General features: G+C 34.1%; 4 protein-coding genes, 1 long non-coding RNA gene and 2 pseudogenes across 9 annotated transcripts; 3 read left to right on the top strand and 4 right to left on the bottom strand.

Moving 5' to 3' along the window:
* Nucleotides 1–10,082: 10,082 nt before the first annotated feature.
* Nucleotides 10,083–10,505, top strand: LOC120214546. The gene is made up of 2 exons (XR_005524881.1): nt 10,083–10,247; nt 10,413–10,505. It is a non-coding gene; the product is annotated as an uncharacterized LOC120214546 (long non-coding RNA).
* A 5,109-nt stretch (nt 10,506–15,614) lies between these two features.
* LOC120214550 lies at nt 15,615–16,502 on the bottom strand. Its single transcript, XM_039212428.1, has 3 exons — nt 16,453–16,502; nt 16,340–16,382; nt 15,615–16,243 (listed from the first exon to the last, which is right to left on the bottom strand). Exons 1-3 carry the CDS (start codon nt 16,500–16,502, stop codon nt 15,800–15,802), a joined length of 537 nt encoding a protein of 178 aa, XP_039068359.1. The 3' UTR covers nt 15,615–15,799.
* A 1,489-nt stretch (nt 16,503–17,991) lies between these two features.
* LOC120214454 lies at nt 17,992–20,327 on the top strand (annotated as a pseudogene).
* A 3,021-nt stretch (nt 20,328–23,348) lies between these two features.
* Nucleotides 23,349–29,382, top strand: LOC120214489 (dystrophia myotonica WD repeat-containing protein-like). Of its 4 annotated transcripts, none has more exons than XM_039212376.1 (11): nt 23,349–23,844; nt 24,104–24,418; nt 24,507–24,615; nt 24,700–24,793; nt 25,496–25,586; nt 25,709–25,798; nt 27,528–27,624; nt 27,720–27,807; nt 27,887–27,992; nt 28,084–28,176; nt 28,654–29,382. In XM_039212376.1, the coding sequence occupies exons 1-11, from the start codon at nt 23,674–23,676 to the stop codon at nt 29,050–29,052; spliced, it is 1,653 nt and encodes a 550-aa protein (XP_039068307.1). In that variant the 5' UTR covers nt 23,349–23,673; the 3' UTR covers nt 29,053–29,382. The 4 variants fall into 4 exon arrangements, with proteins under 4 accessions (XP_039068307.1, XP_039068308.1, XP_039068309.1 ...); XM_039212377.1 differs by having other exon boundaries at nt 23,350–23,844; nt 25,499–25,586; XM_039212378.1 differs by having other exon boundaries at nt 23,351–23,844; nt 25,709–25,792.
* Nucleotides 29,383–29,447: 65 nt separating this feature from the next.
* Nucleotides 29,448–31,783, bottom strand: LOC120214491 (annotated as a pseudogene).
* A 3,365-nt stretch (nt 31,784–35,148) lies between these two features.
* Nucleotides 35,149–37,262, bottom strand: LOC120214490 (V-type proton ATPase subunit G1-like). 2 transcript variants are annotated; one of them, XM_039212380.1, is made up of 4 exons: nt 37,165–37,262; nt 36,255–36,348; nt 35,691–35,791; nt 35,149–35,501 (listed from the first exon to the last, which is right to left on the bottom strand). In XM_039212380.1, exons 2-4 carry the CDS (start codon nt 36,340–36,342, stop codon nt 35,358–35,360), a joined length of 333 nt encoding a protein of 110 aa, XP_039068311.1. In that variant the 5' UTR covers nt 36,343–36,348; nt 37,165–37,262; the 3' UTR covers nt 35,149–35,357. The 2 variants fall into 2 exon arrangements, with proteins under 2 accessions (XP_039068311.1, XP_039068312.1); XM_039212381.1 differs by lacking the exon at nt 37,165–37,262 and adding an exon at nt 36,432–36,463.
* A 9,750-nt stretch (nt 37,263–47,012) lies between these two features.
* LOC120214455 (aquaporin PIP2-2-like) lies at nt 47,013–48,119 on the bottom strand. Its single transcript, XM_039212341.1, has 2 exons — nt 47,955–48,119; nt 47,013–47,314 (listed from the first exon to the last, which is right to left on the bottom strand). Exons 1-2 carry the CDS (start codon nt 48,057–48,059, stop codon nt 47,195–47,197), a joined length of 225 nt encoding a protein of 74 aa, XP_039068272.1. The 5' UTR covers nt 48,060–48,119; the 3' UTR covers nt 47,013–47,194.
* Nucleotides 48,120–72,089: the final 23,970 nt, after the last annotated feature.

A 72,089-nucleotide genomic window follows, 5' to 3' on the forward strand; every position in this document is an offset into this window, starting at 1 on the left:
GAATATGAGCCGTTGAGCTTTGATTTCCTAGATGAGGATTTAATGTCTATTTCAGTGGAAGAAGCAGTTACATCCACTAGTAAATATTGGAAGTTGAACTTCGATGGTGCTTCAAATGCCATGGGACATGGAATCGGCAATTTTGGTCTCACCAGAGGGAGAACATTATCCTTTCACCAGTCGGCTTAATTTTGATTGTACAAACAATATGGTCGAGTAAAAATGCTCAAGGTGTATGGGGATTCAGCTTTGGTAATATACCAGCTCAGAGGAGAATGAGAGACAAAAGATCCTAAGCTTATAGAATACCGTAAGTTGGTTATGGAACTTGTTGAAGAATTTGAAGAAGTAACTTTCAATTATCTCCCCAGAGAAGAGAATCAAATGGCAGATGCTTGGCCACACTGGTAACAACATTTAAGATGAGCGAGCATTCAAATATGTCACCCATTGAAATGAAGGCTTATGAGTATCCGGCCCATTATTTTAATATTAAGAGGAAGAAGATGGAAACCCTTGGTATTATGATATATTGCAATATATAAGGTATCAGAGTTATCCAGAACAAGCCACTGAGAATGATAAGAGAACCATTAGAAGAATGGCATCAGAGTATGTGCTTGATGGTGAGACTATACAAAAAAGCCTAGATCAGGTCCTGTTAAGGTGTGTTGACATGAAAGAAGCCAAGTTTATTCTTGAAGAAGTGCATGAGGGAATATGTGGTACCCATGCTAATGGGCATGCTATGGCTAGGCAGATTATGAGATTTGGGTATTATTGGTCAACTATGGAAACAAACTGTATCAAGTATGCCCGAAAATGTCACAAATGTCAGATTTATGGAGATAAGATACATACTCCTCCTCATCCGTTGCATGTAATGACAGCGCCGTGGCCATTTTCAATGTGGAGTATGGATGTTATTGGACAAATTTCGCCCAAAGCTTCAAATGGTCATCGCTTCATTCTGGTAGCCATAGATTACTTCACCAAGTGGGTAGAAGCAACTTCTTATGCAAATGTTACCCAGTCTACAATATGAAAATTCTTAAAAAATGAGATCATTTGTAGATATGGTTTACTAGAGAGGATTATCTCCGATAATGCGTTGAATTTAAACAATAAGATGATGGACTCGGACTGTAAACAGTTCAAAATAAGGCATCATAATTCCACCACTTATCGCCCAAAGATGAATGGGGCAGTAGAGGCGGCTAATAAGAACATCAAAAGGCTCATAGAGAAGATGACTGAGACCTATAAGGATTGGCATGAGAAGTTGCCATTTGCTTTGTTTGCTTATCGAACTTCAGTACGGACGTCAACTGGGGCAACTCCATTTTCTCTGGTATATGGGATGGAAGCTGTCTTACCTATTGAGGTAGAAATTCCCTCACTTCATATTTTTTCAGAGGTGAAGCTCAATGAGGCAGAATGGTTACAGGCTAGGTATGTCCAGTTGAATTTGATTGAAGAAAAGAGATTGAAAGCTATTTGTCATGGTCAGATGTACCAAAAACGTATGATACGAGCACATGGTAAGAAAGTTCATCTTCAAGAATTCTATGAAGGAGATTTGGTTCTTAAAAGGATTTTGTCTGTTCAGAAGGATTTCCGAGGAAAATGGATGCCCAACTGGGAAGGACCTTATGTTGTCAAGAAAGCCTTTTCCGGGGGAGCTCTAGTCTTAACTGAAATGGATGGATCGAAATTACCCTATCCAGTGAATTCCGACGCTATTAAGAGATATTTCGCTTAAAGAATAAATGGAAAAATGAAAAAATGAAAAAAATGAAAAAAAAGAAAAATGAGAAAAATGAAAAATGAAGGAAAAAATGAAAAGAAAATGAAATAGAAATGGGAAAATGGAAGAAAAAAGAAATGAAAAAATGATGAAAAATGAAAAATGAAAAAATAGAGAAAAATAAAAGGGGGTTCAAGATGAAAACCCGAAAAGGGCGTCTTGAAACCAAATGAGGTCTCAAGTTGAAAACTCGCAAAGGGCGACTTGAGTTTTGTTTAAATTCAGAATTCGTGCATGGGGGAGGTTCTGAATTTATTTTGGAAGTGGAATGAGCTCCTGATGTGGATAGTAACAATGACAGTTGGCGATCAGGGTTGAGACTAAAGATTAATGAGTCTTGATGAAAACAACCAGGAGAGAAATTGAATGCACATGAGATTCAATACTGGTTTAGGGCATCCAATGATGGGAGATTTGGGAGTTTAGAAGTAGCTTCACACTCTTAAGCATCATCACAATGTTAGAGATCCTTTCGACAGAAGCAACTCTCGAGACATTCTAACAGCGTGTCAGTTCAAAAGCATTTTCATTATTGATATTTAAAGACGCCTACTCTTTTGTTCTTTTACTGTTTCCAGTTAAAAGTTTTCCATGAAATTACCTAAAAATTCCATGCATTTATATATAAATAAAGAGATGTCTTTTCTTGTTAATTTACCTTTTGCAAACATCTTATTTTGAAAAGTTAAAACATGTAGCTTAACTTGAAGTACATAAGATCATTTTGTATTATTGTGCAAAAGGTTTTGGAAAATACAGGTATTCTGAAGCTGACAATGGTTTAAACATGTAAGCTTGTGTGGCTACGGGAAACTAAAACCTTGGAGTTCATAGAAAATCTCAGCCATTAAAAGATGACCCAAGGAGATTGTCATTTATCAAGAAGTTGGTCATGGGTACTAGTGGGTTTCAAGAAAGAAAGAAGTCAAGGCCCTGTTAAACCAAAGGATATGGTATTGAGATTGTCAACTGGGGTAAACTAGTCAAATGTCTTGTGCCCAAGACGAAACCGAGTTCCATTGAGATCAAAATGAGATGGTGTTCTTTCAAAGAAGAAAATACATTAAATTGCATAATTTCATACATTTTAGGCATGAATAGGATCATGTCATTCATAATTGCATGATGACTTAAGCATTTACAGGTTTCCCAAAGATAGTTGAAGATTGAAGATATTGAAGCATTGAGATGAAGATAACTAGTTTTGAGATCTTGAAAAGAATGATGTTTAGACGAAAACTAAGCCAAAGTAGATTCACGTATCCAATGGTTTCCAGACAAGTTTTCGCGATGGAGATGGATTTTCAGAAATTTTATCAAATTCTAAATTTTTGAGTATAATATTTTCAAACATACATTAATGATTGGTAATGTTTGATTTTCAGGTTGAACCTTCGAAACAATTCAAACTTAAGCCTTCACGGAAGAGTAGTGAAGCAAATCATCTATAAACCTTCACGGAAGAGTAGTGAAGCAAACTCGTTTGTTGAAGATTAAGTCCTATACTCTCTGAATGAATAGGGAGCGGACAAGTTCATTGAAGATTGTTCGAGTTCTATACTCTCTGAAGGAATAGAGAGCGGACCCATTTTATGAAGATTGTTCGAGTTCTATACTCTCTGAAGGAATAGAGAGCGGACCCGTTTTATGAAGATTATTCGAGTTCTATACTCTCAGAAGAAATAGAGAGCATACTCGTTTGTTGAAGATTGTTCGAGTTCTATACTCTTTGAAGGAATAGAGAGCGGACCCGTTTTATGAAGATTGTTCGAGTTCTATACTCCCTGAACGGATAGGGAGCAGACCCGTTTATTGAAGATTGTTCGAGTCTTATACTCACTAAATGAATAGGGAGCAGACACGTTTACCGAAGATTGTTTGAGTCTTATACTCCTTAAAAGAATAGGGAGAAGACCCGTTATTTGAAGATTTTTCAAGTCTCGTTTATCCAGAAGTAGTAGAGAAATGGATTAATCTTTTAAGTTCTAATGGTTGGACAAACTTGATCATCTATTGATCTTTGCTCTATTCTCGTTGAACAATAATGAGCAAAGAGGGGCAGCTGTAGATGCTCGTTTTGTCCGGGGATAGATCGGAGCAGACCCAAAACAGAGCAATTGAAGGCCCAACTCAAGCCCACGTGAATACTCCCTGGAAAACTAAAAGCAGTTATCGGGAGTTAACAAAAGATGGATTTTAGTTTTCTTAATATATCAGAAAGAAACTGTAAAGGATGTGGGGGTCAGTTTTTAATGAGCAATTAACCACTAGAAACAGAGGATTACACATAGAAGGAGAGAACAGAGAAAAAATGAGAGAGATATCAGCAACCCATCACCATTACGAGAAGAAAAAAGACCTTTTTTATTAGTTTTTTTTTACATAATAGAGCAAGAACGAAAAACAGTGTGTAAGTTTATTTTCCAAAAGGCAATAGAAGCAAGTTTTGTTTTATTATTCTCCCAACCGAAGGAAAGTTCACAAAAGGCAGTATCATCTTCTCAAGCCAAAAACAACACCAAATACAGAATACAATCCAACAACGAAAACAACACAAGCAGGTTATTTTCTTTATATTTTAGAAATACTAAACGCACATGTTTATCGTTTTTCTTTCGAAGCTAGTAGAAATATAAAAGGGATAAATTAGTTTATTTTACCTTTTCCTGTTTCGGGTCTCGATCGAGTTTGTTTCAGTCGTGACTCGTCTAGTCGTACTTTCATGGTGCGGCAGCGTCGGTCGATAGCATAGGTGAGGTATGTGGAGATTAAAAAATAGAAAACTAAAAAAATAATCCAAAATTTCAAACTTTTCTCAAGGTTTTTAACAAACAGTGGATTTTCTTTTGGGGTATGTAATAAAAGGAAGAGTTTAGTGTTTACCTAGGAGTCGGTCGCCAGAGTTGAAGCCGCGGAGTGAAGAGACCGAACAATAGAGAGTAACAGAGGTCGTTTGGTTTCGGTTAATAGTCCAATAGCGGTCGGGGTTTAATGTAGTCACCGTTAGGGGGTCGGTAGGTGGCTATGGTGGTTGAGATTTCGAGCGTGGGATAGTGGATAGGATTCTCAGCTGCGTGGGTTTGGAGAAGAGATAGGGGAGAATGGAGACTTGAACGGCTATGCTTGAATTAAGTCTAGTTTTTTTAAATTAGGTTTTATATTAGGAATTATGGGTTATTCACCATTTGGGTCACATAAGGTTTCGTTTTAAGTCATTTTAGTCCTAGAGTCGAGTCTTTCATATTTTCAATTTGTTCTTTATACTTTACGCACATTTAATTATGGTCCACATTGTGATTGTATTTATTTTTCACAGTTTTAGACATTTAACCTCTGAATTGTTGCATGTTTCTTTTTAGTCATGTTTATGTGTTTAGGGTTTATTTTAATTTTAGTCCTTTATGATGTTGATTTGTTTTAGTTTCATTGTTTATTTTGGTGTAATATCCATATGTCCATTTTAATTATTATTTTGTTTGTATTTAAAATTGTAGAGTTTGGTTTAATATAATTTAGTCCTTATTTTAATAGGTACAAATATTTCCTAAAATTTGTAATTTGAGAGGTTATGTTTTTGTTTGTTATGTTTAAGTCACATTGGTACATTACATATCAATAAATATAGTTTATAATTTATAGTTATAACAAATATGTTAATGGAATTTTTGTATTAAAATGTCACGTTGTATGATATTTTTAATTTAGTTTAATTAATTTTGGCATGACATCCACTTTTTGCATAATTTGCATGATAGCCTCACGTGCATAACTCGACTTATTACATAATCGGACTAAGGATAATACACTTTTAATTTAAAATTGTCTTGAGTGGCCTGTCTTAACTGATTAGAGGGTCGTTATGACCATTTTAAATTAAAAGTGTATCCCGAAAGTGAAACTAAAATATCGATTCGTCACCTAAAATTTGGGAACGAAAGAAAAAGAAATGTTCGTTTATTTAAATTTATCGAGAAAAGGTTGTTATAACTTTTAAGATATGGTCTCGATATTTGTAAATAATCGAATATTCTTTATCTTTCTAAAACGACTTGGTAATTTTAATTTAATTTATTTGAGTGCTTTTGAATGTTTTTAAATTTACATCTTTGTTTTATGGGATCAAAAATCAAATTAAATTCGAATTTGTAAAGTTCTTTGCAAACACGTTAATTAATCGACTAGGTACCGATTTAGGGTGCTGTGGGGGTGCTAATCCTTCCCCACACGTAACCGACTCCAGAACTCGGATTTTGGTAACGCATACCTTAATTTTTTGTTTTAATTAAAATTAATTTTTATTTAAAATAACAAACATTTTTGGGTACCCAATCACACCCTAATCAAAGATTGGCGGCGACTCTTTGAACCGTATTTTTTTCGATCGTAAAGGAAATCCAAAATTTTTCGAAACGAGAGGTTTTTAAATCGCATTTGTTTTTAAATTAAAAATCAATTGAAAGAGGTAAATTAAAAATTAACGTGGTTTTCAAAATCTCACTTTTAAAGAAAAAAATCGTTTCGACATCAATACCCTGAAAACATTCTTTAATCTTATACAGGCACTCCTTGAGGTGTTTGCTCTTCTCCCTGCCTGACCAGGGCAGATGAATGCTATTACCTTCAAGTCTATCACCTTGTGCTTCACTTTGAAAGCTCTCATGAACATACATCTAATATAACATAACACTTTAACTCTATTATCAAGACATCATACTCCTTACACTATCATATCAGAAATTATTTCACTTTGTGTTGGCATGTATATTTCTTAAAACACTTTTGACTTTGTTTTTAGCCTATAATCTGCTAAACCGTAGCTCTGATACCATTAAATGTAACACCCCAACCCGTACCCGACCCGGATACGAGTTCGAGATGTTACATTGACTTTTTAAAACAATTTCCTTACAAAATAACTGAACATTTGAACTTATATTAATAAAATACAATAATATATACCATTAAATTATGCTTCATTATAAAAATTTGAAAAAAATATGTACTTATGAATAGTACTATACGGTACGAACAATACCGTGAACATTGTCATGAACATTATCATGAACAGTGAAAAATTTCGAATATAAATTATGTATCGATGCACTGCTACAGTGCTACTACAGTACTTTCGTAAAAATACGTATAAATTCATAAAAACGTAAGCTTCCATCCGTATAAATTACCATTTACATATACACATTTAAAATATTACATATAGGTTTTTAAACCAATTATTATTACAAAATACATACTACTTAATTCTTTTTTGATATGATCTTTGGAAAGGAGGAACTGACCTTTCTTGCATAACTTTTATCAATCATCTTCTTCTCGAAACTTACGTGTGAAACAATCACACGCTAAGTCATAGACTTAGTGAAGCATATAAAACATATAATAAAAATATAGAACATTTCATATAATAAAATGCATACATATACATATACCATCATCATCATAATCTTATCTCTATTTATCATATGATTTTTATACTTATCATTTCTGTATATCATAAACACACATAACATCATATAATTCATGTAACATATTTCATATCTCCAAAACATATATATCATATATATTGTTTTTGTTATTGTCTCTTTATTAGCCCGTGTACATTTTTGAGAACTTAAGGTATTCGAGTACATTGAGGTTGTGCACAAATGTTGTCACCACAACTCGTATAAATTGCACCGAAGTGCCACGTAGAATTTGCACCGAAGTGCCACGTAGAAATGCACCGTAGTGCCATATAAGATTGCCCATAAGGACCACATATAAATTCCTTAAGAATCATATACATATACCAATGATCAAATAGGTGTCTCAAAAGACCTCATACATGCTCCAAAGAATACATATACGTCCCCGAAGGACCACGTAGAATTTGTCCGAAGGATCGCGCAGACCCTCTACTCTTGGCATTCCAACTATACCTATAGCTCTCGTATCATATAACATGGGCATTTTTCTTATGCTTCATAAATTCATGTACTCATATCATTGCTCTTATGATCACATATTTCTTTTATTCTGTCACATATCACATGTGCATATAATCACGTAGTTTACTTTCATGTAATTCATGTCACTTTTCATATGATTTCATGTTCATATGTCACATTAGCTCATAGAATAACATGTCAGACATAACTCATGTATAATGATGCATATAACATATAATCATGTAGGTCATGTCACATAAGAATAACATATAAACTTATTCATATAAGCTCATATATCTCATGGTTCTTTCACATAGTTCACTATCACATTTGTATATCATATATCTTATAATATATTCTCATATTATCACTTATTTCCTTTATACCTATTTACCATCACATAATCATTTAACATATACACTCATAAGAATCACCTCAATCATATAACCTTTTAAGAGTTACTTCTTACCATAGTAACTCCGTCATTGGCTCATCGCAAGCCAATGTTTGATTAATAACATAAGTACAATTAAATTGTACTCACCTTAGCCTTGCTTTGATTTGATCTTAATTCTTTGATTGTTCCGGAACTTGTTTAGGCTCTATATCTACATAAACATGATTTTCAAGACAATTATCAGAAGCCTAAACCTTATAACTTGGTATTAATAACTTAGGCTAATTTAATGAAACAAAATTCCATTTTTCTTAGGGGGTTTATCGATGCACTATAGGGTGCATCGGTACCCAAAATAGCTTCGAATTTTTCATGCATCGATGCACCCCTTAATGCGTCGATTCACCTTCAAAATTTATCTTAGTGCATCGATACATACTCATAGTGTATCGATACACCTATCCAAAATAGGCTATTTTTACCCGAAATTCATCAATACTTCACCCAAATTTTCATGTATAAAATCCTTATTATGCTACTAAACTCATCTATAACAACTTTAACCAATTCCTATCATTCCAACACTTGATAATTTCCCAATTTTCATCCAAATTCTTAAAGTTAAAAATCATACCAAATTTTCCATGTTATCCAAACTTAATTCTAACACTTCTAACTTCTTATTCTCATGGATGACAAGTCAAATTCATCATCCAAATTCATTTAAACCTTCTTATTCAAAATTTCAATTAAAACCCCATTTTCTGTAATCTTTCATAACTTCTTCATCTTTTGATTTTAAGACAAATTAAGCTTTCCTTAAGCTTAATTATCATCTAAGGATCAAAACCCAACTTAAATTTCAGCTAATAATCAACAACGAAGAAATCGTACCTTTTGCTTGAGCTCTCACGTGGAGAAGGAAGAAGAAAGAAGAGAAGAAGAGAAGAAGAGAAGTGGAGAAAATATCTCATTCATCTTATCCCCTCATACATATATATCATCATTTTTTTAAAGTCAAATGACCATTTTTCCCTCTCATTCTTTTAATAATTACTAATAACCCTTCAGAAATTATTTTTAAATAAGTCATTGAACTATTCAACTTTTCCACTTTAATCATCAAATTCTGAAATTTTACAATTTAGTCACTAACCCGGTATTGAAGATGTTACAAATAGTGGTGTTTTTCATACACACGCCACAATTGACGCGTAAATAGTGGCGTTTGTTATACAAATGCTGCAAAAACGCATACATTAGTGGCGTTTTTTCTCAAAACGCCGCCAAATGATAAATATATCTCCAGTATTCTCATGCTTGATCCCTAAAATCTTTTGAACCTCTTCTTTAAAACTTCTTCTTCGTCCATTCTCTGGTACAACATCTTCTCCAACTCAGTGCGACGATCACCATCATCACGCCAAAAGCCTTATTTATCTTTGCCACGCACTATCCTTCTCGCTTTCATTTCTATTCTCTCGTCATTTTCTGATTTTCTCGTCATTTTCACTAAAGACGTCATTTTCTGTCTCTCCCAGCGACCAAATCGGGCCTCTCACCAGCGAGAGATTGTTACTTTCTTTTCCTCTTCGCCACTATAACACGAATCCAAGGTTTGTTCCCTTCTCTCACTACTGAACATTTTGATTTTTCTAAATCTGGGTATTTCTAGAAATGGGGGAAAACCAAGCCTACAAGGCTATGCAAAGAGAGTTGGCTCTTCCTCAGCTGGCGTTGAAGAGTTCGAGGATGGCATTGTTTGTACCCTTCCTCAGCTGTAAGTTGTAAACGACGTTCACATTGATTGTGAATTATTATTTTGTCTTGTTGGAAAATTGGATTATAATTATTTTGATGGCTACAAGTGTTAACTTCTTACACATATGGTTTATCTTCATGCATTTCTTGTTAAATGTGTAATCAAGCCCCAACGCTTTCTTGGTGTTCTTGTTGGAGATGGGCGGCTGGGTGGTATATCTGGAACTGTTTCAGCTTATGAGAGTTTGAAACTATGAGGTTATGATGTTGTTGTTATTGTTATTGAAGATCATGGCCTTGCAAATGAAATACTATTAATGTCATATTTGCGTACGAGGTAGTTGAAGTTCTTTAACTTTATTTTTTCTCTTCATTTGGACTTCGACTCCAATCCTTTACTTTTTCTGTTATACACCACTAGAAGTAGTCAAAAGTTGAGGCAATATCAGCCTTGGTCATGCTATGTAATGGGTTATTAACTTATATTCTTTATTCTTCCTAGAGTGCCTATGTTTGTGCTGCCACCCATTCCACAAGACCCATCAAATGACCTAATGGAATGGTTTGATGAATCTTGCAATGTATTTAATTATTTGAAAGATATAATGCTGGAAGCTTATTTAGAAAGAATACAGAGACTTAATGAGATTCCGAGAAGAGCTAGAGATGTTTTCTGATGGCCATTCACTCAGCACAAACTTGTACCACCTTCTAATGTCACAGTCATTTCATATAATATAAGACGGCCAGTAGCCCAACTCACTTGTATTTTTCGTGTTATACTATACTTTTCCACTTTAGGATACAAGTTTTTTTGGTTTTTCTTTCTGACGTTAATTGTCAGGTTCTGATATAAAAAATAAATCCTCGCTTTTCAGGTTCGGAAAAACTGTGCTAGACACATACTTGAATCCAATACTCACTTAGAGTAACATAGCTTAATTCTTTCCCAGACATGAGGTGCAATCTACTTTATCTACTTTGCAGCTGTCAGTTGTTGGAAAAAAATGTGAAGACTTTCAAAATCAACTTCAAGTTATGATGCTTATGATGCAGATGATACGACAAAATCAACCGCAGAGTCCACCATCTTAGGTGTTATTTTAGATATATGTTTTTTTCATTCTAGTTAACAATATTGAACTACATTATATTTCACTTTAATGTAAACTTTGATTTATTATTATGGATTCAAGTTTGTTGTTATGCTACAGATTAAACTTTCAAATTTGGGTAATAAAATAGCAGAAAACAACATTTGAAAAATTAGTTTTAATTAGCGACGTTTGCATAATAAAACGCCAATACATGGTCAATACCGACGTTTGTAGAACAAAATGCCATTAAAGTTCAAGATCTTTTGCGGCGCTTTTACCAAAAAGCCACTATATGTAGTCAATAGCGGCGTTTACATTCACAAACGCCACTATATGTTAGAACATTTAGCGACGTTTGAATCATAACCTTTAGCGGCGTTTGTGAACTAACGCCACTATATGACTGAAACAAAATGCTGCTAAAAACCTGTTTTGCTATAATGCACCCTGAAATCCTGATTTTTTTCTATTAGTTGTTCATTTTACTATTGGTGTCGATCCTGAAATTTTATTTGTGTTTATCTTACGAAAAATTCAATAATTAATATATGTGTGCCCACCCTAAAAAATATTTATAAGTTCTCCACTTAATCAGTGAGTATAGAGTTGTTGGAAGTGGTACTTCATTTATGTTTATAATCATGTTGAAAATGAAATGCAAGTATTTTATTCATATTCATTTGGGAGTGCATTGACCTCTCAATATGGAAGGCAATGTCACCCCCTCATTCGCCTAATCTTAGTGGAAAGAATGTTATTATTGTGTGAAATCCCACTATTTAATCTTTTCTTCGGAGGATCAAAACCCACTGATTCTTCTATTAAAAAGGTTAAATTATGTTATTGGTCACCAAACTATTAAATCCTTCATTATCATCGAATATTTTCTACAAATTTAGTCAGTCACATTACATTTTTTTTACTTGATCACTAAGAAAATTTCAGAGATGATGATGAGCAGGTATGGTATAGTAATAACTGTAGCCTCTAAAACTTAAGCATTGTATTCATTTGGTCCTAATTTAAACAAATCAATAAATTTAAACCTTCAATTCTTATCAATTTAGTCCTCATTTTAATTCTAAATAATTTAATAAATTTAATCGTTTAATGACATGAGAGCACATGTCATTATCTTAATAGTGATAACTAAGAAAAACATGAAATAGGTTTAAAAAATTCAGACTTGGGAACTAAATAATAATGTCATGCTTAACCGCTGGATCAAGCTAAACATTTATTATATAGTTGACAAAAGTAATATTTAGCTAAAAATATTTAATCGTTGCACCAAACTCATTATTTATTATATGATTGACACAAATAATATATAAGAAAAATTACAATCGGAGTTAATTACATATTTAAAAGAATTATAAAAAATATATATTTTTATTTAACTATCAATATTCGATTTATTTGATCAACTAATCTATGATAGATGTTGTATAAATTCATTATGGGAGTGTCCCTCCCAACTTATTATCCATTAACAATTTCAGGATTCAAACTACAATTTTATCAATAGCTTATAAAATTTAATAATATAAAATAAACTATGATTTAATTATTAAAAATAATAAATATATATTTGAGCTTGTGTCATATATCTTAGAATCTTAGTTCGTCTCCCAAATTTAAGTTCGCACTCTAATATAAAATCATGGTTACATACTTGCAGAGATTAAACAATGTGACTTTCAACATAGAACTCATATAGAAAATAAATTAAAATAAATGATATGGTTATAACTAGGGGTGTTCAATCGGTCGGTTTGGTTAATCGACTGAACTAAACTTTCAAAATTTTATTAACTAATTTTTTTTCACTTTAACTGTTAATCGAACCAAATTTTTTTTCAAAAATAATTTACCGAAACGAACAAAGTTCGATTAATTGGTCAGTTAACCGAATTAACTGAAAGTTTAAATAATATGTATTATATATTTAATACTTTTGACTAATTCGATTATTTTGGTGGTTAATTCGGTTAAAACCAAAATTTAAACACTCCTAAAGTGATTAATATATAAATAATATATTAAATATTTAAAAAATTTGGTTAACTCAGTTAATTAACCGATTTCGAATCGAATTAACTGATAAGTGAACTTTAAAAAAATATTAAGCGTTAACTGATCGAACCTAAAATTAACCGATCGATTAACAAAAAAAAATTCGATTCGATCAGTTTAATCGGTCAACCGAAATTTTAACACCCTAATTGTAACATTGACAGATTTGGAACTAAGTAAAGTACCAATTCCATAAATGCAAGGAGTCGACCAAGAATAAAAGAAAAAAGAGAACAAAAACATCCCACGGGATGAATTTGTTTGCAGTCAATAGAGCAATCAATTGGTTTGGTGCTGCTAAAGCAAAAAGTGTAAAATGATTGGGAACACACATTTGAATGTTAGATTCAAAACTTCACGACAAAACAATAACGATGAAAGGAATTATGTAACGAAAAACAATATTATACAAATATCAAAATTCATCTATAATATTTTATTGAATAATTATTTTAATCGTTATTTCACTTTAATCTCTAACATCTTGTTTTAGGTTAAAATATTTTTTATCATATAAAAATTATTAATTAACTAAAAATCAATACTTATCACTGAAATAACAAGTCATACTTATAAAAATGCTTATATGACATTATCACGTGTACATAATAATGATATATCACATGCCATATTTTCAAAAGGGTGTTATGGTATATGACACATGTCTAAAATGTCATCACTTTGAATACGTAGCATATCATATTGTCACTTAGACACGTAGTGGGTTTTGCCTACACTTTGGACATGTGACATGCTTTCACTTTAAAAATATGACATGTCAAGTCAGTGTTTTGGACACACGTTATATACCATGTCAGTACTTTGAAAATTATGTATCCTTTAATAGATTAACTAGTCTCATTCGGATGTTATTTCATTGAAAATCAAAATTGAACATACTCTCTCTTCGAGCTTGACCAATTAATAAAAAAAATCAAGTTTAAGTAGATAGATAAAATAGTTTTTTAGACTTTTAATTTTGATTTTTTATGTACAAATTCTAAATGGAGATTGATAAATTCTAAACGTAGGACGACAAAAAAATGTAGAATATAGAAAAGGAAAGAATTTTTTTTACGTTTTTTTTATTTCATCAATTCTATTTATATATCATAATATATATTGATCCTAATCTATCCTATATCTTATAGATTTGAATGGAGACATAAAAAAGAAATGCACCAATAAATTAAATACAATTTTTTTTGGATAGTGTATGGAATATAAATAAAAAAACTGAGGTCATCCTTGATAGGCTTCCCACTCGGGACAGACTTATTTGAATGGGGCTAACCACTTAAGGTTCTTGTATCTTATGCAATAATGGCCTTGAAACTAGAAATCACTTATTTACTGATTGTATTATGGTTGATTCTCTTTGGTTTAGAATTCTTAATCTTTCCCTTTTGACCAAACCGCATATGTCTTGGGAGCACAAGCTTGCTTGGGCTATCTCTTGTTGGAAAGGTAAATCTCTCCTGTCTACTATTTTGAAGATTGCTTGGAGCTCTTTCATCTACTTTGTTTGGGAAGAAAGAAATAGACGCCTATTCCAAGGTAGATTTAGAACCATGGATGATTTGCTCATTTCTATTAAGGAGATTGTTGGTTCTCAACTTAGGAATAGAGATCTTAATAGGCTTGATTTTGTTAATATGCAACTTTGTACCAATTGGGGTATAGGATAATCATTTGTAAATAGTTTGTCTTTGATCCTCGATTAGGTTATCTTGTACTTTTCTCTTTTATGGATAATAAAATTTTACTTATTCAAAAAAAAAACTTATATCATATTAATTTTTATTTTATTTTAGCTGATACTATATCATTATTTATGTACATATAATAGTGTCACGTCTTAGATACATAAGACTTACTAAAAAACAATAATCATTAATCAAATAATAATTTTCATCAAATTAAATACAATTTTAATTTAAAATAAAATATTAAAATGGATAAAAAAAATACTATAACGAACTCCTTGACATACTATCATATGTTAAAACATGAGAATTAACTAATGAACACCGGACCTCATAAGAAAAGTACCATCATATGTGCATGGGCATGGAGGACTAATGATGCCAATAAACACATGACCGTTGCAACCATCTCAAACATCAAACACAGACAACATGGGAATAATTGGGATGGAACAGTGCAAATGGGGTTAGATAGCTAGCTCTTAGCTTTTTGTTAGAAGTCACCTTTGTTTTTCTCAATTCTATCTCAAATGGGGTTAGATAGCTAGCTCTTAGCTTAATGAAAGGGTAAAATTTTATTTTAACCCCTAAATTTCATATAAAATTTTAATTATAGATTTCTTTTTGTAAATCTAAAATAGTTTAAGGATAAATTTGTAATTTAACCTTCATAGAATTTTTATTATTCAATGACAGAAGAATGATAGTTTTAAAAAAATTACGGACATTTTAGTCCAAAACACCGGTAATCTAACAATATCTAAGGAAATGGGTAAAGACATTCCATGCAATATACCCAAAAAATATACTATTGACAATAAAATATTACCGGAAATGAGACTCTCAGCCAATCAAATATGGAAATGTGGATTACATTCCTATAAAAATCTCATATGACTTAAACCAAACAGCCCTAAGATAGTAGTTAAAAATGGTGACAAAAAGAGCATTCGGCTCATATGTATGCTTTTATTACACACATTTTTTTACAGTTGATGATTTTTTGTTCACTATGATTCCTGCCGAACTACAGATGCAACAATTCTAGCCCAAAACATGAGATGCTTCTTCATATCAGCAGCCGCATAGACCCTTGGTCTTAAATTCAGCAATGGAGAATCGGGTCTTTTAATCAGCCAAGCCTCTGATAAATACGGTCTTACAACAACTCTCTTCTTCTCTTGTTCAAATCCAAGCCTGAGCAAGCCAGGGACAACACGGATCATGGTCGGGTTCAAGTGTTCTTTGGTGAATGTAAATCCAAGATCCATGAACCCTTTCACTTCTTCTAGTTCCAAATCTTTCAAGCTCCTAAAACTCGTGGATTTTCGCGGTTTGCATCGATTATTTATGCTCTTATCACGTTTTTGAGTTGGTGGTGATGATGATGATGATGAAAAAGAATGTGAAAGACTATGATTCCCTCTCCTTGATCTTTTCTTCACTTGTTCTTCCTATAGAATTGATCAACATGAAAACAATAGCAAAAAATGAACAAAAAGAAGTAGAAAAATATGTTCAAAGATTGTCGAGGAGAATCGGTTATTTACCGGTGCTGGTTCTTGTTGGTCTGCAGCAGATGATAAAGAGGGGCTTTAGTAGATCTGAGTAGGGTTGCTTTGGTTCAAGTTGGTTTTCTGGGAGAAGAATAATCTGTTGGAACCAAAGGCGATCCATGGCTGCTATGAGACATGAAGACAAATTGTTAGCCATTGAGAGGGGGGATATGGAGAGTGGAGAAAGGGTTGTTTAAAAAGGGAAAAATCAGAGAATCAGCATCATTGTGCATGTTGTTGAAAGAATAAGGAAAAAAGCAGTGGAATATAGAAAATGAAAGATACTATTTGCTGCTTTCATGTCAATTTATATGGCAAATAGTGGACCGAACCAATCAAGAACAAGCAGGTGGTGTAAACAACTAAACACTCATAATTCATGGCTCCCCTTTGTCTAAATCATGCATGAAAGATATATATCTGCTTTTTAGCTGAAGTTATCCAATCCGTGGGAGTAAATGTATTCAGAGAAGTACACGGTATAGATTTACTGTGATTAAGTACCGCACATCTCAATCAAATAATGGACTGTGTAGTATGATGTGTTGACCCTAAAATTCAAAATTTCTCCTAATAGTTATCTATTTTTTTATTATGTTCACTCTAAAATTCTATTTATAAAAACATCACATATAAAAATTGTGTTGTTAATATAGGAAAGTTTTGAACTGAGTTATGGTGGTGAGGAGGTGGATGCCAATGAAAATGGAAATGAAAAGCAGGTAAACGGTGGCAAGTGCATAAATTATTTGTCCCTGCCTTTGCTAAGATTTGTTGAGACTTCGATTACTGAATCAAAATATATTTTACTTTCCGTATATACAATAGCAAAATTTAGTGAGTTTACATTGTTTTACTGTATTAATGATCATGATAGCAACAAGGGCATTTGGTCTAGTGGTATGATTCTCATTTAGAGTGCGAGAGGTCTTGAGTTCAATTCTTAAAATGTTGCGGATCCTTAGAAGTCAAAAGTTTGAACATGACACTTATAGGGGTCTTTGAGTGTGTTGAGAATCTTTTGGATATATATTATATAGTGTAATTAGGGATGTACATAAGACTCAAACCATATAGGTTCCGCCCTGACTCGACACTAGTTTTCTTTAAATTCAGGTTTGGGTTCGGGTTGAATACTTTTTAGAGGATATATTCGATTTGGGTTGAGTTTAGGGTAAAAAATATCTTACCCAACCCGACTCAAAAAATTATATAATTATATTTAAGTAAAATTGTAATTGTACCCATCTATATATTATTTTTTTCATGTAGATCCTTATTTTTATAGAATAAAGGTATTTTTTTATAAATATATTTTTTGGGTCAGGTCGGGTCGGATAAAGTTATCCTAAACTCAGGTTGGGTCGAGTTTCGGAGGGAGGGGTATATTTTTCCAGATTGAGTCAGATTAGCCCGATCCATGTCCATCCCTAATAGTAACCACCCAAACAAATAAAATAAATTCAATTTTAAGTTAACCCTAAGACAAACATGCAACTACACATGCTAAATTATAATCCATTTTTCTTTAAGGATCAAAGTGGGAAAAATGAAAAATTATAAGATTAAATGAATATTTAAACCAAATCAGAAAATAAGTTGACTCCGTGGTCTGTTGTGCTTCTGTTTTTGAAATCAATTATTCTTTGAATCTGGAGTTGTTTCCGTTGTCGACGGGAGGAAACAAACAGAAACGAAGAGAATCAAACTCTTCTTCTCCGCTCAACTTCCTTCCAATCCAGATAGCTACATTGCTTGATCTGTTAACTAGAAGAAAAGATGAGTGTGATCGATATATTGACAAGGGTAGATGTAATCTGCAAGAAGTACGACAGGTACGACATCGAAAAGCAGCGAGACCAAAATGTCTCCGGCGATGATGATTTTGCTCGCGCATACGCCGCCATCGAAGACGACATTGAAGCCGCTCTTGAGGTAGCTCGAATCTAATCTAATGTTTTCTTCTTATCTTTGTTGATGTTGTTAGGTTTAAGCTTGTTCTACGAGTAGGTTAATTGAGATTTAGAGAGTCTGTCTTTGTCTGCTTAATCGATCTTTGTTTCTCGAGAATTAGGGTTTTATGCCTTCGATTTGAGTTATGTTTGTGATGTTTTGATTTAGAAAGCGGAACATTCTTCCAAGGAGAAAAGTAAGGCATCTGCTGTTGCAGTGAACGCTGAGATCCGTCGAACCAAGGCTCGATTGCTTGAGGAGGTCCCTAAGCTGCAGAGATTGGCTGTTAAGAAGGTTAGCTTTTTTTCCTCTTTAAAATTTCCCAAATTGTTTAACAATGTATTGTAAATGTGAGCTCATTTACCTGTTGATAGATTGGTAATGTTGTTCAAGAAAACAGAATTGGCATTTTCTATAATGTATTTTAGATTGGTAATGTTGTTCAGGCAAACATTATTGACTTTTTTCAATGATGTATTTTGTTTTTAGTTTTAACTTGTTTAGGGGGTATATGGAATATACTATTGTGGATGTGAGAGTTGACTAGTTTGGACTTCCATTGTGATAGATTTTGAAATTCATTTACAGGTTAAAGGGATTTCAACTGAAGAGATGGCTGCCCGTAATGATCTGGTACTTGCATTGCCAGACAGGATTCAAGCTATACCTGATGGAACTGCTGCTCCTAAACAAACTGGAGGCTGGATGTCTTCAGCACCTTCAGCTTCTCGTACTGCAATTAAGTTTGATTCAGGTGATCTTTAACTCCATTGAAATTTTTTGTTGAGTTTATTGAGATTGTATATAGGTAGGCTCCATGTTTAGCTGTTTACTAACTGTTCCAACTTGCCAATCTTTAGATTTATATCTTTGTTTGTACCATTTTGACTAAAACTGAACACTTTATATGCTGTTATCTTTTTCTCCTTTTGCCTTTTGTTGTTGGGGAGGGTAGGCAGGGTGAAATGGTTCAGCTTATTTGGTGGTGCCTTAAGTAATGATTGAGGAACACTGTTTTGTCTTTTAATTAGCTGATGCTAACATAAGATGAAAAGTTGGGAAAATTGGATTAAGAACAAGTTTGATTCGAATATAAAAGAGAAGAATTTGGAAGATAAAAATGAAATAAAAATAAGAGTAGGAACTCAATAGATCTGTGGAAAGAGGGAATGAGCATTTGATTCGAATATATTTAAAACTATTGTACGTCAACTTTTATATCTTTGAGAATAATTAGAGGCTGCTGCTTAGCTTATGCTCATATCTGCAAAATTATTACACTTTATTCTTTTTTCCATCTGGTTTACGGTGAGAAATTCTCAATCTCATAGTTCATAATGGTTGGCTTATCATTTACTCTAAATATCTGTGGAACTTTTGTCTAGAACATCTTTTTCCGTTTTGTTGTAATTACATTTTCATATTGGTCATAGATGGAAGATTTGACGATGAATACTTTCAAGAATCTGAGCAATCAAGTCAATTCAGGCAAGAGTATGAAATGCGGAGAATCAAGCAGGCACGACAAACATGTTTGGTCCCTAATTTTATGAGCATCCTTCCTATTAGAAGGAAGCTTGGCTGACTTTTAACTGCACACCACATTCTTTAGCTATAGTTACCTTTTGTTTCTTTTGACATCCATACAGGACCAAGGTTTGGATATGATTTCAGAAGGTTTGGATACTTTAAAAAACATGGCTCATGATATGAATGAGGTAAAGCTGACTTGATCTTTATTTATGAGTATAAATATTTGTTATCTTGTTCTTTTTGTCAAGTTATTGTAATATTCATGCGGATAATTGTATCCTGTGGAATCTGCAGGAATTATATAGGCAAGTTCCTTTGATGGATGAAATTGACACCAAGGTAACATCATGGTCATCATCTTGTTGTACATTGTATGAACTGCTTAATGAATGCAAATTTACAATATAAATTCTGTTCTTTTCATATTATAGGTAGACAAGGCGTCTTCTGACCTTAAGACACCAATGTTAGACTCAAAGATACTGTCACCAGGTGATTGATTATAACTCATTAGTTGTTTATTCCCATCCATTTCAGCTTTTTTTTTCTCCTTTGCTGTATGTAACGTAAGTTATTGGTTGTGCAGTTGAGATCCAGCCGAAATTTCTGTATTGATATCGTATTGTTGTGCATAGTTCTGGGAATTGCTGCCTATTATACAAGTAAGATTCTTTCTCATGCCTTTCATTTTAGAAAGTCCCATCTAAACTAACTGAAAACCGTATCTGTATTACAGATATACATACAATTTCGTTTTAGTGGAACTTGCCATATAGCATGTTCAGTTTCTTTTTTATGATAGATGTTGGATTTTTTTAGTAATGATTCCATTGATGGATTAACAGACATGTTCTCATTTTTTTAGCATGGAATCACCTTTAACTGTTCTTTATTTGCAGTGTTCTGAAGAAGTGAAGTGATAAAGGATTCATCTGTGTTTCCTGTTTGTTATCGGCTTTTTCTGGTGGGTTTGTTTTCATGCTTGATCTTGTATTTCTATTCATTTGTGGGAGTCGTTGTTCACACGGGAAAAACGTGAGTCATCTATTGACACAAAATTCAGAGAACCTAAATGTTGTATATCATGGAGCTTCCAAAGATTTATTTGCATTCGTTTAAGGAGATACTTCTGCCTTCATGTCTCTTCTTTAAATATGTTGCTAAAAAATCCATCATCACCACATATGCAGAGCATTACAGATTGTAATTGATCAAATCTCTTGAAGCCAAAAGTTGTGTTGCCTAGACAGACAGACAAATGCTTTGATTGAACCCTCCATAGTGCATGCATCTGAAACCAATTCCGGAATGGAGATTGAGGTAAGTGAAAAGCGGAAGAAATAGTTGATAGGTATATTTGAAGTGGCAGCACTGTACAGCTGAATGGTAAATAAGCGTAGTTGCTAGATTTGAATCAATGAATAAATAGCTTCTTGTTGCTGGTTGGGACGAAACTAGTGGTCCTGGTACCTTCCACGGACTCTCTTTACGAAGGGTTAGAGAGAATTTGTGGAGATGAAAATGAAATCTGTAAATTCTTGTTATCAGAAATGGCTTCCTGGACTGATGTGGAGGATTTATCACTGCCTTGGAAGCTCATGATTGAGATCGTATCAAAGCAAGGCAAGGCAAGGCAGGTCTTGAGATATAAAATTGTAGGGCAACATTTGGCAGTCGTTGAATATATAGCTTTTGGTATTTTAAGGCCATTGCCCATTGGGATATTTTAATAACTTGAAATATTTTTAATAATAAAATAGCTCTAAATTAGTTCTTAGTTCTTACCCTCATAGACCCTTTTCGATTGAGAGTCCAGAACATGGTTTCAAGAAGTCTATACTTTTCCATGATCCACTCAGTCTTGATCCCTTTAGTTGGACGTTCTTTGTAAAATACCGAAGCTTTCTTCACTTTGATACTCCTAGTTCTGCACGATGTTAGTATCGATACTTTTAGTATGTTTTGAGCAATAAAGGCAGGTTTTGAGCGTTTTAGACTTGAGGTACCCCAACACTTTAGTAATTCTTCAGATAAGACTACAAGCGAGAACGTTAATTTCATTTTCAAACGTAAAAACAAGTTAGGAGAAATAAAACTAGTATTGTTTGAATGCTCGGGAAAACGACCATGACACCCGAGTTTCTTTCGAAAAGCTAGCAGAGTCGACCATATAGATTCAGTTTGGATATCCTTGGGTAGGGCCGAGGCCTTTCTAACTAACTATGTTTGTCGAGGCCTTAACACTCTTTAGAAGAAAGGGTGGGTTAGTCAGGGGTATGAATGTAGAGAATTTTGGGGGCTATATCCAGGGTTGACTAAAAGGGTGTGTGAGTTTCGAGATGCAGAACCCTCAGTCGCACCATGATGTCTACCATAGCTTAGAGAGTGAGTATTCGAGAATACTCACTAAAGCAGTTTTAAAGCAGACTAGCTTGGGCGCAAGGTCCAACACTCAACAAGTAGGCTAGTAGAACAAAACAAATAGTAGAACAGATAGTAGTAGACTTGATAGCTTGAGCTTTTCAATGATGATTTTAGTATGTTTTAGTTATTAGTGTGGCGTGGATGTTTCTGTGGGCAGGTTAGTAGATTCAGTCAGTTCAAGAATATTTAGAGTGACCGAGATCCAGATACAGTTCAGAGCAGAGTACGTCATCCAGTTTTTTAAATGGCATGTATATTCATGAATTCAGTTGTATTGAATTGTAAAGTCAATTAAGAGTCAGTATGTAGGTATCTATATATTTTGAGGGCTCTCAGATGTAAAGAATCGTTTTAAAGTACAAGAAAATAAGTTTAAAGTTGGTTAGCCGCTTCAATGGTTCCGTGTAGTACCTTAAATCGGTCGATTGTGTGTCGTACTGGTCTAGGATGTTACAAGATCAATTAATTGTCGATTTTCATATTCATGTTTCTTTCCCAACGAAGGTATATAAAAAATTAGACATTAAATCTAAATTTATTTCATAAACTTAAATAAGAAAAACTAGATTAATGTAATATCTTTATTAGACAAATTACAAGTGCTGTTCAAACTCAACTGTGTTTGGTAATGAAAGATGTTTTTTCTTTTAGTTTTGTAATAAAAGATGTTGAATCAACAACTTTAGACCCATTCATGTGTTGACGAATGGATGCCAAGTTGGAATACCACTCACTGCCTTTAACTTTTATTGTTTATTAATTTCCAAATCTTTAAGCTAACGTGTAGTAATCTAAATCTACAAGAGATTAAATATTTAAAATTATTAACTCATTAAAATTCAGTAATCCGAAAATCAAAAGATTTTTCATGTAATATTTTAAATTACCAATAATGGTAATATTTGGGATTTAATTTTCGAAGGTTTGTAATTTCTTTTCAATAAAAAGAGAAAAAGGACAAGAAGATATTCTTTCAATGAAGCTTTTGCTTATAATTTCCCTTTCTTAATAAAACTCTAATTAATTAATACTATTTTTTATATATATAATAACTAGAGATTTGCATAAAGCCCAAAACTTCATAATTTGAAGCTGAAAATCTAATCTGAATTGAAAAAGAAGGCTTGGAATTTTTTCCCCAATTTCTTCATCGATCCCTCAGTTTATAACTACAGAGCCACACAAATTGAGTCTCTTGAATCTTCCACCTTCGCTTCCGTTGACTTCCCTTAAACTCTCCGAAAAGTCTTAACATCATCTCCTTTGACCCCCATTAGCCCAAGGGCAGGGTTTTTTTTTAATTATTGGTTTTGTCTTTGGATTCAAGGAAGGAAAAAAGGTCGAAATCGAGACGAAGAAGTGGAACAAAAGCCAGGGTGGGATGATCAGATGTTATCCGGTGTAAGATAAGCAACGCCATGATCAACACCGCCAACGGTGCTATTTCGACGCCATCTTCATCGGCGAACGCTCAATCGCCCGGTTTGAAGACTTATTTTAAGACCCCGGAAGGTCGGTATAAGCTTCACTATGAAAAGACTCACCCTTCCAGCCTTCTCCACTATGCTCATGGCAAAACTGTTACTCAGGTAACTTCAAATTTCTAGGGTTTCTTTTCTTTTTTTAATGTTATTATTATTTGACAGTGAGAACATTTCCAATTTATTTGTAAACATGGTGGTTTTTTTTATTATACCCATCTCTTAGAAGCACTTCAGGAACATATTTTACTAATCTTTTTGTGTCATCCATGTTCAAACATTATTGATTAAAAGATTGAACTTGAAATAGTTTTGCTTATGTTGTATTCGTTTGTTGAGATTGTATTTGATTAAGTTTGGTTGTCAGGTTACCCTAGCGCATTTGAAGGAGAAGCCATCTCCGTCAACTCCGACATCTTCATCGTCCGGCTACAGTGCTAGCAGTGGGGTCAGATCAGCAGCAGCAAGGTGGCTAGGTGCTGGGAATGGGAGCCGCACAATCGGATTTGCTGGAGGGAATGGTGGGAGTAAAAATATTAGCAGTACAACTAGGATTGGCTCATTGGGTTCTTTGAGTTCAAGTAATTCAATGAATAATATGAATTTTGATGGGAAGGGAATTTATTTAATCTTTAATGTTGGTGATGCTATCTTTATTAGTGATTTGAATTCTCAGGATAAGGTAATTTATCATTTTTCTAGTTTAGGTTTTTGATAAATGAGAAGGTGTCAATGGTAGCATTTTATAAGAAACTTGGTGTTTAATGTAGGATCCAATAAAGTCTATCAGTTTCAGTAATTCAAACCCTATCTGCCACGCTTTCGACCATAAAGCCAAAGATGGACATGATTTGATTATTGGGTTGAATTCTGGTGATGGTAATTCTTCTTTGCTTGTGTTAATTTGTTATTATAGCTCATCGGTTTAAACTCTGCCAATTTATCAGTTCTGTGTTACTGTAGTTTACTCTGTGTCACTGAGACAGCAGTTACAGGATGCTGGAAAGAAGCTTGTTGGAGCGCAGCATTACAACAAAGATGGTTGTATCAACAACAGGCAAGATTTACATTACTACATCCATTGTACTTTTTTCCGACGTTTCAGAAGCTTGGGGTTTGAACCTTTCTTATCTGTATGAGTGTTCCTTTTAAAATTGTGAGTTCAAAATGCTTTGTTTTAGTACTTTTGCATGTCCCTTTTTTAGATATTTTGCTCAAGAGTCTAGACTTGTCTATGGTGGTGTAAAGATATGTTGTAATACCTAATGGCTTGGAGCAGGATAATTTCTATGACATCTTAGATATAGATCAGTTTCTCTTTTAAATGGTGTATGAAGCTTGTCATACTTTATTATTATGAAAATATCTTTTTTCCTGGAATCTGTTTTTGTTATTTTAACAGGGCAATATTTCCTTTCAGTAACCCATTTTTTTAATTTCTATCCACCTAGAGTCTTAGCTGTAGAGTGGCTTCATTTGTTTTCTCTTTGAGATGTACTTCTAAGGTATCGATCCTATTGATATAAGGTCAGCATGCATGACAGTGACTGACTTGGTCTTTCACTGAGTTGATTGTAAGCCTTCTAGAAATATTTGACTTTTCTGATGCTGCAATGTCTAGAATTTGCCTTTTTCTTTGGCTTCCCTTCAGTGTAATGAAAGGGCATCGACTTCTGTTTATAATAGGACTTTATCCTAAATTGATGTTTTTAATTGCGTTGACTCTGTTGCCTTTCTTATTAATTATTGTAATTTCCAGCAGTCGCTGCACTTGTATTGAATGGGTTCCTGGAGGTGATGGTGCTTTTGTGGTAGCTCATGCTGATGGAAACATATACGTGTATGAAAGGGCAAGTTTTTAGTAATGAAATAGGATACTTTTCACTTCTGGAAGTGTAACTTACAAATTTCACTATTTTCAATGCATCAAATTGTTCTCTAAGTTTTTTTTCTTTCTTTTTCTGCCCTCTAGAACAAGGAAGGTGCTGCCGATTCTTCGTTCCCTGTTATAAAAGACCAAACTCAATTTTCTGTTGCACATGCACGTTACAGTAAGGTACTGGTCAGCACTTATATTTTTGGGGAGAAAACTATTTTAGAATTTCTTATTTGTGCATGTTTCCTAAAAATTGGTAGTCTTTACCAATGTTTTCAAAACCGGACTGGACATTGAACCGATGAAGGTACTGGTTCACTGGTTCACGGGTTCAACCGCGGTTGAACCGGATTTTATATAAAATAATATATTTTTTTAATTTTACATAATATTCAAAGCAATATTAATATATATGTAACACTTTTTTTAAGTTTACAATATTAAAAGTATAAAAAAATCACAAGTCATAACATGTAAATAAAAAAAACTATAAAATCAAGTAAAACAAAATGATTCAAATCAACTACAACATAATATTTAAGGTAAAACATAAATAATAAATAATTATAACTATAATCAAAAAAATAAAATTAGGATTTAAAAAAAATCATAACAAATGATGTATTTGGTTTAATGTTTAAAAAAACAATCCCACATGGCTAAGAACATAGAAGAATATCTCAAAAGTTTAAAGAGTAAAAATATGAGAACAAAAACAATCCCACATGGTAAGAACATAGAAGAGCATCCCAACTTATTCTATAAATAATAGAGGTAATTTGCATTCAAAATCATGGAGCCTTTTGGTGAGCACAAAGCGAACTATTCTTTCGCTTCAATTGAGCTCAAATTTTAGGTTCAATTGAGCTCAACCTGGTAGAGCACAAAGTTCTTAACCTTGAGGTCGTGGGATCGAGTCCCACGGAGGGCATTTCATAATTCGGAAGTCTTAGAAGCTGCTCTCAACCTGGTGTTGGGGGTAACCTACTATCTTACCTCCCCCTTATCCCATACATATGGGAAAAAGGGACAGTCATTTTTTAATTGAGCTCAAATTTTAGGCTTCAATCGAACTTCTAAATTTTTTTTTGAGTTCGAGCCTTTTCGATTTCAAGTTTTAATATTATATTTCGAGTTGATAATTTTTAGCTTGTGAGTTTTTGAGTCGAGTTGACCTTACTTTTAAAGTTTTCGAGTTCGAGTCGAGCTCAGCAATACTCGAATTTGACTCGGCTCGTTGAACAAACGATGTTGTTTGGTTTAATTTTTTTTTAAAGAAAAAAAGTGAACCGGCGGTTTAAACCGGTTTTCAGCCGGTTCATCCCGGTTTTCCCGGTTTTCAGTCGGTTCTTCCGGTTCTTTACCGGTTCTGTGCTAATCCGGTTTTAGGAGTTAACCGGACCGGATAGGCCACCGGTTCACGGTTCAACCGGTCGAACCGGTCGGTCCGGTCCGGTTTTAATAACATTGGTCTTTACCTTCGATTTATCATCTAAAGCAGGAGGCAAGTAACAATTAATTGTGTATGTTTATTGTAGGTGCTGCATAGCTTTTCACTATATGTGCTTCTAGTTTCTAGCCAAACAGCCTTCTGTTTAAATTAGATGATGCATGTATTGTTGCGTTTTACGTGACCTAGATTGTCAAAATGGGATTTGGCACCCAAATTTCTTAGAGAGGAGAGCTGTAGGTAGTGTAGTTTGTACGTTTATATTTTGAATAGCTGCAAGGATTTCTCAAAACCTTTACTCAACACATTTAACTTTCTATGTATTCTTGTACTGGCCTTCTGGGTTATACGCATATTTTTGTTCGTGTTACAGTTAATGCCATGATAATCTTGATATCTGGTTAGATAGGACATGCTGTTTTCCTCCTATCTTTATGCATACTGTTTTGGTTTATTTCCTTGCAGAGCAACCCAATTGCAAGATGGCATGTTTGTCAAGGTTCAATTAATAGCATTGCTTTCTCCCATGATGGGGCCTTCTTAGCAACTGTTGGAAGAGATGGTATCAGACAACTTGACGTCTTTTTTGTTTTATGGCTGTTTTCTTTTCTTGTTAGTTTGAAGTTAAGTTTTTCTGTTTCTACGTACCGAGCGCAGGTTATCTGCGGGTTTTTGACTATTCAAGAGAACAACTTATATGCGGTGGCAAAAGTTATTATGGTGCTCTATTGTGTTGCGCTTGGAGGTGCTCTATCATTTATTCAGATTTTTTTTGAATTCATGCATGCTGTTTTTCTTTGCTGAAATCAACTTCCGCTGAACAGTATGGATGGTAAATATATTTTGACTGGAGGTGAAGACGACTTGGTTCAAGTTTGGAGTATGGAAGATCGCAAGGTTGTGGCTTGGGGTGAGGGGCACAACTCATGGGTATAATTCTTACCTTATGGTGAAGGCTTTTGTTTATCTATTGTGGATGATTATGGCTCCATGCTCATTTCTTTCTAAATGGTGCTGGCAGGTTAGTGGAGTGGCATTTGATTCTTATTGGTCATCACCTAATTCCGATGGCACGGGGGAGACAGTGATGTACCGGTTTGGCTCTGTTGGTCAGGTATATCGATGATATTAGTCTGGTAAAAGCAATTACCATCTGCGTCCTAATTAGCGTCACTTCTATCTAATGCTGTGTTCTTCCATGTACTTGCTCTTGTATTTTGATTGTGTTTACGTGGATTCAACTGCTATGATCCACGAATTTTATCTTTTCATTGATATGTTAGAGTTGAAATTAGGCTTGGAGAATTACCTTCATGAACTTTTTTCTACAGTAGTTCCTTTGAAGGGAAATATGCTTCCTTGCAGCACCTGCACTATCATTCACATCTAATTACATTTCTATATGGACACAGTTTTATTGTGGGACCTGGAATGATGAAATTATAGTGCCATTACGTCGATGCGCCCCTGGTGGATCTCCCATTACAGCATTCATGAACTTTTTTCTACAGTAGTTCCTTTGAAGGGAAATATGCTTCCTTGCAGCACCTGCACTATCATTCACATCTAATTATTACATTCTTCTATATAGGACACACAGTTATTATTGTGGGACCTGGAAATTGATGAAATTATAGTGCCATTACGTCGATGCGCCCCTGGTGGATCTCCCACTTACAGCACTGGGAGCCAATCATCCCACTGGGACAATGTTTCCCCATTAGGTACCCTGCAACTTGCCCCAAGCATTCGAGATGTTCCGAAAGTTTCACCTCTGGTTGCTCATCGAGTCCACACCGAACCACTCTCGGGCTTGATTTTTACCCAAGAATCTGTACTTACTGTTTGTCGAGAGGGACACATAAAGGTCTGGATGAGACCTAGCATAGCAGAAAGCAACTCAAGCAACACCGAAACCTCCTTAAGTAACAGTTTCAAGGATAAGACATTAGCATCCAACAAGATTGGCAGTTCTAGCTACAAACAATGACCACACGATCATCGAAAGAGGCAAGACAAAACAAAGCTCTATTATTTCTTTTTCGTTTTTCAGTGTAATGTTTCTCTATGCTGGAGTTGCATTTCTATTTGTTAGTGTGGCCGTTCATCTCTTTATCGAGTTGGGTTTTGTCAAAGTACAATTGTTTGATCGAAACCGAATTGGAATGAGATAAACCATCTGAATCCAATGTATATTGAAAGAACAAAAATACCATTGACAGCACAGAGGTCTAGACATTGTAAGTACAAACGGCTATTTCCAGAATATATATGAAGGCAGGCATAACCTGGAATTGCTCCTTTAAGATTTGTATTTGAAGCTTGTTCCCAATTGTAACACTGGCCTTAAATTTCTTCTTTAACGTCTAAAAAATGTAAATAAAGTAGAACTCAAAAAACATATTTTTGAAGTCCCATCAAGCAAGATGGTATCATTTTGACAATATATTTGTGTGAAATTCCAAGTGATTATAACTTCCTGTTTTGATTATTAGAAAAGCTCGAAATAAAGATAACAAAATACTATACAGTAAGATAGTTTAAGAAACATGTTCTCATCTCATTCATCAGGGCCATTGTTGACCTTTATCTCGAGAAGCCTCTCAACTGGTTGCCTACAGATTGGGCATCGATTCGTCTGGCATCTCAAAACCTTTGCACATGAACTGCACATGCACTGCATTATTTACAAACAAAATTTACATCAACCATCGACTATAATCTCGATTCCCATAACCTGAGAATTAGTTATAACAGCCATTTCCATGAGTGGAAAGGAGTAGCTATTACTTGAAAAGTAATAAAGATTTTCACTACCTTTTAACTTATAACTACAGGATTTATTCATTGAGTTAGGCCAACAGTTGAGTGTTGCCCTTTGCTTTCTTGTCTAGTCAATCAATAGTGCCAAAGACCAAACAAAGGGGAAGGACAGTTGTGTCCCGAGGCTCTGAAAGGCAGATAACGCATTCTTTTCCAGTATCATTTGCATCAACATCATTGTCGACTGAATTCCCTATCCCATATATTTCTTGCAGTTCATACCTCATCCCATTCACCCACAGGATCTGTTTCACTACTCTCGTCTGGTACTCACCCTTCTCCTTCTCCAACACTGCTTGTGTTATCTGAGAATTCATGGCTCCTGACTCTTGGTTTCCATCCGACGCATTCTGGTTGAGAGGTAATGCCTCTGCCTTTACGGCAAGATGATAGATTTCCACTTCATCTACTTTCAATAATTCTGACTCCTCAAACATAGAGAAATCGATCCCTGTTCCAGAGGGCAGTCTAAACTTCTGTCCTAGACCTTGTTCGAAAGGTACAATTACCGGGGGTAGGATACTTTCCTTCATTGCTGTCAGATTGCACTCTTCACCTTCTTTTGCAAAGAAAATAACAGTCATCCTGTATGCAGAACAAACCAAATAAATCGTCTAGTTAAGAAATAATATCTGAGACCAAACATGATTCACATGAAAACCGGCAAATATGAACTACAAGATAAGATGCAACATAACTTCAATGCAGCAAAATTGATTCTAAGAAGAGGAAAACACTTGTGCTTAAGTGCTACATGAATGCACTCCATTAAGTATTACTTTCTCATGATCCTAGAGAACCGGAAATACATCAAATAATATATTGCAAGATCAATCGATCGTCGTACTATTGATAAGTATGAATGCGCAGAAGAAAACGATAACATCAAATGCATTATTACATATCTGTAAGAAAGTCAGCTACCTACATGCTTGCAACATAAGTTTAGGCATCATTCAGTGTTTCTTTTCCTATACATCTAACAATAATCATCGAAATTGGCATAATTGACACTCAAGCTCTTAAAACAAATTTAACAATAATCATATGAATGTTATCCGAGGAGCAAAATCGTGATCAAAAGCGACTCGAATACATAGCTAGAATTTTTTATACCTTCCAGCAACAGTAGCATCAAACGTGAAAGAAACCAAGAACTTCCCAGGATTCAGCTCATCAGCTTCGAATTTCAAAGTCTCCTTCTTCAAATTGACGTCGTTCTTTATAGTAACCGCTTTCTGATGCTCTATATACGGCACCGGCGGCAGGGGCATCATCGGTCCATAAGCATATCGGCCCCAATTGGCGGGCTCTATGTGAGGCCCACCCCGATGGTGGTGGTGATGATGATGATCGTAGGGTGCCGGAATCGGCAACGGCACAGGCGGCTGGTGAGGGTAGTACCCTGGGTACTGGTAGTACTGGGACGGGTTGGCGTTCGGGTATTGGGGCGCGTAAGGAGTCGCGGCGGCGAAGACGTAACGGTTGGCGGCGATTTCAGTCTGCGGCTGGGCTGGAGGAGGCGGGGGAGGGTGGTTCCGCCGGCTTCCGTGCCTTCTCCGGCCATTACTCCGCTACTTCCAATGTTCCCCATGAACTTTTCCCGGGTTTTGGAATATAAAGTAAAACAAACCGGTTTTTTTTTTGCAAAATATCTATAAAGGAATGATTTTTATAACCAAGTTCGATCCAGGTTTCATGTAAAAATTTCAGGGTTTCCCATTTCCACCCCTCAAAACCCTCCAAAAAAATGAAAAAAAAAAGAAAGACGAAAATTATTTGGGAGAACAAAAAGAAAAACTATGTTTGCTTTTCCCTTTCATTTTTCTATCAAAAGAATAAATAAATGGAGAACCTTAGGTTGGGTGAATATTTGGTTAGCGTAAAGTTCAACCAAAACCACCATTGATGGACGATAGGAGTTGTGGTAGAGTGAACACTTCTATTTTCTCTGTTTTTTATGTTAAAAATATTTTAATACCGTGTCAATATTTCGAAAGAATATGAAATGAGTAAATTACATAAGCAGTCACTGAAGTATAAGTAATTTCCCTTCTTCAGCATTGAAGTTTAAAAAAATAACAAACGCGAGAAGCTCGTTTACGTTCACTTATTTATTAAACGAACAACATGAATAAGATTTTTTGTTCGTTTAATTAAATGAATGAACATGAAAAAAAGGTTTATTTCATTTATGTTCATGAATATTCGACAATCAGTTCATTTATGTTCGTTTAAATTTGTTCACGTGTGTATTTCCACTCAACAACTCACTATCCCTTTCATTCCAAAGTAGATTGAAAAAAAAACATTAAATCGTTTAAATTTATGTTCATTTACGTTTATTTGTGTTATTTTTCATTTTAACGAACAAACATTAATAAGCACGAACAAGCTTATATTCCTTTAACGAACGAACACGAATAATAAATTTTGTTCATTTAGTTGTTCATGTTGGTTCGTTTGTTTAATTAAAGTTAAACGAACGAATATGAATATACTCTCGTGTTCGTTGTTTATCTACCAAATCACGATACATGTATTGCATATGTGACGATGTGATTTATTTCTTTAAAAACAACTACGTTTTTATGTTACATATATAGTTTACTGTATCACAATGACTTTAAAACACAATATGATATGGTTGTTATACTGTGTTTGGCCACAATTTAACTATTGACCTTTAAGTGTTGTTTGGATCACGAAATGTAAGATTATCTTTGAGAATAAGATTATCAGAATGTAACATTACATGGCATATTACTAGGAATGTTGTACTACCTTGTTTGATTTGTTTGACAGAAATGTAAGATCACAGTATTTGATTGGAGGAATATAAGATATGAATAATATATTTTACCAAATTATCATTGAAATATTTTTTATTAACAAATTAAATTCTCAAAATTAAAGTGAAAATTTTTTACATGAAAGTTTATAAAAAAATATAATTTTTCTATTATTTGTAATTTCTATATCTTTTAAAAGTTCTATACAAATAATTTAAATAAAATAAACATAAAGATTAATAAATAAAATATCAAATCAACTTATTTTATAAAATAAATAGAAATATAAAAGATAAAATATAGAAAACCTTTTATAGAAATTAATCCTAAAAATAAACTTAATAAAACACACAAACTTGAATCAAATACATAAAATAATCAAAATAAAATAAAGTATTGATATTTTTTTACCTTTTATTTTATATTCATCATATTATTTTATAATAAGTATTAAAATATTAAATCATTAAAAAAAGAAATAAAAGTGATTTATGCTCGTATAATTATGTATAAAAGGAATGGGCATTTTAAAATAATCATTAAAAAAAGAAAGAATGATATTGTCGGGAAAAGACTCAAAAATTATTATAGTAGGGGAAAAAAACAACTAAATTGAATATATGATAAAAAAATTATTCCCCATATTAAAAGCCATCAAAGGTAAACAACTATTTGGTCCATTGGGTTTAAAAATGGTTCAAAACTCGGTGTTCCTTGAATAAGTATGTTTCTAGGCCTAATAAAATTTAGTCTTTTAAAATAGTAAAATTGACCAGGCAGATTAATTATTTAGTCTAATATATATAAAGCAAATTATTTAAAGATTTACGATATTTATTACAGTTATTTGAAATTTGTTACGTCGACGTGATGAATTTAAATAAAAAATATTATCTGGATAAATTCGTCACGTGGACTTGATGAGTTTGTTCTATAATGTAGTATTTACCGCAGATTGTAAAATAAATTCCGGGTCTATTGAGCTAATTAATTTTTGGAAAAAGAAAAACCATTAGTAAAATATCTTTAAGAATAAATTTTAGTAAAATATTATTTTTTTTGGGAGAAAATTGAAATTCATGTAGCTAATGGTCTTTGATAATCATTATAATGGGGAATGGATTGGTCCCTGAAATGAAAGAGGAGAATTTAATATAATTCACATTTAGACTTTGAGAGGCTGCTAAGTGCTTTGGTCCCTAGCAATTGGTCACTCACTAGTTTATTCATTACTTCATTTGATTTTTTGGGGAAAAAATTATTGACGCCATCAAGATCCTGTCGGCAGGCTTCTTTTAAGATAATTTAGAGACAATTGAATATTTTCGAATCCAAAAGCTTACAATAAATCCGAATAACATACCAATCAATTGATCTAACGAGATAAGACGCTATATCCCTTAAACAAAGTCAAGGATTCAAATCATGACCATTACAAATGGAATAAATTAGACTAGGAATGTCGTCCTTGCATCTGCAGTACTAGATCCATATTAGTTGATCAATCGATAAGATATTGATGGTTATACCGAAAAAAATCTGAATAATATATGCTTTAGTAGCAATGGAGAATTAAATAGAGGTTATGTGAGGTGCTGAAGAATAGCCTTTTTTTTTTATTACCCCAATATCACTCATTTAAAACGCATTTCATCAAGACACATCTGCACAAGTATGGAACATATGGGAAGCACATATATTAGTTCTATTCACTCAATTAATATGTGTTTAAAAAGTTCTATTTAAACATTTGAGAATCTCCATATCTAAATAATATAGCATTTGAAATCCCATGAACTTTATAAAAGTCGTATTGTTTAGATATGTAATTTTTTAAGTATTTAAATATAATATTTTAAACACACATTTTTTAAGCGATTAAACATAAGATTAATACATGTGTTTCGTCATCATCGCCAAGCTCATTCGTATTCTCGATACGCATCACATATTCACATGTTCTTTTTTTTTTAACAAAATTCATATAGTAATTTTAGTTTGTTTTTGGCTCTTTTGACTTTTCTTTCATTTTAGTCCAACCTGTCTCGTATAGTCGTCACATAGGCAGAAAACACTTCCTACAAAAAAGGGTTTTGAAGAAACGGACCTTTGTCTGCATGATAAAAAAATATATCATCCCAAAATGTAATCGGAGATAGAGATTAAAATGATGAATAGTTTTCAAATGAGTGATATTTGAGTAAAAAGGCCCAATATGCAACACACAAATCAGTCGGAATCAAGTTGGCTTCAAGCTGACAATGCTCCCAGGCTATCCTTTTTCCCTAGAAGCATGTCACCCATGCTTTTCAGTGGTCAAATTTAGCATATAAGCTTAACACAAGCTCAAGCCATATGATTCCCACCCGAAAAGGCAGCTTCTTTTTCCAACTTTTTTGCGTCTCAGCTTGGTGAAGGTAGTAGGGTGTTTCAAGGACTAATTCATAAGTAAGGGTACTGAAACGCAAAACTGACATAAGTAAATTTTATTGCTCTTGTCTGCATGCATAAAGTTAATAATAAGCACACCATTTGTCCTACATATTCTCAAACTGGTTTACCTCGTAAAAATGGTCTAATCTGTTCACCGGAGTTCAGATTAAAAATACAACAAAGCAAATATTACAACACGCAGGGAGACGACAGTAACAGGCTGCGAATGTTTGCCGCCTCAAGAGGACTAATTCTTTACGGTTGTCACATGCTTGAGAAGCATTTGGACGACATCATCTGATATTCTTGCAGCCTCGTTTTTCAGGTGTTGAATCTTTGCATCGGTTTCTTTCTCGAGTCGCTTCACGTTAGCACCCGAATCTCCGCTGCTCTGTTTGAAGACCACACGACAGGCATCAAAACACAAAAAAGTTAACGAATCTATGATGCTAGTATTATGCAAGGAGAGAAGAGAAGCTTCCAATCCTCATTAACAATCTCGAGTTATAGAGAGACACTTTACAAGCTACAAGAAGAAGAGTCGGAAGCTCAGCCTAGTTGACCATCAAGAATTATTTACCTCGGCAAGTTTACTCTGAAATTCCTTCTCCACTCGAGCTCGGTATTCAGCAATCTCCTTTTCAGCCTCTTCCTTGGCTTGTTTCAGCCTAGCCATCTTGGCTAAAAGAAGAGATTGAAGAAGTCAAGAACCAAGACAAATTACTTTAGAGCTAAAATGAAAAAGTTATAATAATGAACCAAAAAGAAACCCCACGGACTACTTTGAGGAGACAAAAAATAATGCATGCAGAAGCAATTCCATGCATGTCTCGAAACAAACATGTACATAAAACACTTCATGCGAATGATTGAGTGCATACACACATGCACAACTACGGACGGATACAATAAGAGAACAAGACACAGCCAGCTTCTGTATTGAGGTCAAGTCGGGAAAATATAAACTTTTCCTTTCTTCTCAAAATCAGGGGTATGAGAAGGTAGCCTTCTATACTTTCACCATCTCTTACAGATATACACACATGAGCGAACATATATATCAATCCGTAATGATAAATCCAGACAAATAACTCGAAATGGTTCAATCTGTGAATCTGTTGAACACAACAAGGAGAGTAGTTACCATTTCTGGCAGAATTTACAACATGCTGAGCTTCTTGTTCTGCAGCAAGCAACTGCTGAATGCCACCCTGTGCCCTATTGGCTTCCATATTTTCCTACAAGATCAAAACTAGTATTCAAGAACAAGATAAACAATAAGTGAATAACAGTATAATTGCGAATCTGGCAGGAAGTCAACCTCACTTCTAACTACAGAATTATGCTTAAGTCTAATAATTTAGAAGTTGAAGAATATGACATGAATAATTCCAAACAGATTAAAGTAAATGCAAAACCCAAAGTTCACGAGGGTAGCCTTGACCTAGAAAAAAGGATACTTAATAAAAAAAAGGCACCGACTTTATCAGACTAGCCGATCATATGGAGATAAAGTACTACGGAATAAGGGCAATAACTGGCAGGGACGGACCAAGGGAGGCTGGCACAAGCGGTGGCCCCCACCCCCTCCTGAAAATTTCAAATTCTAATATATTTAGGCATTTAGCTTTGTATTTTTTATTGGTAATCTATATTAGGTATTTAGCTCTAAATGGATTCTGCTAGAAAACTATTTCAATGGAGAACTACAGCCACTTTCACAAAGTCTTTAAAGAACATATAAATCAAGATTTGTTTCAAATAAAGATCTGTCCTCAAATCCAATCAACATCTTACAATTCTATTATAGTAGTAACAGAGAGGGTTTTCAAAGAAAAAAAATGGGTAATTCAAGTACAGGAACAATAGGCGTGAAAGTGAGATCTAAAGAGAACCGAACAACCAAAAGCATGAGAATTAAAATTGCAAAGACTAAAACGAAAAGGTTCTTCCATTTCTTCGGAGTTCCTGCTTTGATCATTCACGTACCCACAACTCATATGAAGAATTGTAATGAAAAGACTATACACTGAAAGTAAGAAATTTTGGGTTACCTCGTCTGTTTTTTCTTCTGGTCTCAAAGATTTCAGTTGAAAACTCGAGGATGCTTATCTGACTAATCTGACAGGGAAATAAATAAATAATATCTGTTTGTACTCTCTCTCACACACGGAGCTTCAAGAAACGGTGTCGTTTCCAGATTGTCTATCAGTACCTACTTGTGTGTCATAAGGGACTGAATTCATTAATTTCTCACGTGTCAAAAGATACAATTTTCTTGTCTTCGTTATTACACGTGTCTATAGATACACTAGTGTCTATTCGTTTTGCTTAATCTGTTCTAATTTAAAGGTCAAATATTAGTACGGATTTTTAGGTAAATTATACTATTAACCACTCAACTATTTAATTTTTTATTTTTATTTCCGATCTTTTAATTTTATCAATCAAACCATTTAATTATTTATTTGTTGTCAATCAAGATACTTGTTGTTAACAGTTGACAGAAGTGATGATGGCAGTTAAATAAATTGACGTAATTATATATTTAGTCCTCAATACTTATTTGTTAAAGCAATTTGGTCTTAATTTTAATTTAATTTTATAAATTTAATCTTCTAATCACAAAACGAAGGTATTTTTTTAATTTAATCATTTAATTTTACCCAATCATATGTGATACATGTCAGCATTGGATTGGATGACAATTGATAGTAGAAGAGAAATCACAAAGGAGGCCTGTGAGAGTCAAACCTAGGCAAGGCTGGATGGGAAACCAACACCCAAAACGACCAAGCTAAAAGCACTTCTTAGTTTCAAAACACAACATACAACGTACAAGATACTATAATAAATGAAAGAAAAAAAAGTTTAAAAAAGAAGTAATAATCTCATATACACTTATATAAATATATATAATTTAATTTTTTTGTTAACAACTATATGAAATTATTTGATAAAGTTAACAACAATATATATATATATATGTTGACACTGATTTTCGTCCTCAACACACTCACATGATCCTATGAAAATCTCAACGCCCTAAATCTACTTTCAAAATCCACTAAACCCATCCAAATAACAGAAAATCCCGGAAAATCCGGATTTGATTCAACTTACTCCTACATGCATCCACTATATATATTCGGGGCAGAGGAGCTTACAGAGAGAACCAACAGAAGATAGAGGAAATGGCCTCTCGACCATGGTTGAATGTCGAGCTCTATCACCATTTCTATGTCGCTCTCCTTCATTCCTCAAAATCGTAAACAACCCCCACTCACCTTCATTGTTGTCGTCGTTCGTCTCCAAGAGTAAGCAAGGTCGTCGGTCGTCGTTTTAAGGTCTCGTCGTAGCCCCATCGCCGCTGCCAGCGTTGGGGGCTGTTTGTGTTGAAATTGCGAGCTTGGCTCGCTCAAGCGCCTCTAGATCCGTGTGTAATTGGCCATGTGTGGATACTACGAGATCAGTACTCGTGTGGGAAGGTCAGGATGGTCGATGCGCCGCCAAGGGTCACCTCTACCGGCCGTGTGGGTGTTGTTTTGGCTGTTTTCGTGCCTTCGTTCAGGGAAGCTATACAAGAGGCTCCAAGTTCATAAGCTCTAAATCAGATCCATGTTTTCGCCTTCTTTGGAAAGATTGAAGAGAAGAAGGCTGCTCCCAATTGCCCAAAAGTTCAAGCAATGTTGCGTGAAAATTAAACAAATCCCACGTGAAGGTGGACTTTGGGGTAAACTCTTCCTATAGTCCTTCAAATATTATGAGTAGATCTCATTCTCGGTCCCTATAAGTTATACCCTTTACATTTTGGTCATTATAGTTTATTTTCAGTATTTTTTATTTTAATTTCTAATTTTACGCATACTTTATTTTGGTCAATAATGAAATTTAGTTTTTTATTTATTTATTTTCGGTCTCATAGTATTATAATAATTACATTTTAATCATTAATTTGGTGCATTTGATATTTTGCTTAATTACTAGGTGATCCTTAAACATTTTTTTTCATTTTTTTAAGAATTTAACCTTTTGTTATTATTTTTTTTTCATTTTATTTCGCTTTTTTTATTTTATTTATTTATTTTTGTTCTTTTATTTATTTATTTAGTTTATTCTTATTATTTTTCTTTTTACTCAATTCTATTTATTTTTATTTTTTATATTAATATTTTTTTCCTTTTTTTCATATTTATTTATATTTTCTAACATTTTTGACTTTTTAGAAATGTTTTCAATCGATCAAAGGTAATTAATTCGAATTGAATTTTAAAATTTTAATTTAAATTTTAATTTTCGCAATTAAGACAACCAACAAATTAATTGGTACTGAAAGGGCAATTCAATGGTGATAATCCTTCCTTGATTGTAACCGACTCCCGAACCCGACATATTTCTGGTAAAACGCAGATAAGGTAAGATGGTGTCCGATCTACCTAAATATCGTTTTAAAATGATCGATGTCAACTCTAACCCATTCATTTCAAGTCGAAGCCCAATTCCGAGCCAAACCGAAAGACGACTGCGACAGCTTGGCGACTCTACTGGGGACATGTAAGTGAGTCAGGCCGAAATTAATTTCTAGTTGTCTTTTTTAGAGAAAATTACAAGTTTAAATTTTAATTTATTTATTCGATTCTAATTATTTATCTTTGATTATTTTTCAAGTAAATAGTTGTACTGACGTTTTTCTCAATAATTTCATATTTTCAAAATTTTCATCTCAAGCTCTATACCCGAGCTCCAAACCCTATTTAAGTAGGGTGACAGTGATGTATTCGTGAGAATTTATTCTCCGTGCGGGCATAAGGGAATGTATCCTCTCGAGTTTAACTTAGTCCACATAAGCTTATAATGAGCTTAGGACTAAGGGTCTGGTAAGCCCAAGGGGGCACCAACAAGAAGAACTTGGGTACCTTTTTAGAACCTAAACTGGGAGACTAAATAGAATTAGAGCATACCCTAAAGCCTTATTTCAAACCATAGGTTGTTTTGAGATTATTTTCTACTTTATTTTCTGTTCAAAGCATGTGAACTAGAAATTTATGCGGTTATGACTTGTTCGAAATCAACTTACGGGATAGAGATCATGTCCGGGTAGGAATAATAAGCATGTGGGGTAGATATCATGCGGGGTAGGATTTTTTATTTTCATTATTGTTTTGATTTACCTCACTAACACTTTTCATTTTTGTTCTCTTTCAATTTATTTTCATCATTCAAAAGAGGTGTTAATCCATAAAAAATGTGTTCGTTAAACGTAAATAATTTGCATTAATGGACATAGGGGTTATAATACAAGAGATGAAAAGCTCAGAAGTCCGACTATGGTTAGAAAGGACTCATAATGGACCAGGCTTACACCAAGCACGTCAAAAGTCAACTTTTCCAAAACGAATTGGCAAAGGTTGCAGGGCAAGACGAGAAAAAGGTTACTAACCTGGAAAGTTCATTCAAAGGCAACAAAAATAAGATGAAGCAATAGCTGAAATTGGATGTCATTGTTGACGAATTCAAGAAACAAGCAGATGAACTTCGAATAGTTCCTATCGATGAAGGGCTCCAATGATGTTTCCATTAGGGAACAACCTCAACAGAGAGTGAAAACCAGAGATGCAACCATTCGAGATTTCGTGGAACAAATACAAAAAATAGCTCAGAGAGGCCGGAACGGTTCAACAGGGCATTCAACCGGTGACAGAAGAAGGCGGAAGACGAATCAACTTGTCAGAAGTTGTTGGGGTCTAGAAGAATATACCTTTAAAATGTTATTTGTCTCTTAAGAAATAACACTTTTGTCCCCAATAAGGATTATTTATAATAACAGACACATTTTTGGATCAAAACCTCGAACATTTCATGCATCATGTATTCCTGCATATTTCGTATTATTTTTCTCTTTTTAATTACCTTCACATGTCTCGTAAAAAATAGGAACATTTTGATCATATTCCCATGACTTACAAGTAACTTTACCAACAACTTTTGACACTCAGGTAGTATCACCATACCCAATGAACCCTTGAAGCCCCCATACCCCATGTGGTATGATGAGAACACTCATTGCGAATATCATAGTGGTGTCCCAGAGCACACTATCGAGAACTACTTCGCATTCAAAAGAATCGTGCAGAAAATGCGTAACAAGAATTGGATCGACTTCAGTAACTCGGGGGCATCCAAATAAGGAAGAGGATCATTTTATCATTTGCCGTACTTTGTTTGAATTTGTTTTGCTTTTTCTCAGTTTTTTAGGAGATTTAAATGAATTTATACTACTTTAAAGATGGTGAGCCTTGAATCAAATTTGCAGACTTGAAATTCTTTTAATATAAAATAAATTAAAAAATTCTGTAAATGATCGGAGTTATAAATCTTTGACAAAGTAACATGACCCTTGATTTTACCCCAGAAGATACACTCAAACACCATATTCTTCTTTTACAAGAGCCGACGTAGCCTTCACCTTTCATAAGAGAATGAATAAGAGGCTTGGTATTCAAGTAAGTATAAGAGCGGATAACATGGGGTATCTTTTGCATATGATGTTACTATACTTTTGTTTAAGACGTTCAATGATGATAATAATCTTCACAGATGTAATAGTCGAGTAGGTGAATCTAGTTTAAGTCAGTTGCTTGGAAATTGAACTCTAAATATGAGATTCCTTGACTTTCAACAACACCTAGATGAGATTCCTTGACTTTCAACAACACCTAGATGAGATTCCTTGACTTTCAACAACACCTAGACTATAACATGTTCTTCTTAAGAAATTGAATCCGTATACCCAGGTTATAATATATATACAATAAAGCTTGAGCTTCCCTCTTAAACAATTGGTTAAACGCCCCGGCTTTATGGATAAGATTCAACTAGCCTAATAAAGGTGATTTTAATATACAATAAAGCTTGAACTGTCCCTCTAAAGCAATTGGTTAAACGCCCTGGCTTTATGGATAAGATTCAGCTAGCCTGATAAAGGTGATTATAATATTGAGTTGTCCATCTAGAGAAATTGGTTAAACGTCCCGGCTTTATGGATTTAGCTAGCCAGATAATGGTAAATTAAATCTAAATAAGGAGTTTCGGTAAAAATAGTCTAAGTGAGTTAAGGAACATCTGTTATAGTCAATTTCACACAAGCACTCAGGAATTTCATTTTTAGATCGATATTTCTGCACTGCCTTTATTAGAGGAGTTTACAAAGCTTGAACAAATGGAAGATTTCAGAGGACCGAAATAGAAGGTCTGGTAATTGATCACACTAATTGCGTCATTTTGTCCGCATCCAATTAAAATGCCAAGCCAAGAAAAATGTATGTTGCAATGACCGAAAAATGACATTTTTGATGGCTAAAACCTTAGAAAGTAGGAGGCCAACCTACAGCCGACTCATCCATTTGAATATTTGTCAAAGAACTATAACTCTGAAAGCATTAAAAGAGCTATTGATTCATTTGATATTCTTTGAACTCATACTTATGATTTGATTTGATTGCGAGCCAGAATTAAGGAGTAATGTTTTAGAGAATTTTTGTATTCTCATATCCTTTTCCCTACTAAAATAAGAGAAAGGAGATTTTTTTTAAACAGAACAGTTTCAAATGTGAAAGGTCCGCGAAGCTGAAACCCGAGAAGAAAATGGGGCATGGTCGATTCCGAGTACAAGACCGACAGACAAAATGAGGCTCCATCAAATAGAACCAATTCATGTTGCATGCATATTAGGCATACTTAAGAGCATCACATTTATCATTTTTCGCATACATAATTTTTGCAACTTTAAAGTCAAGTTTCAGCTTCAAGACGAAAGATACTCGATTCAAAAGCGCCTTTAAAGATTGATGGTGGTTGCTTAACTTAGCAGTGAAAAGCTACACCTCAAACAACTTGACATATTGAAAGATCGACAGATCTCAGAATCAACTTCAGACAGGTGATATCCGACTGACAAACTACCTCACTTGTCTTTCTCACAAAGAGGAGTCAGTCGAAGATTATCTCACTTGGTTCAGACCCGTTAAGGAGACCACCTAAAGAATTATGATTGGCTTAGACCCATGAAGGGGAGCCAATTTTCACTTAAAGGAAATATTGGCAGCACAGCTCAAGGCGAGAAGGGCTATCTGTCAACAAAGACCTTCGAGTTTGATTACATTCAGCTCAAAGACACATCAAATTCGCAGCATAAGTTAAGGTAAGAAGGGTTATCTGCCAACAAAAGACCTTTGAGTTCGATTACACTCAGCTCAAAGGCACATCAAATTTACAGCATAGCACAAGGCGAGAAGGGCTATCTGTCAACAAAATACCTTCGAGTTCGATTACATTCAGCTCAAAGGCATATCCAATACAACATAACTCAAGGCGAGATTCGATTACACTAAGCTCAAAGGCACATCAAATTTACATCATAGCTCAAGGCGAGAAGGGCTATCTGTCAACAAAAAACGTTCGAGTTCGATTACATTCAGCTCAAAGGCATATCCAGTACAACATAACTCAAGGTGAGAAGGGTTATCTGTCAACCAAGACCTTCAAGTTCGATTACACTCAGCTCAAAGGCACATCAAATTTGCAACATAACTCAAGGCGAGAAGAGCTATCTGTCAACAAATAAACCTTCGAGTTCGATTACATTCCGTTCAAAGGCATATCCAATTTACAACATAACTCAAGGCGAGAAGGGTTATCTGTCGACAAATACCTTGAAGTTCGATTCCATTCAGCTCAAGGGCATGTCAAATTCACAGCATAGCTTAAGTCGAGAAAACCTATCTGTCAACGAAATTATCGAGTTCGATTCCATTAAGCTCGATGACGCATAAAGAAACTACTTTCTGGTTAAAGCCGATATCTTTAAGTCAAGAAGAAGATATGGGGCAATCTCTCAAGTTTAGGACAACATAACTCAAAGGCGAGAAGGGTTATCTGTCAATAAAAACTTTTGAGTTCGATTCCATTCAGCTCGATGACGTATCAACTACTTTTAGGGTAAAGTTTAAACTGAGGTCTTTAAGTCAAGAAGAAGACCTGGGTTGGCTGTGCTTTAGTGACAAGAAACCATCTTCCAGCAGCATAGTTTAAGTCGAGAAAAACTATATGTCAAAGAAGATTTTTGAGCTCGATTTCATTCAGTTCGAGAGCCTATCAACCATATGGTGAAGTCAAGGAACTATTTTCTAGTCGAATTTTTAAATCAAGGTCTTTAAACCGAGAAGAAGACTGAAGTTGATTACAATTTGGCAACGAGAAGCCACATTCCGATTCAAATTCCGAACTACGACTTCAATTCCATATCATCTCAATATGGACTCGACTTCGCGACGGAAGAGTCATCCACAACTCAATTCGACAGAGAGTTATTCTTGATTGAAATATCATAGTCAATTTTCAACTCCACCAAACGAAAATTTGTGTCATTTTATCTTTGCCCTATTTTTCGTTCCATAAAAAAGGATAAAGAGGGGCAACTGTTGACACTGATTTTCATCCTCAACACACTCATCATGATCCCACGAAAATCTCAACGCCCTAAATCTAATTTCAAAATCCACTAAACCCATTCAAATAATAGAAAATCCTGAAAAATCCGGATTTGATTCAACCTACTCCCACATGCATCCAACTATATATATTCGAGGCAAAGGAGCTTACAGGGGGAACCAACAGAAGATAGAGGAAATGGCCTCTCGACCATGGTTGAATGTCGAGCTCTATCACTATTTCTATGTCGCTCTCCTTCATGCCTCAAAACCGAAAACAAGCCACACTCACCTTCATTGTTGTCTTCGTTTGTCTCCAAGAGTAAACAAGGTCATCGGTCATCGTTTTAAGGTCCCGTCGCAGCCTTATCACTGCTTCCAGCGTAGGGGATGTTTGTGTTAAAACCGCGAGCTTGGCTCGCTCAAGTGCCTCTAGATCTGTGTGTAATCGGCCATGTGTGGATACTAAGAGATCAGTACTCGCGTGGGAAGGTCAGGATGGTCGATGTGCCGCCAGGGGTCACCTCCATTGGTCTTCGTTAAGGGAAGCTATACAAGAGGCTCCAAGTTCACAAGCTCTAAATCAGATCCATGTTTTCGCCTTTTCTTTGGAAAGATTGAAGAGAAGAAGGCTGCTCCCAATCGCCTAAAAGTTCAAGCAATGTTGCGTGAAAATTATACAAATCCAACGTGAAGATGGACTTTGGGGTAAACTCTCCCTATAGTCCTTCAAATATTATGGGTAAATCCCATCCTCGGTCCCTGTAAGTTGTACCTTTACATTTTGGTCACTGCAATTTATTTTCAGTATTTTTTATTTTGATTTTCAATTTTATGCATACTTTATTTTGGTCACTAATGAAATTTAGTTATTTATTTATTTTCGGTCTCATAGTTTTATAATAATTACATTTTAATCATTAATTTGGTGCATTTGATATTTTGCTTAATTACTAGGTGATCCTTAAACTTTTTTTTTCATTTTTTAAGAATTTAACAGTTTGTAATTATTTTTTCCTTCATTTTATTTCGCTTATTTATATATTTATTTATTTTTGTTCTTTTATTTATTTATTTATTTTTATTTTTATTATTTTTCTTTTTACTCAATTGTCTTTTTCTTTTTTCTTTTTTATATTAATTTTTCTTTTTTTCATATTTATTTCTATTTTCTAACATTTTTGGCTTTTTAATTGGTATCGAAATGACAGTTCAATGGTGCTAATCATTCCTTGACTGTAACCGACTACCGAACTCGACACATTTATGGTAAAACGCAGATCAGGTAAGATGGTGTCCGATCTACCTAAATATCGTTTTAAAATGATCTGTGACGACTCTAACCCATTCATTTCAAGTCGAAGCATTCCGGGCCCAACCGAAAAACGGTATTGACAATATATATAATCATTAAATTTATTTTTATAATTTAAGTAATAATTTTATTTTTCTTACTAATAATTTTATAGATATAAATTAATTTATGCTTATTAAAAATTTTATTAAATTGTTTAAAAAGTAAAATATTTGATAGAGTTTACAGTAATTTATATATATCATAAAATTATTTTTTTAACCTAAGTAACAATTTTAAAAATTTTATTAATAATTTCATATATATATATATTAACTCAAAATTATTTGAAAGCTTAAGTTATTTAATAAATTTAACAATAATTTATATATATATAAAATCATTAAATTATTTTTTAATTTATGTAACAAATTTTTTTCTTCCAATTCATTGCAATATCTTATATTTTGAATATTGAAACCAAGCAATGTTCCTAACTTGTTGGTTTGGGCGTTGGATTCTCATCCAACCTTGCCGAAGTTTAATTCCCACAAGCCCCCCACCCCCCCCTGTGATTTCTTCTTTTACTACTAAATTTTCATCATGACGGTGACACATGTTACGTTATGATTGGTTGGACAATGAAGTAATTAAATTAAAAAATACATTCTATTCATATTGTGACATATGTCACAATCTAGTTAGATGACGTATAAGTATTAAAACTAAATGTATAATTGTGTCAATTTCTTTAATTGCTACGTCAGCACTTCCGTCAATTGTCATTGATCCCATCTAAAATATATATTTAAAGATTTCTTTGGCGTTCTACACAATGGAAATGAGGTTTCCAGCATGATTGTCCTGAAGAATGAATTAAACTTCATAACGAGAACTTATAGTATTTAATTTAAATTAATCAATTCATAAATTAGATATAAATGGCGAATAAAAAAAATAATTATTACAATATCATTTGAATATGCACAACACTTAATTACTTGTTCAGTCTAGTGACTAATAATTTGCCAGGTGTCTTTAATCTAATGGGGTATAATAAAAATAATTATATAAAACATAAACCATAGTGAATCAAGATTAACGATTAAAACAAGATCGGTTGAACTGAATTCCATTTAAATAAAGCATAGTTGGGGCACATTAACAATAAGTGCCACATACAAAGACAGAAGCACGACACTTTTGATTATAATTTACAAATTCAAAGCTCTGAAAAAACATCATCCATGGCAGCCTTTGCTCGACCTTTTGGCTATGGGATTTATTACTTCAACACTTGTTTTACATGGCGGAGCTGCTCCTGAAGGATCCCATAGCTGTAGCAGCAGATGCCCTTAGGATAAACTGGTGATACACTGCAGCAATGGCAGCTCCAATCATAGGTTCAACCCAGAAAATCCACTGCACCAACAATTCATACAATCATCAAGAGTGCGTTTGGTTTACGGAATGCATATTTTATCAAATTATCTTTATTATATACTTATTTTTTTAACAAGTTGAATTCTACTATAATTTTATTATAATTAATTTATATATTTTTTAAAAAAAATTTAAATTCATAAAAATTCATATAATTTTTTTTACAAAATTGAAAAGATAAATAGGTTTAATGAAAGGGTAAAATTTCATTTTAACCCCTGAACTTCATATAGAATTCTAATTATGATTTTTTTTTGTAAATCTAAAATAATTTAAAGATAAATTTGTAATTTAACCTTAGTAGACTTTTTTTATTCAACGATAGAAGAAAGATATTTTGAAGAAATTTTTTTAAGAGCATTTTAGTCAAAAATACCGATAATCCAACAATACTTAAGGGAATGTGGTAATCACATTCCCGATAATATACCCTAAAAATACTATTATTGAGAATAAAATATTACCGAAGGTTGAGAATGTTTACAAACCAAATAGGAAAATAGTATTTCATTCACCTAATAATCCAACATTACCTAAACCAAACACCCCCAAATGTCTCAACATCAAATGTTTTTAAAAAGCTGTCATAAATCAATTGTTTTAACTCAAAGATTCGTACATGGTCATCCCATATCTTGTCCTCGTTGAACATAACAGCCGCTCCGAAACTACGAGAAGGGTTGATACCGGTGCCGGTGATTGGAATAGTGGCCAAGTGTACCATGAACACGGCAAATCCGATGGGCAGTGGTGCCAGGACCTTAAATCACAAAAACACAAAAATAATTACCGTAAGTATTTAATATTTTTAGTAATATTTATTAAAAATTATTATCTATTTATAATTTATTTTAATGATTTATTTTAAAAATAATTAAAAAAAAAATCTTAAAATCTCTACTTTCTCACAAAATTTCTAAAGTGACTATTTCTCATTAAAAAGAAACTTCAGACTTTTATCTTAATAAAAAAATTAGGCACTTTAAGTAAAAATTCGATATAATTTTGACATCTATTTCAATTAAGACAATTTAAAATAATAATATTGAACTGCATGCAATAATTTTTTTTTAATTTTTTTTATCATTTTTCTAGTATATAGTTTAAAATATTAGTTTATATAATATGATGATTATAACTTAGGGTTAAAAACATAATAATAAATTTTAAGACTGACTTTTTTTTTATAAGTTTGGATGAATACAAGTTAATATATGTTCAAAACTTTCAATTATATAACAATTAACGCTCATTTTTTCTACACGTAATGTTCAAACCCAAAATCTTAAAAGATAACAGTAATCTTTTCAGATTGTCTTTAAATATTTTGTTGATTAATGTATACTTATTATTTTTCAATTAAAAAAAATCTCAAACTCATTTGTTAACTAAGAAATAAAAATCACTCCTCAAAAATTAATACATATATGTGACTATTATTTCAAGGGTGCTTAAATGTATATTTTTATTCAAGGATAGAAAGTTATGTCTAATTTAAGCATTATAATTTATACCTCAAAAATATTTGAAAAATAAATACATCCATCTTACATGAATCAATTTACCTTAATAGTTAAATGAATTGTTATTATTCTTAGAGATCACGGACTTGAATACCAATAACTATATCAGAATGATTAAATGTTCATTATCAAATGATTGAGAGTATTCATAATACATAATACTTCGTAGAGTAATTTTTATTTTTATTTTTTAGAGTTAATTCAACCTTATATATCGAAATCACGACTCTCACTCTAAATTAATCCATAAATTTTTAAACATTTCAATTTCATCCCTAAATAATAACTCTCATTCTAAATTGATTCTCAAACTTTTAAATCTTCCAATTTCACCCTTAAACTTTTAGATGAATTTAAGCGATGTTATTAGAAGATCAAAAGTTTGGGGACTAAATTAGAATGAGAGTCATAGTTTGAGGATGGATTCGGAAGGTAAAAAAGTGTAGGACCAATTTAGACTATCATCAGGGATGAAATTGAAATATTCAAAAGTTTAGAGATCAATTTAGAGTGATAGTCATAGTTTGAGAATGTGTAATTAACTTTGTTTTAGCCAAAAAGGATGAGCAACAACAGACTGAATCTTTGAACCATAGACAAAACTGAAATTCCAATGAAGCAAAGATAAAAACAAAACGAAACATTCTGTCAATCTATTACCTCCCCAAAAAATTACAATTCATAACCACAGAAAAAGAAAAAACGAAATTAGAATCCAAAAGTGAGCAGTATCCTCTGCTAGACTTCATCTAATTCCTCGGCTTTATCTTCTGTGTTAGTCTCCAACACAGGAGAATTTGAAGCTCTGATTCTTTTAGGTGAAACCAGGAGCGGTGGTGCGACTTCAATCCATGAACTCATCTTCTTCGCCATCACTGAATAACAACAACATAAACCCTTTGCTTTCACACTTGTTCTGTTACAGGCTTCCAGTGCCGTGGCTGGGGCGGTGCGAGATGAGCGCAGCCCCCAGAAAAGGACCCAAAAAAAGTATATCTATAGTGGCGTTTTTTCAATAAACACCACTATAGATTGATTTATTGTGACGTTTTTAAAATAACGGTTTTTTTTATTGAAAAAGACTACTATAGATGGACTTATTACAGCGTTTGTAAAAAAAAAAACGATAATATTATTGTCCCGAAATCGAATATATCTAAAAAATAAAAACTATTTTTAAAAATTTATACAGAAATCCCGACAACCTAGCCACGGAGCTGCAGGCTTAGCTGGTTTGATGGATGCTGAAGTGGCGGTGGGTGGTTCTTATAAGGAATTAAGAGGAAAGGGATTAGTTGCCTCCCCTTTATGTTAAAGGCATGTGGAAAACATGGAAGATGAAAATGGACAACACTTGTCAGAAGCACGTGTCAAACCCACCTCACGAGTCACGATTTGGTTGCATGTGACTAAAACCGCAATCCACGTGCACACGTTGATTCAACAGGGTTTGTGAGAATAACATTCCTGAACTTACTACTAGCATGCTTTGGTCGGTCCAAACATTAGATTACGTGTGGAAATGTTGGAGCCAATGCATTTACTTGTTGATCGCAATTTTCAAGGGTGAATTACATGTTTCACACGCAAAAATAGAAAATCTGTCGATTTGGGAAGACAATGAAACAGAGCATAGAAAATGGTTAGGCCTGTAAACGAACTGACCGTATACGAATTGAGGTATGTTCATGTTCGTTCATTTAATAAATAAACGAATATAAACGAACACGAACATAAATGAACACTTTTTTTTCCATGTTCGTTCATTAAGGAATATTAGGCCTGTAAACGAACCGAACACACACGAACGGAGGTATGTTCATGTTCGTTCATTTAATAAATAAACGAACATAAAAGAACACGAACATAAACGAATAAATTTTTTTTTGTTCATGTTCGTTCATTAAGGAATATAGGTTGTTCATGTTCGTTCATTTAAATGATAAACGAACATAAACGAACGTAAACGAACACAAACGAACGAACACAAATGAGCATAATAAAAGAACATAAACGAACACAATAAACGAATATAAAAAAAAACACAAACACAAAAAACAAACTTATTCGAACACTACAAATGAATGTAAAAAAAAGTAAACAACAAGAATAACAAAGTACAAATTATTAATAATTTGTTCAACAAAACAATCTTCTTGTCATTTAATTAAACGAACGCAAAATCTTGTTCATGTTTATTCATTTAATAAATAAACGAACATAAACGAACTTCTCGCCGTACGGTTCATGAACGGTTCACTGAACGTTCAGTTAATTTATAGGCCTAACAGCATGTTCCACATGGGCATTATATGGAACTCAAGTTACCCACTTCTCCCGACAAACAAGTTCAGAAGTAGCACCGACAAGGCTCCTGTATTCAATTTCAGCTGTAAGAAGCCCATAAAACACATAGTAACCAGAGACAGAGAGACATCACCAACCCCGACCAACGTTAGGAAAAGCAACAAGAACAGGTACATCAAGCTGCTGACAAGGAAGTCAAAGCCCGTAGTTAACAATACCCTTCAAATAAGATTGTGTTAGAAGCCATTATCCAAGTCCCGGATTTCTCCACACCTATTCCTGTTATGCTTAATATTCTTTTTCTTGCGATCCTTCTTAGGCTCATTCAGTGCTTTGATGAGAAACGCCGTGATTTTAGATTGACAGTTTTGGACAGTGAGTTTGTCAGTTACACAAAAACCTTTCCGGTATTTAGGGATTTCCTTAACGATGTATTCATCGACTTCTCCACTGAAAGATCCAAAGGACTGATTTTGGGTGCGAGGGAACTAGCAGCTCCAACTTCACTGCCGATGACTCCAACGATTACATCAACGATTTGCGTGTGCTCAAACTTTCAAGGCATGAAATCCCAAATCTCACGCTTTAAGTTCTAAACCTTAAATACTCAAACTTGTACAACAAACATTAAAACCTCAGGCCCTAAAATCTCAATCTTCAATCATAAACTCTAAACCCTAAAACATAAACCTTAAACCCTACACAATAACTCCCAACCTTAAACTTTAAAACTCCAAACTCCAAATCTTTAAAACCCTAACCCTTTAAACCTTTAAACCCTAAACACTATACAAATTCATTAAGATGTCTCTACAGCCACCATAGTGCATTATCGTAGAATGAGTAACCTCCTCTACCTAACCAAAAAGCATTAAGTGTCCTATACAACGAGACTACATTATAGAACCGATTTAAAGAGTACAAAGCCTCTACTCTAATGAAGTGTTGAGATGTGAACACTCTTTGGAGACAACTATCCCCCATTTTTACGATAGATAGTATAAGTGATAACCAGACAACGTTTCTACCTGGCCGACAAATTACGGATAAAATATTAGTTGCTCATGAGTTATTAAATTATATGAACTCCTCTAAAAATGGAATTAATAAGGGTGCAACACTTAAGTTAGATATTGAAAAGGCTTATGATTGGGTTGAATGGAGATTTTTAAAAGCCATTATGTGGAAACTTGGTTTTGCACCGGGTTTTATGGAGGCAATTATGTTTTTTTTTTGAAAATATGGAGGCAATTATGCGTTGTGTGACATCAGTGTCTTTTTTAGCGAGGGTCAATGGGTCACTTACTAGTGAATTTTCCCTATCTCGAGGAATTCGTCAAGGGAACCCCATGTTTCCGTTCCTGTTCCTCTTTGTAATAGAGGGGTTATCTGTTATGTTCCATAAAGCGCAACGAGAAAGCAAGATTAAGGGTATTCATGCGAGCCAGTTGGGACCTCGGGTTTCTTTGTTACTATTTGCGTACTATAGTTTTTTTTCTTAAAAATTATTTCTCTGAGGCCATTGAAATAAAACGATTACTAACTTTATATGCCTATTCATCAATACAACATATAAATCTTAAAAAAATCTATTATTTACTTTAGTCCCAACACAGTCAATGAACACCGTCAACAATTGACTAATGTGTTTGGTATATAGAGAGTTGACTCTCTAGGGCACTATTTGGGATTGCTACTTTACATTGGTAAGAATAAGACTCGAACATTTGACTATTTACGTGACCAGGTCGTTGTAACAACCCAAATTCTGGGCTAGTAGTTTCGGGTTTACCCGAGAGGTATGTAGACTTTTTGAATTTTATAAATTAAGTTGTTAGACTTAATTGGGTTGGTTTTGGAGCCCAATTGTCATAAAAAATGGGATTTTTAAGCAAGGGACAAAATGTGAAGGACCCAAAGTGCAATTATACTATCAATGGAATTTGAAGCTAAAATTTAGGGTTTTATTTCATTTTAGACGTGGGTATTTCATTTTCCTCTCCATCTTATTCATTTATTCTTCATTCATTTTCTCCAAGTAGCCATAGCTCCAAGGTAAGGTCTTGAACTTTTTTCTTATTTCATTTTTGTCCTATATGTCCCCAACAACATCATTTTGGAGATTCAATCTTTAGGTTTTATTTAGTAAGAAAAAAGAGGAGTTTTCTTCATCCAAGCCTTGAGGAGGGTGATTTATAGCTGAAAGAGGATCATTTCGGGTTTTTAAAATCAATGTAGTGTTTTTCTAATCTGTTGGAGTATTAAGATTTCACAAATCACAAGTATTTGCTAAGATTTGTGTAGTTGAGTATATTAGGGTTTAAATTTAATTTCAATAATTAAGGACATTTTAGGTGCTATTAATGTGTTTTATGAAACCTAGGGACCCTATTAACTCCCAAAAACTTCAATGCATGGTTTAGGATAAACTATGGCCTTTAGAATGATTTTCAAGTGTTTCTCGAGCCTAAAATACCCATTCCATGGTTCGAGTATAGATACTGGGAAGAACAATATCAATACTGATTAAATCGGTGTAAAAATTAAGGTTTCTAACATGGAGTATCGATACTGCCAGGGACCTGCAGTATCAATACTGATTTTACATTATCGATACTATAAGTACCAATACTGTTAGTACCGATACTGTGAGTGCCAATACTGTGAGTATCAATACTGTGAGTACCAATATTGTGAGTATTAATACTGCGAGTGTAGTACCAATACTCTTCAACACCAAAAGACTCAAAACATCGCTCGTTGCATTCGAATGTCTATAGATTGCAATAAAATACAAGTAAACATAAAAATGGCTTCTAAATTATGAAATGACCAAAATTCCCCTAGATGGCTTAAAATACCAAAGTACCCTTAGTGAGTAAGAAACCTTAAAAGTACCCTCAAAGGAGTGCATATCGAATATTTGTGAACGATGAATTGTTCTGAATGACATACTTGCAAGCGGGTGGTGTAATATACAAATAATGTGATAGAGCAACTGTGTACCATGAAAAATTACTAAAATACCCTAATATGCCTGAGTAAACAAGTTAATCTATGTAGTAATAGTTAAGGATGATCAATAATGGTGGAACTTAGTCCGTAGGGGACATAAATGACCAAATATACTTAGAAACACTCATATGAGTGAGTTACAATGAATATAACCATATTAGGCAAAATAAGCCGAAGTATCTTCAATCAAGGACGTATATGGATAGTCGGGACCAAGGATCGTTACAGGAAACATCTGAAAAGCGGTTCGATGAATATGTTAAAATCATGAGTAGTGAAAAGCATGAGCTTCGAGAATGTCAGTGAACCCAAGAAGAGTAAACCGCCATTTTCAGTTTAAGAGGTTCACAATGAAAGTACTATAAGTTCGAATAGAGTGTCACTACTCAAAATTAACCTGAGCCAGTTCCACCGATAATAAGTAAGCAATCGAATATCATTCTAGATAAGAGAACGAGTGAGATAGCAGTGAATATGAGGTTGACCTCACTTTACTGAGTCCAATTATGTTAAGGTATACCAGGTTACCTTAATTGTCTTAGTGAGACATTACCAGTGCTTGAGGCACCACATGGGCTAACTAAGATACGAGACCCGAAAACTCACAAGGAGTGGGTTAGCGATGTCAGTGTTATGTGACATACAAGTCTTAGATATGCATGGGTAGTTATGTCTATTCGGTTCATTTGGGTAAGCTTCTGATATATGTAAATTTTGATTCTTACCCTTGGACTATTCCGTATTCAAGGTAGGATGTGTATTACTCTGAGATACATGCAAATTCTTCCAACCACACCACCAAACCTATTTCATGTTCGTTGTATCAATCATGCATGTATAGTCCCATCATTTTAGTATGTCAGATATGTCAGAGCTTAGATTAAAGACTATGTGAGACTGAGCCAATGCTTCAGTTTGTGCATGAATTGCACCGATGCTATGTGACACCGGATTCCCTTCATTGGTATACTTAATATCTATGTGAGGACTAGGAGATCATTCAGTATGTTTCATGGGATTTATGCCAATGTTATGTGACATCAAGGTTCCCTCAGTAACTAGTGTCAGAGAGCTATATGAGACCAAATACTAGTCATGTTTGCATTCAAATAATGCACAATATATCAGGTTCGCATTTAGATAATGTGTAGCATGTTCAGTCGTTAAGGTTAGAGACCCTTTAGAGCTATACTCATAGGGAGTCCCTCAGCAAAGGATTAAGTGAAGTGTGAGACCCCTAATTCAGTGATAGAGTAGTAAATCCTTAAGTAGGCAACACTTGATCTAGGTCATACATGTACCTACTACTTAATACCACGTCTCAACATGTCTATGTTTATGAAATTTTTATGCTACTCTATATTAGCGATTATACTGATGGGCTTTGTAAGGCCAGTCTTTAGATGTTTTCCGTTGACAGGTCAGTAGCTTAGGTAGTTCGTTGACCACCTTGCGGTATGACTTCCAACATCTCTGATAGAGTATTGTACTGTAGCTTTAGTGGGGATGTATATTCATAGAACCTTACTTATGTATTTGAGTTGTTACTTCAAGATATATTATTTTGTTTTAAATCACGTGTCATAAAGTTATGGTTTTTGCAAAATGTTTTTACAATAGTTATTTATGTTTTATTATGATATCATTCAGTACGTTTGAAAAAAAAAATGAATAGGTTTTGAAATTCAGGGGTTGCCTCGGTGGTCTAGTTGACACTTTAGGCCCAATCTGGTTTAGGGTGTAATATTTAGTGGTATCAGAGCGTTAGGTTGAGTCAGTCCTAGGACCCAGTGGTTGGTTATATTAAGGTGTCAATGAATATGTGTCCCTAGGTACTTTAAGTACTTGTATTAGTCTAGAATCTTGATGGTACTTCATTTCTTAATCTCTGTTATAGAGTGTTACGATGGTTAATAGTTTCGAGAATGACTTTGAGGATAGAATAGAGAGATTTGCCTCTTATCCAGATAGTGTTAATGAAGAGTTCATGCCTAGGGTTGGGGATCAGGGGATTCTGTTAGGCGTAATAGTCGTAGAAGCGGCCTTCTTTAGAGGTTTAATATATACTCTCAGAGAGATAGTGGACGATAATCCTAGGGCACAAACTGTTTAGCCGACTGCTCAAAGTGAATTAGTGTCATCAGAGACCCTAGTAGAGCGACTTAAGAGGTATAAGATAGTTGAATTTTATGGTTTAGACGATGATAATCAGATATCGACTAATAAGTGGTTGAGAGAGACCATGAGGACTTTGAGGAAACTTCATCTTATGCTAGAGAGTAAGTTGGAGTGCATCACCATTTTTCTCAAGGGTAATGCTATAGATTGATGGGGGACTGTAGAGATGGCACTACAGCTAGATGTTCTTATGTGGGATCGATTCTTAGATGAGTTCAAAGAAAAGTATATTAGTGAGGCACACATAGATGGTTTGAGGATGCAGTTCTCTCAGTTGGCTCAGGGAGACCACTCAGTGTTCGAGTATGAGAGGAATTTTTTTGGTTGAGTCGTAACGCTCCAGTGTTAGTCGCAGTTGAGTATTTGAGGTGAAAAAGGTTTCTTGAAGGACTTTACCTTGACATCGATGAGCATTTGGCGGTGGACCAACCTAAGGTATTTTCAGAGTTGATACGGTAAGCTAAGGCTGTGGAGAGGGTATAAGAAAGGACAAAGAGTTTGTTGAGCGAGTCAGGTAGCCTAAGTATGAGGACTCATATGCCAGTAAACTGATCTCATTTAGAGTCAGAGAAGAATAGAGGTTCACGAGAGAATATGAGAGTGACGTCAGTTTTGTCACTACAGTCGAGTCAGAGGTCTAACGTAGGGTCTCTTAGGAGACTGTCAGCTTCTCTGTTTATGATGAGCTCTATAGGCTCTGATGGAGTTTTGAGGTATTCAGAGTGCTAGCATTATGGAAAGAATCATCGACAAAGATGCTTCAAGCTTTCTAGGAAGTGATATAGAAGTGGATAATTGGCACATATGGTGAGAAATTATCCTAGTTCGGTTGGCGATGGTTTTATTTTCAGACAGGAGAATAGGGGAGTTGTTCGACCTATTTATGGTTCGATGATGTTCGATCCCACTTGTTAGATAGTAGATGAGTAGGGTCATGAGGTTGATGACATAGATGAGATGTCACATATGTTTACAAATGTATCAGTTTTTTATGTTGCTTCAGTAGCCATGAGTGCATGCATTCTTTTGTGGTGTTAAGTGTACTAGATATGAAGAATCTTTGTGTGAGGATTTAAATGTTAGGTTGGTAGACCTTAGTCAAATAAGCAATTTTATTTTAGATTTTCTTCAAGTGCTCGTGTGATCGACCCGCAGAAAAATTTGCAATTCCAAGTTCAACGTTGGAGATGAAGATTTCCACGAGAATTAAGAATACTAAGTCACTTTAACCAATATTTCAATCATTTTTTTGCCAGAAATGTTAGGATATGTCTCAGTCAGTACTAAGGCACTTCAGTGGCTAACTGGGCATAGATACCCCAAGTACCCTCGATGAGTAAGTTAGCAAGATTTATGTCCAGATACAACAGTTATAAAATCCCACCCTATGTACTAAAAGCACTAAAGGTCAAGTAGTGAGTTGCGAGTCTTGAAGTGTATATATTTCCTTTGATTTTATCAGTATGTATTCATGCACGATTAGTAAGTGAATAAGCTAAGTGAACCAAGCCTCATTATATTGTGTCTTTGTGTTGGTAGATGAGCGTGAGCTATATACAACACATAACAATATGTAGCGTTACATAGTACCACAAACTTTGGATGCTTCAGATTAAAGGAAATCAAGTTCATTAGGAATCGTATGACTAGTGATAGCTGTCATCGAATAACTCAATGATGGTAAGCATTAGTGAGTGCAAGATGTAGAGTCTCAGACCCCCTTAGTTAGAGTTCGACCGTGTAAGGTCTCGGCTTTGTGTTGTTTACTCTTTAGGAAAGTCAAATGTTACAGGTTTCACTAGATAAGTGGTTGATTTTCAGTTGTGAGTACCTTAGGTGCTCGATGAACTTAGCAAAGCTTATGTGGGCCGCAAGGTAAATGAAAAATAGTTAGGTTTTGTGGATGAGTATTAAATCATAGTTATGCAGTAGAAGCATAGATATCGACATTGGTCGAGAATTATCCTCACCTCTTTAGTAGTTGATATCGAGACAATGTTGGCAAGTGTCGTAAGATCTCAGGGTATGGTTAGATGAGTTACCTATGTTCAACAAGTAAAAGAGGTTATTGAGTTATGAAGTGAGTTAACTTGATTGAGTAATGTTAACAGAAAAAAGATTTAGCAATAGCAGTGTCAGATAGCAAGAATATGATTTCTTTAGTTTCGTGCTTCTAGAAGGTTTTCACTTGAAGCTCGACATTGATAGTGCCCTCATAAAATCATATATCGATTTTGTGAATCTTGAGTCGTATGTCAGTTTGTAACATATTATTCCTTTAGAATCAGTTTGATATAAGTTAGTTACTTCAAGGTTCCTAAGTGTCTGACTTCAGGATAAGTCACCGTTTGGTACGAGTAAATTTCGATGACGAAATTTCTTTTAAGGAGATGAGAGTTGTAACACCCTAAATTCTGGGCTAGTAGTTTTGGGTTTACCCTAGAGGTAAGTGGACTTTGTGAATTTTTATAAATTAAGTTGTTGAGCTTAATTGGGTTGGTTTTGTTGCTCAATTAGTCATAAAAATGGGATTTTTAAATAAGAGACAAAATGCGAAGGACAAAAGTTAAATTATACTGTTGATGGAATTTGAAACTAAAATTTGGGGTTTTATTTTTATTTGGACGTGGGTATCTCATTTTTCTCTCAATCTTCTTTATTTATTATTCCTTTATTTTCTCCAAGTAGTCATAGCTCCAAGGTAAGGTCTTGAACCTTTTTCCTTATTTCATTTTCATCCTAAATTCCCCCCAACAACTTCATCTTGGAGATTCAAGCTTTGGGTTTTATTTTACATGAAAAAAAGAGGAGTTTTCTTTATCCAAGCCTTAAGGAGGGTGTTTTCTAGCTAAAAGTGGTTAATTTTGGGTTTCTAAAATCATTGTAGTGTATTTCTAATATTTTGGAGTATTAAGATTTCATAAATCACAAGTATCTGCTAAGATTTATGTAGTTGAGTATATTAGGGTTTAAATTTGATTTCAAGAATTAAAGACGTTTTATGAGCTATTAATGTGTTTTATGATACCTAGGGACCCTAGTTAACTCCCAAAAACTTCAATGCATGGTTTAAAATCAAACTATGGCCTTTAGAATGATTTTCAAGTGTTTTTCAAACATAAAATATCCATTCTAGGGTTTAAGTATAAATACTGGATGAACAATATCGATACTGATTAAATAGGGGCAAAAATTAAGGTTTCTAACATAGAGTATCGATACTACCAGGGAGAGTATCGATACTGCGAGTACTAATACTGTGAGTTCCTATACTATGCGTATCAATATTACGAGTATAATACCAATACTCTTAAACCCCAAAAGATTCAAAATATCACTCGTTACATCTAAATATCTATAGATTGCAATAAATTATACAAGTAAGTTTAGAAAAGGGTTTTAAATTATAAAATGACCCAAATGCCCTTACGTGGATTAAATACCAAAATACCCTTAGTGAGTACGAAACCTTAAAAGTACCCTCAAAGGAGTGCGTATCTTCATGAATGATGAATTGTTGTGAAGGACATGCTTGCAACGGGGTGGTGTAGTATACAAATAATGTGATAGATAAGCTATGTACCATGAAAAATTACTGAAATACCCTATGTGCCTAAGTGAACAAGTTAATCTATGCTAGTAAGAGTTAAGGATGATCTGTAATGGTGGAATTTAGTCCGTGGGGGACATAAATGACCAAATACACTTAGAAACACTCATATGAGCAGATTACAATAGATGTAACCATATTAGGCAAAATACACCAAAGTATTTTCAATCAAGAATATATACAGTTAGTTGGGACCAAGGATCATTACAAGAGACATCCGATAAGCGGTACAACAAAAATGTCAAAATCGCTAGTAGTGAAAAGCATGAGCTTTTAGAATGTTAGTGAACCCATGAAGAGTAAACCACCATTTTCACTTCAAGAGGTTCAGAAGAAAAGTACGATAAGTTTGAATAGAGTGTCGCTACTTAAAATTAATCCGAGCCATTTTCATCGACAATAAGTTAGCCTTCGTATAGCGTTTTAGATAAGAGAACGAGTGAGATAACAGTTAACATGACATTAACCTCACTTTACTGAGTCCAATTATGATAAGGTATATCAGGTTACCTTAATTTTCTTAGTTGGAAATTATCAGTGCGCGAGGCACTTCATGGGTTAACTAGGGTGCGAAACCCGAAAACTCGCTAGGAGTCGGTTAGCTATGTTAGTCTTATGTGGCCTATTGGTCTTAGATATGCATGGGTAATTACGTCTGTTCGATTCAGTTGGGTAAGCTCCCGATGTACGTAAATTTCGGTTCTTGCCCTTAGACTGTTCCGTATTTAAGGTAGATTATGTGTTGCTCCAAGATGCACGTAAATTCCTATGACCACACCATCATACCTATCCTATGTCTTTTGTGTCAGTCATGCATGTATAGTCCCGTCATTTCAGTATGTGATATATGTTAGAGCTTAGCTTGAAGGCTATGTGAGATCGAGCCAATGCTTTAGTTTGTGCAAGAATTGTATCGATGCTATGTGACACAGAGTTTCCCTCAATGATCTATTTGATGGCTATGTAAGGACCAGGAGATCATTCAACATGTTTCGTGGAAATTATGCCGATGTTATGTGACACCGAGGTTCCCTCAGTAACTAGTGTTTGAGAGCTATGTGAGACCAGATAATAGTCAGGTTTACATTTAAATAATGCACAATATATCAGGTTCATATTTAGATAATTCATAGCATGTTCATTCGTTAGGGTTAGAGACCTTTTAGAGATGTACTCATGGATAGGCCTTTAGCATAGGATTAAGGGAAGCGTGAGATCCATACTTCAGTGATAGAGAAACAAAGCTTTATATAGGTAGAACTTGATCTAAGTCTTGCATGTACCTACTACTTAGTGCCACGTCTCAATATATCTATGTTTATGAAATTCTTATGTTGCTCTAGATTAGCGATCATACTACTAGGCTTTATAAGCTCAGTCTTTGGATGTTCTCCATTGGTAGATCAGTAGCTTGGGCAGTTTGTAGAGCAGCGTCGCAACTTGACTTCTAGTATCTCCGACAGAGTACTTTACTGTAGCTTTAGTGGGAATGTATATTTATAGAGCCTTACCTATGTATTTGAGTTTAAACTTCAAGATGTATTATTTTGTTTTAAATCATGTGTCATGGAGCTCCGGTTTTTGTAAAATATTTTTATAAAAGTTATTTATGTTTTATTATGATACCATTTAGTATGTTTGAAAAGAAAACAAACAAGTTTTCAAATTCAAGGTTGCCTCGAAGGCCCTGTTTGACACTTTAGGTCCAATCAAGTTTAAGGTGTTACAGTCATCACAACGGTCACATGATGGACTAAAAGCCTTTTGCCATATGAAAGGTGAGAGGTCTTCTTAAAGTCAATAGCTCAGGCCTTACCACAATATGCAATGTCATGTTATCTCATTATAGAACAGATTCTTGATGAGATGACCTCCGTCATGCATCAATTTTGGTGGACGATGAAAATATTAGAACGAGAATGGCCTCTTATAACTTGGTCGACTATTTACAAATTGAAGAGACAAGGATGACTAGGATTACGAGACCTACGATCTTTTAATCTGACTATGGTTGTCAAACAGATTTGGCGTCTTATCACAAATCCTGATTACTTATTGTCTAGAGTGTTATGGGTAAAATACCTATTTACTAATAACCTTCTTAATGTTCTCATTAGTAATAGGAGCTCATATGCATAGAAATGTATTCATAAGACACTTCAAGTGTTTAAATGAGTTTTCTATTGGATGATAGAGATAGATAGCAATCTAAACTTACTCCGGGACAAATGCGGTGGTTCCAAAGTCATGAAAATTTTAGGTGATTATTATGCACTTTATATTGAATGTTTCAAGGCTTCTTTGTTTCAACAAGCAGGGCAAGCAAGATGGGAGAAGTCAAAAGTTCGAGAGATTTTTGAAGCTGCTGATGTGGATATGATCCTATCCACTTTAATTGCTCCTAGTAAAAATGAGGTTCTTGTATGGTTAATCATGATTAAGGTATATATTTTATACATTTAGGGTTTTAGTGGCTCTAACGATCGATACACTCAACTAAGCTGACTTCTAAGGCTTTGTAAACAATAGCAAAATTGTAAGTACTCTCCAAAATTCTGGTTTTTGTCTAGAGATTAGCCTATGGAGGCCTTCCTATAAGGAGTCGACTTTGAGCAACTGGTTTAGGTGATAGCCTATGGCCAATGTGTAGCTTATACAAGGAGATAGTGTTGTAAACTTACAAGATTGTCCATCTGCTCAAGAATCATTTGTATTGGTTGGCCTATAAGGTACATTGCTATGTAGTCAAACCACTACTCCTTTACAATGGTTAGAATCTATGATATTTGCACTTGATATGGAAGGTTTTGCAGGATTTATGGTTTATTTTTGGAATATTTGGAATGGTCGTAATATGATTGTCAATGACAAAAAAAGTCCAACCACCTTGGATCCTAGTTCTTAATGCCCATATATTGCACCAAGAGTTCTTAGCGGCTAGGAATCATGCTCTAAGGTGAATGTCTCGTATACTCTCCTACTCGACACGCTCGTTGTAAGGTTCGACTATTTGTTAGCTTCCCATGGTCTAGGTTATGTCAAAATTAACATAGACGGGGCCTTCGACCCTGAGCGAAACTTGGCTGCCATTAGTGTTATAGCTCAGGACTCTACAACTTTGTCGTTGGATTGTTTGGCTTTATCGCCATCCATTTGCATCGAAGCAGGTCTTATAAAGATCTATGCTATGATTATAAGTTTAAAGTTTTCTTAAGAGAACTATTGGCACCAATTTGTGTTTAAGACTGATTCGACAATAGTGGCTAATAAATTGTCTCGTGATGTTGTAGATTTGTCCACTTTAGGATTTCATCTGGCTGAAGCTCATCCATTTTGCATACCAATGTATCTTTCAAATTTGGTTTCCATTGGTGTTATAGCTCGAGACTCTAAAGGTTTACCATTGGACGGTTTGGCTTTATCGTCATCCATTTGCATCAAAGCGGGTCTTACAGAGATCTATGTTAGGATTGTCGGTTTAAAGTTTTCTCAAGAGAACCATTGACACCAAGTTGTGTTTGAGACTGATTCGATAATGGTGGCTAATAAACTATCTCGTGAAGTGGTAGATTTGTCCATATTAGGATTTCATCTGGCTGAAGCTCGGCCTATTTTGCAGACTAATGTATCTTTCAAAGTTGTTTTGTCTTACGTATTTGTAATAAGGTGGTCCACGAGGTAGTCTTCTGGGCACTTAGATAAAGGAATATGTTGTTTTTTACTTGGTTTGTCCTGAGTTTATTATCTCTACTTTAACTCATGACATTGATCATGATTAATATATTTTGTGGGCACTCTTTTCCCCTTGTAGGTCCTAAAAGCGTATTTTAATTAGGTATTTTTCTTAAAAAAATACTCTTACGCATGGTAGCCAATACGTCTCAACTCATTGTTCGAACTTCCCTAGAACATGTTTAATTACCTCTTCTCTAACCAAGAGAGTTGAGATGTTCCTACCCTAATAGTAGGAAGTTACATACTACTAACACCAATGTCACATAGTGTTCAAGAGTAGGCATCTCCACCATATGTCTAACTAAATTAATTAGAGCCCTCCTCTTAAGCATAAGAATTGAAACTATATTTTTCTAAATGGGGGAATGAGTTTCCCCACCAAAAAATGACATGTACTAAGAAACCTATATTACCAAGCAAACTTAGTAGATATTTATTTTTTCACTAGTCACGACTCTTTATCCAAACCAGAAGGGGTGAATCACCCACGACCGACGAGATATATTCTTTACTATAAGCCTCGAGTCAAGCCATTTTATGAATTTCTCTCGACCAAGAGGGACAACTTATTATACCTTCAGAGAAGACTTCTAAAAAGCTATCAGCCTCCATTAGACTGGAATTGCTAAAACTACCAGCAAATTATCAACGCTTCATCATCCATAGCCTTCAACAAGTCCACATCCATTGCTTCCTAATCAACTGCAATACATATACAAGACGTCTAATAAGTCCATGTGACTTATCAGAACATGATTTGATGTTTGACAACCAGATCTGTCTAGCTTGTTAGTATACAAAATAGTCATAATGAAACTACAACTGACACATGCATTAAAGTTACTATAAATACCCTCAACTAAGATTAGAAAAAGGGTTGGAACCCCCACAACCTATATATTATCTTATTTGTTCTTCAAAATCGACTATATTTAACACAAAAACACCGACCAACGATTGTCCCCCTCTTCACCGACTTTGACTCTTCGTCCACACACAAAAAAACCGCTAACAACCAACAAAATTAACTTAATATCATCATCAAATATCTACACTTCCCATTATTTATCGTAAAAGAAAATCCTAGACTAGAGGGAAATTTGTCAAAAATGAAGTGTCAATGAATGCACGTTCTGATCTATTAATAACATAGTTTTCAGAACCGGACCGGTTAGCGAATCGGGTCCGACTGGTCGGAAGAACCGGACGACGTCATAATTATTTAAAAAAATTAAATAAAAATACCAAAAATATTTAATAAAAAATAATTTTTTATATCACAAGTCATATTCAAAGCAAGTCATAACATATATAAATTAAAAACCATAAAATCAAGTGAAACAAAATGATTCAAATTAACTACAACATAATATTTAAGGTAAAACATATTATATAATAAATATAATTATATAACTATAATTAAAAAATAAATTTGGGGCTAAAAAAATCATAACAAAATGATATTGTTTGGTTTAATTTTTTTAAAAAAACAATCCCACATTGCTAAGAAACATAGAAGAGCTTCACAACTAACTTCTATAAATAATATAGGTAATTTGACATTCAAAATCATGGAGCCTTTTGGTGAGCATTGAGTGAACTATTCTTTCACTTCAATCAAGCTCGAATTTTAGGCTTCAATTGAGCTTCTAAATTTTTTTTAGTTCAAGCCTTTTTGAGTTCAAGTTTCAATATTATATTTCGAGTTCGAGTTGAACTTGATAATTTTTAACTTGTGAGTTTGAGTGGAGTTGAGCTTACTTTTAAAGTTTTCAAATTCGAGTCGAGCTCAGCAATACTCGAGTTCGACTTGGCTCGTTTAACAAACGACGTTTAGTTTAATTTAAAAAAAAAACAAAATTTCTGGTTTAACCGGTTCGAACGGTTCAGCGGTTCTGGCCGGTTCACTAGTAGCGGTTCAACCGGTTTAGATTGAACCGGACTAGATAACGGTTCCCGATTGAACCGGTTAAACCGACCGGTCCGATCCGGTTTTCAAAACAATGATTAATAAAGTGTTGAAGGGAAGTGGGCCCTCCAAGTCTAGTGAAAGCTTGTTTCTTTATTGACAAATGGGGCGCTCCAATTGGTCCACACTTGACACGGTTGGTTCAGTTGAATAAATTCTTTGTTTGCCTACGTGTTATTTCATGCAATCAAATTTAGCAGTATAATAAATATCTGAAATTGAGAATACATGCATGCAACTCAGGGCTCAATCACATTCACACACATTGTATTTGAGAAAAAGATCAAGTGGATAACCCCATGGATATCCCCTGAGGATGCAAGCATGATAGAATTCCCCTCTTTCTTGTTTCAGTAGCTTCGGTGTACTTGCAAAAACAGAGAACTTATCCACTACGCCAATGAATTCGATAATGGAAACGATGCCATCATCTACGATGGCGTTTTCGAGTTCGATGAAGCAGATATGGAACTGTAACTTCGGTGAAACAACAGTGAATACACAAGAAGATGGAAAGTAGCCATTGCCGAGTTCTTGAGTTTATTCTAAGAAACTCCCGAGAATGACGGAATTTAGAAGTGTGAATCATAAGACCCAAAAGGTGGCTTATGCTTTTTTGCAGGTCAACGTCCCGAACTAGTCCATGATTCTTAAAGTGGATAAAGATGGATACGATGGTGATCGTGACGGAAGGGTCCCTCCTCATGAATATTTGGTGAGGAGAAGAGGAGCTTCATTTTCTGTTCATGAAGGAATCGGAAGAACTTTGAAGGGTAGAGACTTGAGTTGAGAGCTCTCGATTTTAATTGTTTTTCTTTTTTCGGAGCTCTGAATTGAGCATGATTGTTTTTATTTCTCATTATCAATAATAATTCATTAACCAAAGCAAAAACCCGACACATTCAATTTGCATTGCTAATGGGTTTGTAATTATAGGGTTTCATTGAAATTGTTTCAAGGGAGGATTACAGTGATCTAAAAATATTTTTGTTTTGAGGGTGAATATATATATATATATATTAATAATATATTTTTTTATACAATATATGTTCATTGTCTACCTTAACATTCATCTTTAAAGTGAGTATACTTCGAACTTCTAAATATTTCATAGCTTACATGATTTTGATGTCTTGCATGTCATGTGTTGATGTTCGATTAATTATTTGAGTAATAACAAAATAAATTATTAAATCACCCCTAATTATAAATGATGATCAATAATGTTCATAAATGATACAAAAGCATAAGAATTTAAGAGAATGTCATAAAACTTTAGTGATTATGCTATAAGCCTTAATAAAATATTGAACAATCATTGAGTGAGTGAAATAACCAAAATATCTATGATTATAATAAGTGATAAGAAAAACCTGAGAATGCAAGGAAAAAAGTTTTAAGATATTGATAGTTAATTTAGTTTAGTTCTCTCTTCATAAGCCTTAAAATTTCTGATATACTTGCGAGTGTGAAAAATTATTAAAATGCTCATAGGAGACTAATGACAAAATTTATCTTATAGGCCTAAGTGATTAAAATGATATGTATTAATAAAAAGGTGTGATGCTGAAATTAGTCCCCCAACATTTATCTGAATAGTTATTTTACCATCAATTTTTTTAACACTTTAGCCTTTAACATTTCAATTTTGATCAAAATGACATCTACTAGATGGAAAACATTAGTTGACTAATGGTCAATACATGTTGTTGGCATGTGTTTAATTGCTTATGTATCATATGTCATGTTGAATATACTAATTTTTTTATCCATTTGCTTTTATTATTATTAATATAATTATTATATTATATTATATTATTTATATTATTATTATTATTATTATTTTATTTCTTAATTTTTATTATTATTACAGGCCCAAACCAGAACCCAATTACAAATGGGTACCCAAAAACCTAAAACTCAACCCAGTTATATAACCCTAAACCCAACTAGGGTTTTAACATCTTCACCAGCCGCTACTCATTTTCCACCGTTGGATCTGGCTTGATCCAATGACCCACAACCCTCCTGAAGAAACCCTAGGGTATCATCACCCTAGGGCCACAACGTCGGCCGCCTCTCTGACACCTCCACCAGCCGTTGCCACGCTTCAACGGGAGCCTCCAGAATATTTGAAGAGAGCCGTCCACGTTGAGGGCTATGGTGAGTCACCACTATAGTTTGGTGACTCACCGAACTTCCACCCTTGTGATCGGTCCGAGACGAGCCTCGGTGGTGGCTATAAAAGCCACCGAGCCCTCTGCCAACATAAAACCCCAACAGAAAACAACCAAAAAACACAACCAACAGAAAAAAAAGAGAAGAAAGAGAACTTACCCTTGAAGCCTCGATCATCACTAGAAGCACCAAACGTCGCCTGAGAACAGAAAATACCGAAGTTATTTTCTTAGATCTACTCCAATTAGTAGTCTTTTAGGGGAAACTAAAGCCAAATTTGGCCTTGGGGAGATCGGGGTGTTATTTTCGTATAAAATAATATTATCCGGCCACCGGAGGCGGTGGCCGACGGTGGAGTTAACGGCGACAAACGGTTGTCGGCCGCTGACCGGGCTTTCTCCGTTTGGAGAATCTAGAGAGAGGCGAGAGAGTTTTAAAACTCTCTCAGTTAGAGAGAGAAGTAAAAAAAAAGAGAGAATGGCCCTTAAGGGCAGGCCATATTCGGGTTTAAATACCCTTTCCCAAACGATGCCGTTTTGGGGAGGGGTATTTGCGTAATTTTAAATGGGTAAATTACACCCGTTGCCACCCATGTTTGTAAACTGCTATTTTAGTCACTAAATTAAAGTTATGATCCTTTTAATTCGGCCTCTTAATTTATTTATTTTATAATTTAGTCACTGACTTACTTATATATATTTTAGGTAAAACAACCGAAATAACCATTATAATTTTGTTAATATTTTAGCCCTGAACAACATGTTTTAATTTAACATTCAAATTTGATAGAAGTTTATTTAGTCCCTAAATTAATAAATTGGTAAAATTGATTAGCCCCTATAATTTTAAATAATTAATTACAAATTAGAGTATTTAATTTAATATATTCTAATTTAGTCACTAATTTAATATCTTCATTTATTTTTAATTACAAGTTTTATTGCTTTTTATATTTTAAATATAGTTTTAATTTTATTTATTTTAGTCACTATTAGTTGTATTTTAAGTTTATATGTTTATTTCAATATTTAATTATTATTATTATATATATAATATAATATTTATTTATTTATTTTATTTGTTTCTATTAATAAAAATCCTTTATAAATTAATTTTATATAAATTACTTTTAGGAAATATACTATTTTAATATTTATTTGTTTTTTAATATTAAGAAATGGCTGTCTTAAAGCAACTAGAAGTCCTTTTTTGATATTTTTAACTAAATAAATATCATATTTTAATAAATTATATATTAATTTATTTTAGTTATTTTTAGAGAAATGTTTTATTGATATTTATTTATTTTTTTAATATTAAGAAATGGACTGTCTTAAAGCACATAGATGTCATATTCTGATATTTCTAAGTAAATAAATATCTTATTTATATAAATATTTTCTTAAAATTATACTAATAAATTTGAAATAATAGGATTATGAATTAAATATAGTTTTGAATTCTTAAATTTCTAATAATAGAGACAATTTATAATTAATGAGTACCAATTTTGGGCATTATAGAGGTGCTAATCCTTCCCTAAATGTAAACGACCACAAATCCTTTTTTACTAAAATCTTTGGTTATACGCAGATCAATTTATCTTTTAAATTATTTTTTTCTTCAAAACTATTTTAAAAGATTGTTTTTAGGTATTTGACATACCTACCCCAAAAATGTTAATGGCGACTCCTAAAACATTTTTTAAATCAAAATCATTTACTTATTCATTTTATTTTTCCCGCCAAGTAAAATTTCGTGCCCGGGCGAAAACCGGTTACGACAGCTTGACGACTCCGCTGGGGACACGGTCAAGCTTTAAAATCAATTATAAATTGTCTCTATTAATTAGAAATTGAAAATTCATATATTTAATTTATAATTCTCTCTTTTCAAAATTTTTATATATACTTATTATTTTCATAATATTTATATATATTATTTTTTATTATTAATGTTTTTATTTTATTTTCAAGTATTAAATTTCATTATTTATTTGTTTGTCAGAGGTTTGAACATTTCTCCTCACACACAACACTTGCATTGCATAAATATAATCTCTATAATTGAGTTTTGTCCCTTTTAAGTGGGAGTGAAAGCGACGTCTTCGTGAGAATTTATTTCTTCGTGTTAGACCTAGCAAGTAGCTTTCGGGGTTCATATGCTCTATACCTTCGTGAGAATTTATTCTCCGTGTCAAACATAGGGAAATGTGTCCCCTCGAATTGAACTCGATCCGCTTAAGTCTGTAGTGGACTAAGATTGAGGGTTGGCAGACCAAAGGGGTACTAACAAGGACAATTCGGGTACCTTTACTCTTAGAACTGAAACTCTGAATATAGTAAACCCTAGAAACTCATCCGATTTGAAGCCATGCCAAAATTTTGTCAAAAATAGGTGTACACGAAGGAGAAATGAATTCTAAACTTTTTCCTTTTAATTTATTTATTTACTTCCCTACTAAATAAATTACATGTGAATTTAGATTATTTAAAGTATGCTATGTAGATGTTTAAATAGAAATATTTGGGTAGACATTAAATTAAATTTCTTCTTCTTTATTATTTAAACTAATTCATTTCTTTTTATGTTTTGTTTTATTTTTGTTGTTTGCATAGCATCATACAGGATTAAAGGTATTCATTTTCGAGTTAATAATCTCATTGGAAAACCTTCATCTATGGATAAAAAGTGTTCAAATCAAATAGTTCCAAACTTAGAAGTAAGACAGTGGTCTGAGGACTTACAAAGACAAGGAGGAGACAGTTTGCAGGATGATTATGTACCTGATTTAGCAAGTTATGCTCCGGTTTCTCTAAAAAGAAATTATATGCAAGATTTGCGAGGCATTTGGGATTCAAACAGGAAGCTGCAGTTCTATCAGTGTTACGGGGGCATCCCATATTTGCTCTATGTCGAAGTTGATGATGAATTGCTCTGAGCTCTGATTCAATTATGGAATCCAGGGTATAAATACTTCACTTTCAATAAGGAGGACTTGGTTCCTACTATTGAGGAGTATACAACTTTGCTACATATAGAAGGGGCTTTGGAAAATCGAATTTATTCAAGGTCATTTAAAACTCAACCTTTTCGAGTTAAATTAGCAAAGATTGCAGGAGTACGAGAGGAATAGGTAGTGGGCCATACGAAACAAAAGGGCGAAGGCGAAGGCATTTCCTGGACCAACATCAAAGAAATTTTTCAGAGTCATCCAGATGATAAAGTACGATTTGATCTCTTGGCTCTTGGTATATATTATGGTCATCTTCCCGAAAGCATTGGGATACATTGAGGCTGCAGTAGTAGATTTGTTCGAGTAGCTACAAAAAAGATTAATCCTGCTTCTGCAATTCTAGTAGAGACTTTTCGATCGTTAAGCGCTTGTAGGAGATTCGGAGGTGGACGATTTTTCGGATGTGCACAATTATTATATGTCTGGATCCATAGCCATTTTTGGAGGACAGAAAAGGTTTCATATTGTCGTTTTAGTACGGACTACTCAGCGTTGAAAGAGTTTCTGGAGAAAGAATGGCCGAAAGAAGTCACGAAAGATATATGGATAAATACCCTTCGAAATCTGGAAAGCCACGACATCGTTTGGCGTACCCCGTGGTAAATACAAAGGGAGTTCTTCTATAAATGTGATGATTATAACTGGGTGATGCTGCTTGGTTTATCGGGAGAAATCGGATATGCACCACTTATGGTCATAAGGCAGTACGAGGGTTGTCAATTTGTTCTTGTTACTGCTGGGTTACATTCGTATGAGTTCGCATTTCATAGAAAAAATTACGAAAGGAACATCATGGATGTCGTTAAAGCTTGGAAAATAACTTTCTGTATTCGGGCCAAAGCAGCAAAAGTAATGTTAACTCCTGATTATGAGATATGGAGGTCTGTCAGGAAAAATGAAAATATTCCTCTACCAGACCAAAATGAGGATATCTCTATGGAAGATCGCATTCGGGTAGTCCCATCAGAGATTGAAATCCTAAAAGCTGAGTTTGGAGCAGAAAGAGAAGGTTGGTCGAAAGAGTTAGAACAAATACGACGAGATAAAGCTATGCTGGGCGTCGATTTTGACTTTCATTCAGCACAATGTGCAATGTTGAGGGAAAACAAAGAAAAAGTTAATGGTTAGTTCAGAACGTTAAAGAAGAATTACCATGAGCTGCAAAAATCCCGGAGAGCATCAGGATTGAGTAGAGCAACAACACAGATGACCAAAGAGTTGAA

Source organism: Hibiscus syriacus, unplaced genomic scaffold (assembly GCF_006381635.1).
Source record: "Hibiscus syriacus cultivar Baekdansim isolate YM2019G1 unplaced genomic scaffold, ASM638163v2 tig00110065_pilon, whole genome shotgun sequence".
NCBI classification, from domain to species: Eukaryota; Viridiplantae; Streptophyta; class Magnoliopsida; order Malvales; family Malvaceae; genus Hibiscus; species Hibiscus syriacus.

Excerpts from the sequence above, each read along its gene's own strand:
- LOC120214550 (XM_039212428.1), bottom strand. The coding sequence starts at position 16,502 with ATGGCTAACAATTTGTCTTCATGTCTCATAGCAGCCATGGATCGCCTT. Across the intron at positions 16,383-16,452 it reads GCAGCCATGGATCGCCTTTG|CCCCTCTTTATCATCTGCTG; the intron begins GTTCCAACAGAT and ends GATCTACTAAAG. Across the intron at positions 16,244-16,339 it reads ACCAACAAGAACCAGCACCG|GAAGAACAAGTGAAGAAAAG; the intron begins GTAAATAACCGA and ends TCAATTCTATAG.
- LOC120214489 (XM_039212376.1), top strand. The coding sequence starts at position 23,674 with ATGATCAACACCGCCAACGGTGCTATTTCGACGCCATCTTCATCGGCG. Across the intron at positions 24,616-24,699 it reads TGGGTTGAATTCTGGTGATG|TTTACTCTGTGTCACTGAGA; the intron begins GTAATTCTTCTT and ends GTGTTACTGTAG. Across the intron at positions 27,993-28,083 it reads GTGAGGGGCACAACTCATGG|GTTAGTGGAGTGGCATTTGA; the intron begins GTATAATTCTTA and ends TGGTGCTGGCAG.
- LOC120214490 (XM_039212380.1), bottom strand. The coding sequence starts at position 36,342 with ATGGAAGCCAATAGGGCACAGGGTGGCATTCAGCAGTTGCTTGCTGCA. Across the intron at positions 35,792-36,254 it reads TGTAAATTCTGCCAGAAATG|CCAAGATGGCTAGGCTGAAA; the intron begins GTAACTACTCTC and ends CTCTTCTTTTAG. Across the intron at positions 35,502-35,690 it reads TTCAGAGTAAACTTGCCGAG|AGCAGCGGAGATTCGGGTGC; the intron begins GTAAATAATTCT and ends GTCTTCAAACAG.
- LOC120214455 (XM_039212341.1), bottom strand. The coding sequence starts at position 48,059 with ATGGTACACTTGGCCACTATTCCAATCACCGGCACCGGTATCAACCCT. Across the intron at positions 47,315-47,954 it reads ACAAGATATGGGATGACCAT|TGGATTTTCTGGGTTGAACC; the intron begins GTACGAATCTTT and ends TTGTTGGTGCAG.